At 43.0% G+C, this 65,396-nt stretch overlaps 4 protein-coding genes across 6 annotated transcripts; 1 reads left to right on the top strand and 3 right to left on the bottom strand.

The window, feature by feature from the left end:
* Positions 1-5,158: 5,158 nt before the first annotated feature.
* tmem235b (transmembrane protein 235b) lies at positions 5,159-11,406 on the bottom strand. The gene is made up of 4 exons (XM_015963590.3): positions 10,737-11,406; positions 10,576-10,656; positions 10,339-10,476; positions 5,159-6,925 (listed from the first exon to the last, which is right to left on the bottom strand). The coding sequence occupies exons 1-4, from the start codon at positions 10,912-10,914 to the stop codon at positions 6,696-6,698; spliced, it is 627 nt and encodes a 208-aa protein (XP_015819076.1). The 5' UTR covers positions 10,915-11,406; the 3' UTR covers positions 5,159-6,695.
* An 87-nt stretch (positions 11,407-11,493) lies between these two features.
* On the bottom strand, positions 11,494-14,888 carry birc5a (baculoviral IAP repeat containing 5a). Its single transcript, XM_015963591.3, has 4 exons — positions 14,747-14,888; positions 14,370-14,479; positions 13,638-13,755; positions 11,494-11,738 (listed from the first exon to the last, which is right to left on the bottom strand). Exons 1-4 carry the CDS (start codon positions 14,852-14,854, stop codon positions 11,646-11,648), a joined length of 429 nt encoding a protein of 142 aa, XP_015819077.1. The 5' UTR covers positions 14,855-14,888; the 3' UTR covers positions 11,494-11,645.
* A 288-nt stretch (positions 14,889-15,176) lies between these two features.
* On the top strand, positions 15,177-19,922 carry faap100 (FA core complex associated protein 100). Of its 3 annotated transcripts, none has more exons than XM_054749067.2 (8): positions 15,177-15,509; positions 15,599-15,710; positions 15,797-16,041; positions 17,396-17,552; positions 17,640-18,525; positions 18,593-18,718; positions 19,239-19,325; positions 19,450-19,922. In XM_054749067.2, the coding sequence occupies exons 1-8, from the start codon at positions 15,350-15,352 to the stop codon at positions 19,564-19,566; spliced, it is 1,890 nt and encodes a 629-aa protein (XP_054605042.1). In that variant the 5' UTR covers positions 15,177-15,349; the 3' UTR covers positions 19,567-19,922. The 3 variants fall into 3 exon arrangements, with proteins under 3 accessions (XP_054605042.1, XP_054605043.1, XP_054605041.1); XM_054749068.2 differs by having other exon boundaries at positions 15,797-16,668; positions 17,640-17,787; XM_054749066.2 differs by having other exon boundaries at positions 15,797-16,668.
* A 3,734-nt stretch (positions 19,923-23,656) lies between these two features.
* On the bottom strand, positions 23,657-48,436 carry fscn2b (fascin actin-bundling protein 2b, retinal). Its single transcript, XM_015963592.3, has 8 exons — positions 47,990-48,436; positions 47,165-47,347; positions 46,781-46,879; positions 45,932-46,658; positions 26,575-26,731; positions 26,238-26,359; positions 24,211-24,378; positions 23,657-24,125 (listed from the first exon to the last, which is right to left on the bottom strand). Exons 3-8 carry the CDS (start codon positions 46,871-46,873, stop codon positions 23,920-23,922), a joined length of 1,473 nt encoding a protein of 490 aa, XP_015819078.1. The 5' UTR covers positions 46,874-46,879; positions 47,165-47,347; positions 47,990-48,436; the 3' UTR covers positions 23,657-23,919.
* Between the last annotated feature and the right edge of the window lie 16,960 nt (positions 48,437-65,396).

Raw genomic sequence — 65,396 nt, 5'->3', positions numbered from 1 at the left:
AAGGGTGTTTTGTTCTTCCAGAGCTCTGGAGAGACTGGATTCACTCAATTTTAACTTTTCATTCTCATTCTTCAGGGTTTCAAACTGGACTTTGATCAGACTAGTTTCTTTTAACTCAGAAACCAAAACATTATTCCTTTCTTGTTGAATCTGCAGGCTTTCCATACATTGACAGAGGTTTTTTTTTTGTTAGCTGAAAATTATCTTCCAATAATTGACTTTGAATTCCTTTCGTCACCTCTACTGAAAAAAAGCCTTTGTTTAAGGTCACCAATTTCCTCTAGCTGTTGTATGTAAATCTTCTGCATAGCTTCCTTTTCCACTTGTTGGTCCTGTATGGCGTTTAAAGCGTGCCACAACCCATGCACACGCATTGGGTCCACAGCGCGCGTGTGAACGGGACTCGCGAGCGCAAATATACATGGCAGCGCGCGTGTGAACGGGACTCGCGAGCGCAAATATACATGGCAGCGCGCGTGTGAACGGGACTCGCGAGCGGAAATATACATGGCGAGAGTATGGCGTTTAAAGCGTGCCACAACCCGTGCACGCGCATTGGGTCCACAGCGCGCGTGTGAACGGGACTCGCGAGCGCAAATATACATGGCAGCGCGCGTGTGAACGGGACTCGCGAGCGGAAATATACATGGCGAGAGGTCATTTGTGCACTGAGAGGGAGCAAACTGTGTCTGTGAGCGCACAAGGATGTGCACAAGTGACAAACCTGCGTGCGCGCATTGTCAACGAGCACACGGCAGAGGAAAACGTGCGCGCGCGGCAGCCTCTGTGCGCGCTCGGCAGCCTATGTGCGCGCTCGGTTTCTGACTCCTGCTCGCTCGGCTGTAAGGGCTTTTGGCACTCTGGAGGCGTGGCCTGTGGCAGATCTTCTCTGTCCTCTGATTGGTTAGTTCACCCCGCACTTTACCCTCTATCTATATAAAAAAGTCTGATATTCTGTTGTTGCTGGCATAGCTCAGCTGGGAGAGCGGGTGATTCTCGCCCCGGAGGATCCAGGTTCGAGTCCGGGCAAGGACAATGCAGTAGAAGTCACGTTAATTTTTCTTAATTTCAGGTATTTTACAGTTGTGACCGTTCAACTGTCATTAAACGTCCGAATGTTTGCTGGGCAGTGTTTTAAAAAGTGCACATAAGCTAGATGGTTTTAACCATATAAAATTACATTTTTTGTGATACTGGAAAAATACATACTGAAATAAAACTACTGATTGAAAACTTTATGACTGTGGTTGTACAATATATGACTCACTAATACACTGCAAACTCCCTTAGAGTGGGGCTTCCAGAGAGAGAGAGAGAGAGAGAGAGAGAGAGAGAGAGAGAGAGAGAGAGAGAGAGAGAGAGAGAGAGAGAGAGAGAGAGAGAGAGAGAGAGAGAGAGAGAGAGAGAGAGAGAGAGAGAGAGAGAGAGAGAGAGAGAGAGAGAGAGAGAGAGAGAGAGAGAGAGAGTTCTTGCCTCATTAATGAATTGTTTATTTTAGAGTTCACTAACTTGCTTTAGTAAATCCTGACTTTGGTTAAATAAATCAGTTGTTGAACCCCCACTCCTCTGTTTGGTCTCCTTTCTTATTACAGCCCACCACTTCCAGTCTGGGTTGTAACAATCTGCAGACAGATTTCTGAGTATCTCCTCCTTTGGTACACAGATCCTCACTGAGCCATGTACTGTGAACAAATAGTTTCTCCATGATATTATCCAGCAAGGTCCTGTTTTTGTCAAAACAAGGGTGAGGTAATGAAAAAATAGAAATATTTCATTAAATTAACATTTAAATTATTTATATGCATCATTAAAATAAAAAAAACATGTTTTGAAATATATAAAGTGCACCAAACTTGACTCAGTCCATTCAACAATTCTAAATGGACAATTATGTAACTCATCAATTAATTATTTGAAAGGATAATTTGTCAATTAAATACTGAAAAAAATAAACAAGTCATTAATGAGGCAAGAACTTCTCTCTCTCTCTCTCTCTCTCTCTCTCTGGAAGACCCACTCTAAGGGAGTTTGCAGTGTATTAGTGAGTCATATATTGTACAACCACAGTCATAAAGTTTTCAATCAGTAGTTTTATTTCAGTATGTATTTTTCCAGTATCACAAAAAATGTAATTTTATATGGTTAAAACCATCTAGCTTATGTGCACTTTTTAAAACACTGCCCAGCAAACATTCGGACGTTTAATGACAGTTGAACGGTCACAACTGTAAAATACCTGAAATTAAGAAAAATTAACGTGACATGTACTGCATTGTCCTTGCCCGGACTCAAACTTGGATCCTCCGGGGCGAGAGTCACCCGCTCTCCCAGCTGAGCTATGCCAGCAACTACAGAATAGCAGACTTTTTTATATAGATAGGGGTAAAGTGCGGGGTGAACTAACCAATCAGAGGACAGAGAAGATCTGCCACAGGCCACGCCTCCAGAGTGCCAAAAGCCCTTACAGCCGAGCGAGCAGGAGTCAGAAACCGAGCGCGCACAGAGGCTGCCGAGCGCGCACAGAGGCTGCCGCGCGCGCACGTTTTCCTCTGCCGTGTGCTCGTTGACAACGCGCGCACGCAGGTTTGTCACTTGTGCACATCCTTGTGCGCTCACAGACACAGTTTGCTCCCTCTCAGTGCACAAATGACCTCTCGCCATGTATATTTTCGCTCGCGAGTCCCGTTCACGCGCGCGCTGCCATGTATATTTTCGCTCGCGAGTCCCGTTCACACGCGCGCTGTGGACCCAATGCGCGTGCACGGGTTGTGGCACGGGTCTGACGCAATAGTCCTGTTCCATTTTTCTAATCCGTTCTGACATCTCTTTCTCCATCTCAAGTTGCCTCGGATCAGAATTCTCTTTCAAAGTAACTATTTCACATCTTAATTTCTCGATGGTGTCCTCTCCAGCCTTAAGAGAATCTTGTAAAGTATTTATCTGAGAGTTGAGATTCTGTTTTTCCAGTTTCTCTGCCTGCTTGGTGGCTTCGACAGGAGCGGAGGCAGTGACCGACGCATGCATGAGCCGTTTTCAGCTGTCTTGTCAAATGTAAGTTACGAAAAAAGTAACTTTGAATATTCAGCTGAAAAAGAGGCGAGCTGAAAAATACCTAGGGAGAACTGAAGAAACGTGAGTAACAGTGAAGCAAGCACAGAGAGATCTGTTACTGTCTGTGTGTGCGTGGATGGGCCGGACGGCTGCAGTGTTTTGTGTGTAGGGAGGGGCGGGTGCTCTATGTGACTGGCCAATCACAGAGTGTAAAGACAGTCAGTTACCCAATGAGGAATTTTCTTCAGCACGATTACAGATATTTACGAGCTTTACTCGTTTCATGCTTGTTTTTTTTTCAAACATCCTTTTTCCGCTCATCCCTAATAAAATAGCAGCCCAATATGCTAATTAGGCAACGTATTTTGCATATGCAAATTAGGCAGGTAAATAGAACTGTGGGCAGTCAGCCCAAATGAATGAATTTATTAATTAATTAACTTGTCAGTTCTAATTAACAAATTAATTGATTGCTGTTTTATTGAGAGACCTGCTGCCACTTCAGCAAGCAGGGTCCTTATTTTCATGCTCCTGGAAGTTTTCAACATTAATAACCTTTATTATTATTATTTTGCGGACATTATTGCTTCTAGTTTTTTTTTAACCTTTACCCAAATATTATTATTTTGGGGTTTTCTTCCCAACATCACCCAAATATCATTATTTTAAGGCGTTCACCCCGACATCACCCAAATATAATGATTTTGGGGTGTTCATAAATGAACCAAGCTCTGTTTAAAAACATAAAACATAAAAAAAATCAGTAAAGTGTTGGGATATTTATTTTATTCTTGTTGATTATAAGCATCAATTTGACGTGTGTGTGTGTGTGTGTGAGTGAGTGAGTGAGTGAGTGAGTGAGTGAGTGAGTGAGTGAGTGAATGAGTGAGTGAGTGAGTGAGTGAGTGAGTGAGAGAGTGCTCTATCTTCTGATCCCCAGTGAGTCATGGCAGATGGCTGCTTATACTGATCCTGGATCTTCTGGCAGTTTCTTCCTGTTAAAAGGGAGTTTTCCTCTCCACTTTCGCTAAATGCTTGCTTAGTATGAGGATTGCTGTAAAGACTCTGACACAAGTCATTGACTCGATGCAATTTGCTGTGTTCCTTATTTAGGGAACCTTTTACTGATTGGGTTAATGACCTGAACTGTATCGGAATGTTATGTCACGTACCTTGAGACGACTCGTCGTGATTTGGTGCTATATAAAAAAACCTGAATTGAATTGCTTTGGATCTAAAAATATTTTAGATATCAGCCCGATAGCTACAATTATTTGATTTACATTTAAACTGAACATTTCTCCTGAAGTAGCTATTGGCTCCTGATCTGCCATCCTTTTGAAAATACAGCGCTGTATTGTGGGTAATTTTTGACCAAGAGAAGGCAACAAGGTACCTCACATGTATCCTTGCTCAGTTAGCTAAATGGCTAACAGACGCCTCGGTAGTACATGAACATTGGAAGCAACTGGATCACGCCTTGTCGGTTCCTGATGACGTATCTCCTAGGCAACTGGGGAAGGACCAAGGCATCACTTGAAATTGAAAAACACCCTAAGGCCCGCTCGCATGTTTTTTAGACCAGATTTTTATGGTTACATGTTACAAAACCACTAATATTTTTCAACAACTGGGCATAATTTAAAGAGCAAGTCACCCCCAATCAACTTCTTTTTTGCTGATTAACTATATAGATGAGTGTCTAGCCATGCTGTAGACACATGCAGTCAATAATTTGGCACTTTAGTGCATCTTAGTTAAAATTTAAATATTCTGCCTAAAACTGTCAATGTTGCACAGTTGTCAGGTAAATCTCTGCATTGCATTTAAATTTATTCTGCCATCGCTTTAAGCTGAGAAGTACACTATGATGTCAGCTGGTACATTATGAGGTCACAATGTTGTTGTGAGCCTGTCTGTGTGTGTGTGTGTGTGTGTGTGTGTATTTGTTAGCAGCTCCACCCTTTCAGTCCGCCAGGAAACAGCATTTTTTGCATTTTTCAAACATGAAGTGGGAGTGGATAAGACTCTGGAAGGGGGTGACTTGCTCTTTAATTCTTTTTCAGCAACATTTTGATTGATATTAATTGAGATTAATGGTAAAAACTACACATTGTCTCTTTAATGATTTTGTTTTTAACCTTGTGGAGATGTTGGAATTTAAAACAAAGAAAACACTTGATTATAAACTCACAAAGGTAGCAAAAGGAATACAATTTTTGTAAGATTTGTTCGGTAAAAATGCACAAACAGCAAACTATGAAACTTACAAAAACTGAGTTGCTGCTTGAGACAAAATGTTATGGCGTCTATTTTTATATTACAAAAATGCTAAATGCATTATGCTTGGTACATGACAACACACCACTTTGTCTTCTTTACACATCAACAAACAACAAATACAGCTCAGACTAAATTTATCTAGCTAATTAAAACAAAGACTTGTTTATTCGTGGTATTGCAAAAAAATGTGCTTTTACAGATAAAAAATGTAAATGATCGGGTTTGTTCATCAGAGATGAAAGTGCATCAGTTTCAAACTGCATCTGCACCACCAGAGGGGGCGTTATGAACAGAATCTGTGACAAAAAGTGCAGCGTTGGCGAAGTCCAACTGTCATGAGCTTGACTTCCTGCCGGCAATGCGGACCAAGCTCTGGCACCGGTCATATAGGGACCTAATACCCTCTGTCACATGACCCGGTACCCTATACTCTGTACAGTACAGTTACTTAGTGTAAATGTGCCAGATTTAGCCATCGGCTATTTCCCATTTGTAGTCCTCATTGATCTTATGTATGTTCTAATGGTCTGAGAGTTTGGGTTTTATTATCTGTAACCAGAATCGTCAACAACGTTACAAAAATAAAAACGTCAAATATTTGACTACATGTAATGTATTTGTGTAAAACATGAGTTTCACTTTCTAAATTGAGTAAAGTGAGAACATTTTCAAGTTATTCAAGCAATTCTAGATGTGCCTGTATTATTTCTACAGTGTTCATGTTTCCCTTTTAGAGCAAATGCTTGCCTAAACTAATCATCGTCTTGGCCTTTTGCTTTTGAAATTTAAGCCACAGTTCAGCGGTCGAGCCATCAAACTCAGCAGGTCAGATCGGGTCAAACAGCAAGTCAAACACAGGACCAGTGTACAGCATTCAGCAACTTTCAAAATAAAAGACAAGCAGATTTCAATACATTACACATCCGGCGGAAAGCCAGGGTTATGTGTTACAATCTTCACAATGTCATGTGATCACTGATTCCTTGCTTCGATTAATGAACTTTGTATGTTTGAATTATTCAAAAGTAAGAGTGAATGATCGGGTAATGGACAGAAAACAAAGGAAAGGGCAACCAAAGCCCAAAATCCGTATACAGAACTTTGGGAGAAATACTGACCAGGATCACTTAAAAGTCTCAGCTTGGAAGCAAAACAAAGATGAGGGGTGAACAACACATTATTACAAACAGATGCACTCTGATGATAATTAAAAATGTTACATTTACAAAACACCTTTATAACACCGCTCTCCAACATTCATCAAGCTGCTGTGTGCTCACGTTTTATGTCAGAAACAAAAGACCGGACTCAATCCACTGAGGTCTCACAAACCACTAGTGACCCGCTGTGGTCTGATGCTGTCAGGCAGTGCTGGGAACTCTGTGCTGCAGCTTGGCCATTTGCGCCGCTGTGAGGAGAAGTGCTCCGATGGTTATCTCCAGGCTGAAGGAGAGCCAGGCTAGATGCAGAGACCAGCCGAAGGAGGTGTGAATGTTGGCCAAACTCTGCTGTCCCACCAGCCTCTCGGTCTCAGCCAGGGCCTGGTACGAGTATATGATGTAGAGGCTTGCACCACAAAGGGTCAGCAGACCTGGGCAAGGAAGCAAAACAAAAGATACAGCAAGTTAGTTCTGTCTCCAAATCAGCTGACAGCTGGAAAACACTTTGTTCTTAGCTACATTCAGACTATCGGTTAGCTCATCAGTCCTGTAAGACATCAACTCTGTCTCCTAACTAAGGCTGTTCAGGAAACTATCTACAAAAGATTTTTTTACACAAACACAAGCTGACATTTTACTCTAAGTCAAACCTTTCTGATCACAAGAGCTGTGATCTGTAAAAGCATGCCTCCACAAACCTCATACTGAGAGACGGATGTGCAACGATGCTTATTCGTATCTCTCACCATCGGAGACTAGACCAAGACTTTCACAGCGTTGCCACTGGAAACCCTTTTAATTTTGACAGCTTGTTCCTGCTTTTAGAGGATGCAAATGGAGCTACCCAGGGTGGGTCTAATAAAGACTTTATTACAATTAGACCCCTAGGTGCCACAAAGTGAGGTTATGATGAGGAAACTGTCTGATGTCTCATTTTTATGCACTTGACTGCAGAGAGCAGAGAAACGGTAGAGACAGAAGCACAGCTGGGACATGACTGAACCACAGACTAACAGCAAGCTGTGCTGTTTTTAATGAGCTGCTTCCTCTGGCATTGGTTGAGTCAGAATCAGAATCAGAAGGGTTTTATTGCCATATGTGCGAGAAATCACAACATTAGGAAATTGCTGTGGTACTTGGTGCAAAAAGAAAGATAAGCAAATATAGGAAGTAAGAATATCTCATGATAAAATCATAATATAAAGTGGCAATAATTATAGACAGTTTAAGTACAGATCAGTTCTGGTACAAACACATCACAGGGTCATGTGACTGAAACCAAGCGACTGGAGTGGGCAGCCCTAGGATTGTCATTCAAGAGTCCAACAGCAGAGGCAGGAGACACTCTGGATAGGTCTCCAGTCCATCACAGGGACAAACTACCAGTCACACACTCACAATTAGAGACAATGTTAGAGTTTCTGATCAACCTAACGTGCATGTTTTTGGTCTGGAGGAAACCAGAGTACCAGATGAAACTCACATGTGCATGAGGAGAACATGCTAACTCTACGCAGAAAGACAACAGCCAGGATTTGAACCAGAGACCTTCGGGCAACAGTGCGACTAATTTTGCCACCATTCAGCCCCAAACTTATCTTTATTTCTCCAAACTAAGGTCAATCAAAGACTTGTGTACTGCTGTTCATTTTTCTGATCTTTTAATATTATTATTAATATGATTAATAATAATAATATATATTATTTACAAACAATATTTTAAAGCGGTCCAAATCCGTTTAAGCATCCATTTTGTCATCTTGTCAATAAAATTCTCTGAAAAATAGCTATTTATTGTCTCATAATAATGACTTCTATTTGCTTCCTAAACCCTGTGTATTATAATTAACAGTGGTCCCTCAAGCATCACTCAGGAAACCAGTTAAGCTAAAAAAGAAAAACATCTGTGAGCCTGGTCCGACTGCGTGCAGACTGATTGAAAGTTTCCACCCCATGACTAAATCCTGTCTATGGGTCGTGGCCAGACTGTGTATGTACACGGCCCTGGGCTGCCTATGATTCAGTTAAGGAGACGTGTGAAAGGAGGATTCTGGGGAAGATGACCTTCATCTTGGAAAACCCCTCCCACCCACTGCATTCCACTGTGGAGACCATGGACAGCTCCTTCAGAGGCAGACTGAGACATCCCAGACGTAAAACAGAACGCTACCGTAGGTCATTCATCCCCTCTGCAGTAATGGTGTATAACTCCTCAGTTTAACTAGTACTGGCATTATCCTGGTACACAACAACACCAATGCAATATTCAGTATGTGTGTAATACCGGATCAACATGAGCATGTCTGTGTCCCTGAGGAAACCCAAGTTGTCTTTTTATTTGTTGTTTTTAATGGTTGAAGGTTACAATAATGGCTTACTGCCTTTGTGTGTTCACCTGTAATCTTATTATCTTTTCTATTTTACTCTCTGCTTTATAGGATGGCTTGGCATGCTGCCTGAGAAGTCCTGCATGCTGACCTTTAGGTGTCTTTGCTTTTCAGTTGTCACAGGTTTTCATAATTTTAGGCTCAACTATTAATAAAAGACACATGCAGTTGCAAAAGTGTGTTTTTTCTTCTCCTTTTGTTCTTTTTCAAAGTTTTATCTTGGTGACAAAATATACTTTATATGTTCAATTGTCACTTGCTCTACGAGTTTAACTTAATAAAGAGCAACGGTCAGGATAAATGTAAAATCGGAGAGGTGAGGAGTTCAGTGGTAGTCTAATTCAAGCCTTTAGATCATCATGTGCTGCTTATTAAAGGAAACTACACACAGAGTGCTTTTTATTTTTGATAAACGTTTGTCACAAGCTCCTCTTTCTGCGAGTCAGGAGGCTTAGCTCCGTTTCATGGCTGTAACCTAATTACCACAAATAGCCAAATAAACACAATAAATGTAATTAACGGTAATCCAAATCCATCATCAACCAGAAATGAGATCATTTGCAGGAAATTGAGGTTTGGTGTCTACCACATTACCCTTTGTGTTGGTAAATTACGTCTCCTTTCATTTAAACAGCTCAAACTTTACCTTGAGGCAAATGACGCTGCAAAGCAGAGCTGCTGCATTTTGTTCGTACCTGCGATGATGTATTGAGCTACAGTCTCTCCTGCAGCATTACTGAGACGTTCCTGCGTCTGCTTTGACCAGACTGAAGGAGGGCTTGTGTGGGTTTAGTCCAAACTGAAAAGGTTATTGGCAATAGAAGCAACACGTCAGCCTGGTGCTTTTGTTTAGATGTAGCTGTCCAGGCTCAAACGTGACCTTTGCCCTCTACTGTGTCTAGGGAATGGAAGAAAACTGGCAGGTACAGAAACTGCTGTGGGTGCCAATAGATGTCATGCATATAAGAGTAAACATAGCAATAATAAACATTTGAAAGCCACAGTCAGTTAAGCTGCATGTGCAGTAAATTGATCATTATAACGGACATAAAGGTGACATTTGAGGAATTTTAAAAATTGTTAAAATTCAAATATTTGATATAAAATAAAGGCTGAATTATCAATAAACTGTAGAATAAAATAAAAAATAAAGAAGTTGAAGTTACTTTTGTATATTTAGACTTGATTTTAAATAGATTTAACCTCTTCATACTCGAATTTGTATTTGGTGGGATGTAAAACAAAGTTCCATAAAATATTGACATGTTTCCTAGAAAAAACAGAAATAAAAGATAGTTTTAATTTAAATTCAATATCTAAAGTTTTTAAATAATAAAAAGGGCCCATAATGAAAATATTCTAGTGCAAGAAGCCAATGTTCATATGTTAACTATTTAAATCTGAAAAAGACATGAGTACATTTTTGACATTGGACACCCCACTGAGATCTAACTTACTACTGATGAAGAAGTAGGAGGCTGTGGAGGTGAGGAGGACAGGGCTTCTGGCCAGGGAGCTGACCAGTCCACAGATTCCCCCGAACAGGAGCAGGACCAGGCTGAGTGGAAGCATCACCACTACGGCACCGTGCATGTCTGCAGGATGAACACAAGGGCTAGGGAGCATCATGGCTGGTACTGACAGCATGAGGCTGAGCAGACGTTTTCAGCAAAGCTAAAAAATGAGAGACTCACTCAGCATTCGCCGCTCAGAGTCAGAGAGTCTGGAGTAGTTAACGGTGAAGGGGTCAATGGAGTATGCGTGCATCTTTCCGCCTGGATGGATGGAACAGGACGGGAAAACGTGTTCACATTTAGGAAATGCATTTAAGGTGGTCGCGGGACTTGGTGCTCACCTTCGTTGATGCTCCACAGTCCCGAGTGGGAACTCATGTTCTTAAAGTCGCTCATGTTCGCATGGTTTATCTCTATGATGTACCAATAATCGGTTCCGAGGGAAGTCGCCAAAAAGGCGAAGCTCAGAAGACCGCAGACACCCGCTGCGGTGACCAGAGCGCCAAAGGTTACCTTCATCCTGCGCTGCTGGAGGTCTAGCTCGCGTAACCACGCTGATCCGGTCGATCCAACACAAAAGGATGTCCACGGTAGAAACTAAACCCCGCCGTGGACAGGATGTGCCCAACGAGTCTCGAGTCTGATTAAAGTCAAAACCACAGCGCGTCTGACTCTGGGAGGGAGCTGCGTTTACGCACGAGCCCGCACCGCTGTCATTTCATAATCCCATAGATTTACTGCAGGTTTTTGTAGAGCAAACTTTAATAATAATCAACAGTAATGCCTTTATCATGTGTCCAAACATCATGAAAACCCAACGATGCATGGCTAAACTACCATGATCAAGGGTCACTCCTTCAGAAATCTGTATCTGGTTTTGTCAGACATGTTATGTTCGTTTCATTAAGGCTGCCCCTGAGAAAGAAGGCATGCTTTCTAACTAGCATTTATTTGATTGGTGTGGGGAAAGCTGTCCTAACCAACCAGGTCATCATTGGTTCTGACATCACTGGTGACAACTACAACCATGTGTGTGTGTGTGTGTTGTGAGGAATTTTATCCCTACACCTCTTTACACAATCCAGCCACAAAAACTGGTTGTTTTTATAATTGTTTTAATAAACATTAATAAACTACAAAACAGTAAACATTCACACAAACAAGCAGAAAGGAACACATAGAATAAACAAACAGAATACACTCAGGCACTCGTACTCCTCCTTAGCCATCCCTCTGAATCTGTTCTCCCATTACTCCTCTCCCATCGCCATCCTGAGGATTTCTTCTCTTTTCTGCTTGGCTGCCCTCTCAAACAGGGCAATGGCCTCCTTCCCAGTTTTAGTCTGTGATAAACAAGTCAGAAAGGGTCAGTACCTACCACGATGATGCAGAGTCAAAATTAAGAAGGCAATATGAAAAATTTGGGCCAAAATCGTTAAATATTCATATTGCTAATGTGGATTATTACCAATATTTAATGATATGACTATATATAATGTATATAATTTCAATACATACATACCGTAAATCCTCTAATACAGGCCCGGGCCTCTATTTGACTCAAGCTCATCAAGCTCCAGGCCTTTATTGGAAGGAGGGCCAGTATTAGAGGCAGGCCTCTATTTCCATTTGAGCAAAATGAACTAATGTTCCTTGGAGTTTTTGACAATTAAAATTGCGCCCACATTTTCAAAGTTAAACACATTTCTTTTAACAACGGTAGTTTCTGCTTCAGCCATCTCCCCCCTCCCCCTGCTTTAGCCCTCTCCCCCCTCCCCCTGCTTTAGCCCTCTCCCCCCCTCCCCCTGCGCAGCGGCCGCAAACTCATTGATGCGCCTGCAGCCTCTCGGAGTTCCTGCTGCTCTAAACATTAAAATAATTATTTCATTTTCTGTTCCTCACTTCTGATTACCTTCAATGGTGGCTGTTTGTTGCAACAGCAGGTACAAAAACTAACTTGTTTTTATTTGACTATTTTTCTGTCCTGTCTGTTTATTATCTTCCTGCATCTCCTCTCAATTCTTAAGAAAAACTGCTACCTGGGTTCATATATATTCACCTCATGAGTTACCTTTGAACTGCAGTTCTAAAAGATCTACCGACCGCAAAAACAGCGGAGTGCTCGCTGTTTGTCGGCCGTATCAGTGATCAGTGCGTCGGAGGACAAGGTGATGCGCGCAGCGCCCCGCTCCACAGCATGCAGCAAACGCATCAGGCGCAAATAAAAGACAGAAAACATTAAAGGAAATGAACCAACATGAACGATCGCGTGTCAGTACCTACGGTCTGGCACAGCGCGTTGCCCCCACCCCCCACCCCCGAGCGCAGGAGCTTGTCACCTGCTGACAGCAGACTGCTGTCTTTTCCGAGGGCTGCATCTTGCCGGTCATTATCACGTGACAGCGACTAGTCGACGACAGGCATAAAAAGTCACTATAGTGAAGTTGACTAGTTCATACACCCCCTACTGCTGCTCTCCAGAGTGTTCTGCAGCATAATCAGCACGTTCTCTTTGAACTTGATAGTGTAATGACCTGGCTGGGGTTGTAAGCCAGGTGCATTCTGGGTATTGTGTTATATGTGTTTCCTATCGTTCTGCTAGTTCCTATGTGCTGATTTGCGTGTTGTGTGAGTGTTATGTAAGCCACAGGGAAGTTGATGTGTGTTCTGTGGAGTGGGTTGAATTAGCATGGTTAACTGACACCGTGACTCTGTGTGGTAGGAGCGTGATAGAGGATCGTGTCTGTAGCGTTACAAAGCGTTGAAGAAAAAGCCTAATAAAGGTCTGCTTGAACCTCTACTGCCTCCTGCTGGTTGATTTGGGGACTATAACCCTGCCGCTGGGACGCTTAAACTTGCTTGTTACTACATTCCACCCGGCCACAATAAGAGACCGGCCATTATTTACCTCAACCGACTTTGACACCGGCCACAATTGGAGACCCGGCCTTTAATTGAATACCGGCCTGTATTGGAGGATTTACGGTAAGTATTTACATGCACACTAACACTTCTGAGATGTTTCCTATTACTGTCACATGACCAGCGAACTACTGCATGGCCACCTTCTTCCCCTGAAACAAACAGTAAGTAGATGGAACTGAATTATGATTGTTAATATTGGCTGTTTTAATTATCAGACAACACCAAATGTTAAACAATAACTAACACCGGACGATAGTATCGTCGGTGACTGTTCCACTGTTACTAATTAAAATACAGGGTTCACATAAATAACATACAACAAGGAACTTCTCTTTCTCCTTCTGTAGTTTTAGAAACTCCTCCGTAGTCAGCTCCTCTACTCTTTTCTTCAGAGCAATGAAGTGGCAGGATGGTGAATGAGACTTGTGCTCCTTCCTGGACACAGGAAAAGCATTAAATCATTCACAAACTTACAATTCTTTGTCTAGCTAAAGCAAAAAGTAAATCTAAAAACAATTCTGCAGTACTCATCCCCCCCCCCCCCCCACACACACACAAACAACAACAACAAAAACAATCCTGTGTGTTATGAGAGCAAATCATATAAAATCAAGTTACACAACAGTTTCTTTAAGTGATGGCAAATGCACCCAACTGTAAAATATAGCCTCAAAATCTGTTGTAAGAAAAAAACAAACACTCTTGTTTACTTGATGGGATAAACAGCACATACCGTATAAAAGCTTTAAAATGCATTAATGAAATAAAATCCCTCAAAAACAATTATGCCTGACCTTTGAAATGAAAAATTTAAACTGATAACATCTTAAAGATTGTTTGGAGAAATATGTCTACAAAATGAAAAAAAAAATGTATGCACAATTCCTTTTATTTTAAAAGCTAATTAATTTATTAATATTAACTGCTTGCTTAAAAAAATCATTCTAATTTAGACCACCTTTGCTTCTGGACAAACTTCTCTCTTTGAAGATGTCAAACCAGACCTCAAGTTTCATTTGCATTTCTGACCCAAAAACTGTTGACCTTACTCTGGGTCATCCTCCGGCTCCCAGCCCTCCAGCTCTTTCAGGCAGAAGAAACACGTTGCAACGTCTGGACTGTTGTCTGATGGCGTGTGGACAAAACCAGCCCTGGCCATCTACAGCATGGAACCAGAAGACAGACAACAATGAAGCAAGGCGTGCTAAAGTAGTGAAAACCTGAAGTGCGTATTCAGTTGTCCTGGTCGCTAAAGGAAAAAGCAACTGGCCTTTATTTTCCCTTCTAATATGTCCGAGCTCTAAAAGGGCAACAGCGGAAGTCACTTATTTTTTTATTGACTCTTTTTATTTCTACCTGACTGTGTTGTCAGCGTAAAGAGGTAGCGGCTGCTAATGCTAGCTAGAGGTTTCGAACGTTCACTCACGTTCTCTGGGGTGCACGCGCAGTCTTTGTCAAAAGGCCACCCGTCGAAGGTTTTCAGTCTGTTCTCGAAGAAATACATCTTAATTCCTTCTTCGTTGAACGGGTCCATGCCGATAAGTACCAAAAGACAAACGCTTTATTCTCTGCTGATCTCCTAAAACTACCGAACTGGATATTTTTAAAATAAGGCGGATATTCACGTCGGCTGGTTTGATTGGTTGATACAGACCACGAGGGTCGCTGACGTCTTCTTCTTCGTTGGTAGTTAGAAGGGCTTTCCTAAATAAATATTAAATTTGCACTTGCTATGATAAATGTTATGTATCTGATTTAAACAGAACAAAAGTGGATTCCTGTTTTCCTACAACTCGTGGACGAAGATAAGACCATGGAAATGTGTGTTGAATCTTCATCCGCTGTAGTGACTTTCTATTTCCGGTTAATTTTTTTGGGTAATGTAGTTCAGGACTTTCAATGGTCAAAACTTAACGCGCGGTGCTTTCACGTCTTTACGCCTCGATCTAGTTTAGTTGACCTGGTAGTTTTGTAGTTAGGGTCGGATATCCACCCTGTAGCTGCTTGTTTGTGTCTTTAGTTCAGAGAGATGGAAGGACGGAGTTCTGTGGAGACTTGGGCAGAATTTGGATTCTTGGGAAAATCAGGTTCACCGAAGGTTAAGTGTGGTTTCGGGACGAATATGTTCATCAGCACTGGAAGCAACGAGGTGTACGTTTACAGTACTGATGAGAAAAAACTCAAGGCAAGTAGTTTTAGATCATGTTTAGTCACGATCGGGTGTTGATGATGCCTCCATGTTTGTGTTATTTATCCTCAGGTTTTGTGTTGCAGGCAGTCCTCCAGTTTCCTGGCTCTGTGACTGATTTGGTTGAGAGCTGTGATGCTCAGCTGTTTGTGGCATGCAGGAGGGGGGTCTATGGTTTCAACTTACAGTTATTGTCACACCGGTAAACTGTACTGTGTATTCACAATAGCTACACAGGTTTCTGTTAGCCAGACTAAATGTTTATCCGAACACATCTCATCTGTTCAGGCATCAGAGCTCCTCAGTTGCAGCATCCTCCAGCCCAGATGAGATCGACATCTCCTCTGAGTTCCTTGTTGCTGGTGCAGATGGAGTGTCGTCCCTGCTCCTCGTTGGCTCTGTGCTCCTGACCCTTTCCCAGAGTGGAGCATCCTGGCTGTTGACCTTGTATAAAAGACCAGAACAAACCCTTCCATCCTCTTATGAGGTGATTGGTTCATTCTGCCTGCCGCTGGTCTCACCTGTCATACAAGGTGATGCAGGACAAACAACAAAGTCTGTGCTGAATTGCATCCATTATGATGACGGTACACCCTCTTCGTCCTCCCTCGGTGGAACAGACACACGTTCTTCTCGCGTTTGTCTCGAGCCAGTTCTCTTTAAACTTTTGTTTGGGGTTGAGGCTGCTCTCGCCAAATCACCGGTTATTCTTTGCGGCCTGCCAGATGGACGCTTGTGCTTCCTTCCCTTGCGTCTCCCAGGATCACAACTTCGGGTTCTCCATAGCCTTGAGCAGCCGGTCGTGTTAGTTGGGGCATCAGTTGTCATGGAAACAGATCCAAGACATGCACGGTGCTTGGTGGTTGTGGGTGAACAAGGCAGAGTGGTGCTGATCAGGACGGACAAAGCCGATCCAGAAAGAGGAGGCAGCGTCGCTGGTTTTACTGAGGTGTGTGTGTCTGGACCTGTGGAGTGTGGCTGTGTGGATCAGAGCTGCCTCTACTACAGCACTGGATCAGACCTCCTGATGCTGGATCTGTCAGAGCGATCAGCTGGAAGAGAGGACAATGAAAGGAGTGAAGAGGGGGCACGCCAAAACCCCACCAGTTTAAATGTGTGCAGGGTCATCGCTTTAAACGAGCCAACACGCTGCGCTGCAGGTGAGAGGACTGATGGATCACACGCCAGTAAGAGCCACTGCTGTTCATTCAGTTATCACTATGGTTTAAAATAAGTTAAACACGCCTAATGTATACGCTATAGGGATGACAGTGACTGATTCACACAGACTTGTGTGGAAATGTCATTAACAATGAAAATCTTTTGCTTTGTAATTATCGTATTGGATCGTCCTCAGTTTGGAGAAATCTGATTGGACTGAAGAGCTAACTGCTAGTGCAGGATGGGTCAAATTTAAAACGTTTGAAGAATTAAATTCCTCTGTTGCAACTGGAGCTTTTCTCCTTCACATATTTAATGTAATTCTTGGTTTATATCTGATCCAACTGTGACTAGCCGTTAGCTTGTCAGTCTGGTCAGAGCGAATCTCACGCTCTCATTGTCTAATCCACCTGATCCTCAGTAGGGTAACAGGGAGTTGGTGTCTCACTCCAGCAGACATCGGGTTAGCTCGACAGGCCTGCTTTTGGCCTGTGGGAGGAGAACATGCTTACTCCACCCAGAAAGGCTGCAGCTGGGATTTGAACCTGCAACCTTCTTGATGGGAGACAACAGTGCTACTAACTCATCCACCATGAAGCCTTAAAACAACTCCAGTCTTAATGACTCCATAACTTAGTTTTCTCTTTTTAAGGTGCAGCTCAAGCAATGTGACCAGTCTGCTGAATGTTGGATCTATTTTTCCTAATCTTCCTTCCTGCTCATCAGGTGAAGTTCAGCTGCTTGGACTGTCGGCCAGAGGGCAGCTCCAGAGCATCAGGCTGCCTTTGAGGGGACAGGAAGTAGGACCGTCCAAACCTCTCTCCTCGCAGGTTAGTCGGAGCGTCAGGGACCTGCTGTCGGCCATTGGAGATGTTTGTGAAAGGTAAACCGGCAAACAGCATTTCTTTGTGAAAGAACAACTAGAATAACAGCATTTGTTTATGTGGATTCACCTTTCTTCTTCTTTTAGAGCTTCAGTGCTGAAAACAGTCATCAAGTCCAAAAATCTAAGTCTGAGGCAGCTGAATCAGGTTGTAAACATCAGCTTCCTGCTGACAGCTCGTGGGAAGACTAGAGAGCCACCAACTGAAGAGAAGTCGATCAGATGCCACTCCACAGTGAGTTGGAGCAGATCTCTCCAGAAAGACTGTTTAAATCTGACGTGTGTCCTGGAGAACTCAAGTGGGTATGTCCTGGAGCGAGGCTGGACTCTGAGCATCTCCGTCCATCCTCTGTCCGGTCCAGGGGAGGAAACCTCCTCTGTTAACTTCTCATTCCCGTTCCATAGTCTCTGTCCCGGGGAGACGTTAGAAGTCTCGCTGCCCGTAGCAGCTGCAGGCGACACTTCTTTCCCTCTGACGCTAAACTGCTCTCTCATCTTTTCACTCTCTAGTTTCCTAGCAGAGGTGGACTTGGCTAGCTTCCCAGACTTACAGGACAGTTGCTTCAGTTTGCCATTAAACACGTTAACAGTGGACTGGCTGCATGCTTTGCAAGTGGTCCGTCCTAAAGAGACAGTCACACTTCAGTCCAGCACCATGGACGCCCTCCAGGCTTTTCTAAGCTCACATCAGCTCAGGTGCAGTAGGGGAGGTGGAGCTTCAAACCCAGAGGAATATTCTGTATGCGTACGCGTGTCATCGGAGTTTCTGAGGAACACGTTGATGTTAAAGAACTCCATCCAGCAGCCAGAGTCGGCTTCTCCAAACATCTGCTCCTCTCTGCTTGGCTGGCTGCTGTTTGGAGATCATGAAGGTGTGAAATCGGGACACCAAGGAGAAGGGATGGACTCAAACAGTTTGGTCCTCCACGCTCGTGCACCGAGTGTCTCCACGGTTAAAATCACAGCAAAAGAGGTGAAAAGACTAACAGCAACCTGCTCTTTTCATCCTGCCTTTATGACATTTATACTCTGGTCTTCAGGTGAGTGCGGAGGAAGCGAACACTGGGAGAGGCGAAAGCTGCCAGGTCATCGTGGAGATCCAGATAGAAAGCTCGTCCATCACAGCTGTGTGTGGCCTGCATCACGCCGTGCTGCACAGGATGCAGGTACAAAAACGACACTCTTAAACTTAAAGGTAGACTAGATTAGTGTCTTCAGGAGCGGCTCGTCACTAAATCAAACAAATCAGCCGTGTTCATGATCTAAAACATGCAGGAATTGTGCTGGAAGCAGACTGCAGTGCAGGTATGTCAGCTCCACTTTACTAAGGCTAACCGGCACTCTGAAGTTGCAAGTGTGATATTCTGGCCACAGGGGTCTGAGTGATATTCCATTAACCCTGTAAAGGGTCATTTTAGCTCCTGCTGGCTCAAGGAAATGATTTAAACTATGAAAAAGGTGCATGGAATAGCAAACAAAAGAATTACATATAGCTTACACTATATCACAGTGCATGGTAAGACTTTCACTTTTACGGGTTTCAAAAAAAATCATACCTAATTCCTGTTTAGAGTGCTGCTTTAAACGCGTTTAGACGCAAGTCATCTTAATGGGTAAATGGTCGATCTTCTAGTTTACATCATGTTTTCTGCTTTAATATGTCTGAGAAAGAGTTTCTGTGTGTAGACTCTGTTGAAGAAGACTCCTGATGAAGCTGCACCCTCCACACAAGTCCAGACTTCAGGTTTGAGACGAGCGCTGCAGCGGGCCGAGGTGAGACGCGGCTCTCTAGGCCTCACTGTGATCATCTTTAATTCACTCCGCTTACAGAGCGGTGTGACTGTAACCATGCTGAAGCTGAATGCTCTTATTTCTGCCTCTTTCCCTCTTTCACCAGGTCTTACACACTCAGATCTCCGAGGCCCTGAGTGTGGGTCTGTCCTCTGGGCAAACAAACCCGTTCCTTCTCAGAGTTTACCAAGAACTCAGAGAAAATCCGCTCCTCATCATCTAACACCCACACAGCTGCCCCCAGCCCGGAGCCCCGACTCAGCATCTGCATAATAACGAGTTCCTAATCACCCACACTGTAAATCCACTGTTATGTAAAACGTGTAAATATCAGCTACAGTTTTAATCCAGCTCCTTTACCAATGTGTAAAAAGCAGTCATTTGATTATTTTAAGAGGCAACAAGTGTCAAGATTGCCTTGTTTTTGTAGATTCTGTCTTGTTTATGTTTGTTATTAGGAGACTTTTTATTCCCTGTGTTATTCTACACTAAAGTTTAGCCACATAACTGTGTTCAGATGAAACTGACTCTGTAATCCAGCATATGGATATAACTAATAAAAACAGATGCTTGCTTCATAAACAGATTTTATTTCATATATAGTGTTTGTCACTGTCCTGATCGCTGTTGTTTTAAAATATTTAAACTCAGTCATGTAACACCCAACAAAATTGTTTTGTTTTGCAGTCAGTAGAAATAGCAGGTTTTTCATTCTCTCAGTACTTGTTAGCTACTCTTCTGGAACCTTCTCCTGCACCTCTATAAACACAAGCACCATACTGCCACCCAGTGGTTCAGAACACAACACGTTAAGTTCATTTTTAATGTTTTCAAAGGCAAAATGGTGAAGGTGCATCTTCTCACCATAAACATGTTAAAAGATGTTTTAATCAGTCCAAAAGATGTCTCCAACAGATGATCCTGATCATTTATTTCACATATTTCCCCAGTTTCCCTCCTCAAACAGACCAGTGTGGGCCTGGTCCGTTTTAAAAACCTGCCAGTTTTAATCTCATGGCTGTCAGTTATTCTGAAATTGTTTCACCTTCAAATTCTTGGGTTTCATGATCTCCTGTGACTCGCAGACAGCAACGTCGTCTCCATCCTCTAAACAGGTTCAGCCGAGAATCCCTGATTCATGCACTTTTTTTGCTGACAGTTTTGACCACTCCTGCGGTCTTCTAGCCTAGTGAACTAGACCAAATTCTTGCTTTGCAAAGTTTGGTCTAGGCATGCTCCATTGGAACCTCAGCAGCTCCTACCAGGACTTTGGCTAGCCAATCACAGCTCTCTAGAGGGGTTTCAAACACATAAAGAGCTGTGATTGGTCCATGATGGTGGGCCAGTCATAGTGCTCTATCTGCTTAGTGAACAAATCACAGAGCTTTCCGCTTTGTGGGCCAATCAGGGCACTCTATATGCCTGGTGGGTGGGATGATGCAACAGAGTGAAACAAGAGTATGTTACATTCATTGTCCAGTGGAATGCGGAGATCATTTGAAAGACAACGGTAGAACCCGCCCCGCAACCGAGAGCCGTCAATGGAGCGTGGCCAGACTAAATAATACATTTATTTAGTCTGGCTTGCCAGGCTAGCGGTCTTCTGCTGCTCGCGGACAAACGGAGAAGGAAGTGACGCCACCATTAGTGGCTAGCTCTGAAGAAGACCGCATGAAGTTAGCAAGAAAGGTAAAACGACCTTTTCCTGTGTTAAAAACAAAGAACCAAAAAATGCAAAACTAGTTACAGTCAGATCCATAAATATTGGGGCAGCGACACAATGCTAACATTTTTGGCTCTATACACCACCACAATGGATATCAAATGAAACGAACAAGATGTGCTTTAACTGCAGACGGTCAGCTTTTATTTGAGGTATTTACATCCAAATCAGGTGAACGGTGTAGGAATTACAACAGTTAGCATACCGGTATGTGCCTCCCACTTGTTAAGGGACCAAAAGTAATGGGACAGAATAAGCACCATAAATCAAACTTATACATTTCAATACTTGGTGCAAATCCTTTGCAGTCAATTACAGCCTGAAGTCTGGAACACACAGACATCACGTTGGGTTTCATCCCTGGTGATGCTCTGCCAGGCCTCTACTGCAACAGTCTTCAGTTCCTGCTTGTTCCTGGGACATTTTCCCTTCAGTTTTGTCTTCAGCAAGTGAAATGCACACTCAGTTGGATTCAGGTCAGGTGACTGACTTGGCCATTGCAAAACAGTCCACTTCTTTCCCTTCAAAAAGTCTTTGGTTGCTTTTGCCGTATGTTTTGGGTCATTGTCTATCTGCACTGTGAAGCGCCACCCAATGAGTTCTGAGGCATTTGGCTGAATATGAGCAGATAATATTGCCTGAAACACTTCAGAATTCATCGTGCTGCTTTTGTCAGCAGTCACATCATCAATAAATACAAGAGAACCAGTTCCACTGGCAACCATGCATGCCCACGCCATGACACTTCCAGCACCATGCTTCACTGATGAGGTGGTATACTTAGGATCATGAGCAGTTCCTTTCCGTCTCCATACTCTTCTCTTCCCATCACTCTGGTACAAGTTGATCTTGGTCTCATCTGTCCATAGGATGTTGTTCCAGAACTCCGAAGGCTTTTTAGATGTTGTTTGGCAAACTCTAATCTGGCCTTCCTGTTATTGGGACTCACCAATGGTTTACATCTTGTGGTGAACCCTCTGTATTCACACTGGTGGAGTCTTCTCTTGATTGTTGACTCTGACACAGATACACCTGCCTCCTGGAGAGTGTTCTTGATCTGGCCAACTGTTGTGAAGGGTGTTTTCTTCACCAGGGAAAGGATTCTTCTGTCGTCCACCACAGTTGTTTTCCGTGGTCTTCCGGGTCTTTTGGTGTTGCTGAGCTCACCGGTGCGTTCCTTCTTTTAGAGAATGCTCCAAACTGTTGTTTAGGCCACGCCTAATGTTTTTGTTATCTCTCTGATAGGTTTCTTTTGTTTTTTTCAGCCTAATGATGGCTTGCTTCACTGATAGTGACAGCTCTTTGGATCTCATCTTGACAGTTGACAGCAAAAGATTCCAAATGCAAATAGCACACTTGAAATGAACTCTGGACCTTTTATCTGCTCATTGTAATTGGGACAATGAGGGAATAACACACACTTGGCCATGGAACACTGGTGACTGTGGAGGTCATTGGAGTCCAGTGAACGAATGGTCATGTGTTAGAAACCAATTAGAGATGATCTGAGCTTTGTGACATATCCTGCTGGAAGTAACCATCGTAAGATGGGTTCATGTGGTCATAAAGGGATGGACATGGTCAACAATACTCATGTAGGCTGTGTGGTTTAAACCAGGCACAGGTGGCACTAAGGGGTCCAAAGTGGGTCAAGAACATTTCCTCCACCATTACACCACCCCCACCATGCTGAAGCATGGATCCCTGTTTTTATGTTCGTGACACCAGATTCTGACCCCACCATTTGAATGTTGCAGCTGACACCCAGACTCATCAGACCAGGAATGTTTTCCAGTCTCTTCTGGTCCAGTTCTGGTGATCCTGTGGGAATCGCAGCCTGAGTTACCTGTTCTTAGCTGACAGGAGAGACCAGAGGTGTGATCTTCTGCCGCTGGAGTCCATCCGCTTCTAGCTTCTACATGTTGTGGTTCAGAGATGCTGTTCTGTAGACCTTGGTAGGAACCAGTGGTTATTGAGTTGCTGTAGATGTTTCATCACTCAGAACCAGCCTGACCAACAGGACTATTCTGGAATTCTCAGACCAGCTTGTCTGGTACCAACAACCATGCCACACTCAGTCACTTCCAGCCTCTTTTGTCTTCATTCTGATGATCAGCTTGAACTCCAGCAGATCACCTAGATATCTGAAGGCATTGAGCCCCTGTCATGTGATTGGATGGTTAGATACTTGTGTTTAATAGCAATTGAACAAGTGTACCTAATGAAAAGGCAGCTGAGTGTAAATTGTGTGTTTATGATCACCACAGAAAAAAAGCAGTGCATGTAATGTTGTGACATGTCCGACTGTCTCTACAGGTGTCCACCTGAAACCATGTCATTACTGTTCCCTAATAGCCATCTGCAGACAGCACCGCCTTGCCCGGCTTGTCTCAGAGATGTTTTCACCTTTAATGGTGACCGTACTTATCCCAAATGGCAGCCTGAATCACTGTTCTTACAGAGCTAATTAGGGACAAGTGATATTACACGTCTGTACTACCACTTTACTCTCTCACGCTCCCTTTTGTGCGTGTGATGGCTTAAGGACATCGAGAACTGAGATGAAATAAAACAACAAAACCAGTTTAATGTCATGCCAGTGATTATGATCTGTGTGCCTTTATTATTTTAATTCAGACAGCAAGTCAAGTGTGCATTAAACAGCTATTAGAAAAGAGTTTAAAGGAGTAACACCACTAATTTTGCAGCTCAAATACTTCTCATGGCTGAATGAATATATATATATATACATATATATATGTGCACAATCAGTTCTTCCTTTGTCAGTATCCTTCATTCCAAGAAGTTAGTTCAACGCTAAAGTTGGCGGATCGACCATTAAGATTTAAACTCTTAGTACTCCCACAGGGCCGAGCTGCTCAGGCTGAGTCCATCTCCTTTCAGATTGCCTCCCTGATCCCCTCGCAGGTATTTGCCATTTTTGCCACGAATAGCGAGGCGGCCGCGCTCCAGCAGCTCCACGCTGAGATCTTCTGGGGCCTCGCCATCTGCACACACCAGCCCGGCACTGTTCACGTACCAGAACCGCCCATCAATACCTGCAGATCAGAAGAGAAACCGAGGGTCGCTCAAGCTGGAGCCTCAACAGGAAGACGTCTCACATTTACGCGTGTGTGTTGTGACCTTTGATGTGATAAGCGCCGTTGCTGAACTGCAGGGTGAAGATGTCATAGACGGATCTGCTGGCGTCCAGCGTGTTGGAGTTCTTGTGGTGGCAGATGAACCCATTCTCCCCTCTCAGGATCAGCAAGGGCCGGTTGATGAGTTTCAAAGTCAGCTGCTCGTCTTCACCTGGGGATTCATGGGAATAGGCAGAAATAACACAAAGGAGGTCAGAATCTGGGCTAACAAGATCAAATCTACAATAAAATCACGTTTCTACTTTCTTATTTTTCTAAACATGGTTTGTTCAAAACTAGACAACTTTGCTAAAAAGTCCTGAATCTCAGTTGAGTGAGAACCAGTTTGGGTTGAGAACTAAGACGGAATATGTTTACTGATACTATAAAGGACAGGTTGTTCGAAATTACAGGTTATTATGAAAATAGGGACAACTCATTGATGGTAAAGTAACTATTTTTACCAACAAAAAAATCGTTTGCACAGGTTAAACATTAAAGTGACAGTGTGCATTTTTCCTGGCGATGGGGGCAGTAGATACCTAAATCATTGCAAGTAAGCAGTATTTTTGTGTTGGAGTAAGACCTTACTAATGGATGTCCATTAGGGTCAAAAAGTCCTGGGGAGTGCAAACTTCAGAAAAATAATGAGTACATCAGACTCCCTTTCATCACTGGCAACAAGTGAAGAGGTAAATGTGTAAAACAACAACATTTATGAATGGCGAAAGATTTGTAAACATTTGTTACAAATCAGTATATGCATTTTGTCCTCATGGGCTCCCATAGAAGGAAACATGGAATCTAATATGGCGTCACCCAGAGACTTATAGGGTGTTTCTCAATGTCAAGGAACCTCGCCTTGATGTCTTGGTCCCGCCCCGGTTGCCTAGGAGATACGTCATCAGGAACTGCCAAGGTGTGTTCCAATGTTCATGTTCTACCAAGGCGTGTGTTCTCCATTTGTTAGCCATTTAGCTAGCTGAGCAAGGATACATGAGATGTATCTTGTAGCCTAGCCTTGGTAAAAAAAAATTCCCCGAATACACCACAGTATTTTCAAAAGGATGGCGGATCAGAAGCCGGCAGCTACTTCAGGGCACATTTCAAGTTTAAAAGTAAATCAACTTATTTAAAATGTTTTTTAGAACCAAGGAAGTTATCTATGGTTGGTTAGTTGCTCAGTAGTTGCAGCTTCAGTGGCTAGCAGGTAGTAACTCATTTATATATTTAATTTAACAAATATATACACAATTTTAAAAGTAAAAGTCTCGTTATATATTTATATTGAAACTTGTACATATAAAATATTACGCAATCTCCCATGTCACGTCACGTTACGTGACCGCCATGGTCACATGATGCAAGTCTGTTCCATTTAACCGTTTTCTTTGACCAAGGAAGGACAGTGTCTTCGTAAGCAAGGCGTCTGGCCTCGCAAGACATCGCCTCGCGAAGCCAGGTGCCTAGACATTGAAAAACACTCTTACACCCGCTCCCATGTAGTTAGACCTGATTTTTACAGATGGAGGTTACAAAGCCGCCAATATTTTTCAACAACTGGGCATCATTTCATTCATTTTCAGCAACATTTTGATGGATATTTCCAGAAACTAATAGTAAAAACTACACACTGAAACAGGATTCCGTGAAGTTAACTCAGGGTTCAGCGGCAAAAGGATTACAATGCATATGGATAAAATTCCATTTAATCAAAGCTAGAAATAAAACTGTTCTCTATGAGTTTTCACAGATTTTTCACTGTAACTCTAAAATGGGGTGTTTCCAGATGTGGAGTGAATAATATTCCTTTTGACTTGGAACTTTGTTTCACTGTTAATACATGTAAGACCTGCACAAAGAAAGAAGCTCTGAATTCATAAGATATTTTTATATTAAGAGCAGTCTTTAAGGGTCATGCATTTGAGCAGGTTATGGAAGTTTTCCTTGTTCTGCTCATTTTCATGCATAAACGTTTGTTCATGCAAAACGGCATGAGTGAAATGCACAAATCAAATGAAGAACACTTACCTATGGAGTCGCTGACTGCCAGTAACTGTCCATTCTTCTTGATGCAGATGTATTTCCCATTGCTGGCTTTTATTGCCACCTTGTGGCTGAGCCACTCCACTGAAAACATGGTGTTCACTGATCTGTGGTGGAAGGAAATGATGGACTTTCATTACTTTTATTCAACTCCATCCCTTGTATTTGAACTTTTTTCAGACATCTTTTACCTAAATGCCAGTTTTATTGTTTGTTTGGTAAAGTTGCATTTTTACTTAATTTAGAAATGTTTTCTATGGAATTATAATCTGTGGCGCCAGACTAACTCCTGTAATCTTTGGCTGGATTAACTTTCACTCACACTTCTGTAGCGGTGCTCTGGATGCCTCCATGAGCCACCAGAGCCCAGTAGTTTCCTTGACTGGTGCGAAACGTGCACATCTTGGTGTCTTTGTGGATCTCCATCTGAAACGTCTCCATGTCGGTCTCGTCCTCCTGATTGGCAGCGAGGCTTACTCCTGGTGGTGCATATTAAACACACAATGTCATGAACTCTTTCTGCAACTAAACACCTGTGTGTCTCTCTTTCTCACCTTTGTGCATCGTTTCAGAGATTTAAAGTCAATAATGAGGATTATTTTCCTGACAAATGGGTGGAAAGGATAATGTTCTACTGACAGGCGGTTTAGAAAGGCTTGCATGTTCATTGCTTTATAAGACAACAATCCTTCACAGATTCACACCCTGGTGGTGATGAGCTACACTGTAGCGACAGCTGCCCTGAGGCTGTCGTACACAGGCGCCACCGGTCCCTCCAACCACCGCAAACAGGCAAGGAGGGCGAAGTGCCTTGCCCAAGGACACAACAACTACAAAAGAATAAACAGGATGTGAACCTGCAAACCTCTGATTATGAGACAGGTACTTAACCCCATTTGCCACCATTGTTAAGTCAGCTTGTTTCCCAGCTTGATAAGTTATCATCATGATTTTAATATTGACCAGAATGACTGTGATGAACTGGGCAGACCAAACTAAACAGTGTTTGCATGAACTGCTATAATTTTAGCACTTAAAGTTGTTTAATTCAACAACAACCCTTCAACCGGCCCTGCTGTTGTCTATCTGGCCAGAAGTAACCTATTTCTCCAAGCTGAGGTTGTTCAACTAGCTATCCACAACAGGCGAGACCATGTTTATAATCCTTCCTCAGATAACCCGAAAGAAACAAACTTCATGTATGTCTGTGCACCAACTGCAGACAAATCCCTTGGATTAACAAAGATCTCACAGAAACTTCTTGGGAAGCAATTATATATTCATTGCTAATGCGCTGACATGAAACAGATGTGAGAAACACTTGCAAACAGGAAAACAAGTATGCCTCCATAAAATGGTGCGACATCCTGCTTCTGAAACAGAAAGGTCTCTTTACTGACATCCAAACTGCTAACAGGTTGTTACAGCATCAGGAGAAAGGAGTTTGTTGGCTGCACAGATTGCAAAGGGCCAAATCCTTAGTTAGAAGCGTCTTAAGCGATTCCCTAAACATCTTCTTAATCCTTTACCACTAATCTCTCATCACTTCCTGCTCTACTCACTTGTCCCTTGTTACCCCCCCCCCCCCCCATCATCTTCCTCCATTCCCCTGACACCCTAAATCCCCCATCCACGTGTCATTACCTCACCCACAGCCCCGTCTATCCGTGCTCCTCACAGCGGGGTGCAGATATAATCAGTGTTCCAGCACTACCCGTCCAATCCCCCAGTCCTCTCAATAAAAGAATAAAGGGAGAAAAAACAGGAATCAGCTGGAGGATTTCTTCGGACACACTTAGCAGGAGATACGGATAATTAACAACCCCTCTTAAGTTTGAATGTAAGAGAACCCTCGATCATCACACATAGGAGAAACAAACTGCAAATAGACATTTTATTAACTTGTTCAGAAGAGATCTGAGTCTGCTTTCATATATAATTGACTTCCTACACAATCACACGAAGGACTGATTACCTTAAAAGCTAAAACCACTAAAGAAATATCGAAAGTAAAGTCTAATAATTTAAAGTGCATTAGCTTCTCTGATAGAAAATAGATGGTGAATCCTCACATATCTACGTCACGCTATGAATTCTTCACAATCATGGACTCACCGATCTTGACTCAGGACGGGGAAGGTTGATGTTTAGCATCAGGATTCAGCTAGTTTAAACTACTCATTAGACTAAAGCTTGGTTTATGCTTGACGCATTTACTTCCCGCTTGGTGATGCGGCTCGCGGATGGAACGCGCTTCACAACTAGCAGCGTTTACGGTTCGTGCGGCTCGTCTCTGCGGTGAGCCAATATTCTCCCAAACTGTAGGGGGCAGCATGGAGCTCTACGGCATGCATCCAACACTACACCATAGTAGAAGTAGAAATTACTGTTGTTTACAACATGGCATTCCAGCATTTTTTAACAGCGTCCTCGTCTTTTCCGACAGTGCGAGCTATTTCTCTCCAAGAATTATTAACAACATGTTGATCACGGTGATCTCTGAGAGCTGAATCATACAAATGTCTGTATTTACGAACCTCTGCCATACTAGTTCTTGCCGGTCAGCCATGTTTTTCCACGTCCGACCGTCCGCGTGCTTACAAAATTTCCTAGGTGCGTGGTGCAGAAATTTTGGGCCGTGCCGAGGCACGGTGGAGGGGCGTGGTTGTTAAAATGACGTAATTTTGCCGCGCTGAGCCCTGCGAACCTCGCTGACGTGTCAAGCATAAACCAAGCTTAAGCAACTTCACTTCATGGCACAACTCCTCCTCTTTTGGGCCCTGAGTTCTGCTGGAAAGGCATTCATTCCTTCTAGAGACATCTGCAAATGTATTGATTAGATGAGTGATCCACCCCTTTAAACATTGTCCCAACACAGACCAGTGTGAAAAAGTGGTGTTGAGTCACAATCCTTTTCACAAATGATCAAAGCGGCCATCTTGGTAACCAAGGTGACACGCTTAAAAGGAGGGAGTATAGTGTCATCACAGCTTCAGTGAGGAAACTGATGGGTGTAGAAGAAAGCTAAGATAGCCAATCGGTCGTTTGAATGCACGGTCTTGTTTTCTTAAAGGTAATGCGGAGGACGTTTCTGAATTTCAGGAAAGGACTGCCCTCCCCACTTTTTGAAAGAAATGCGCGTGAAAGAGAACGCCTAGTTATTCTCGTGCACGCTCTATTTACAAGTATGCCAGCCTTGCAGCAGCTTCTTCTAGCAGTAATCTGGAATGACTTTCTCCAAATAGCATGCCGAACTTTAGCTTAGCTGTTGAGCAGAAAACCGGAGACAGAGGTGTCTGTGGGGAGCCCAACCTTCGCTTTCAGCGCACGCCATCGTTGAAAAGAGTCTCCTAAAAAACTCTGGTCTTATTTCTCACTTCGCAGGCTTTTCTCTTGTTATCACTGACTTCAAAGACACCTTTTCTCTTGCGACTTGACGATTTTCAAAAGAACTTGGTGAGAACAGTGAGAAATGAAGGCTATCGCTCTACACATGAACAGAATGAGCATGTTCAGGAAGTGAAAACTACCCAGCAACAAGCATGACGACGGCCTTGCATGAATGGTTCACAAGAATGGTTGACAGTTGTGTGGACCAATGGTTCAGAGGATCCACCTGGAATAAAAAGACCCTCCACATTTCCTAACAATGTAGTTTTTGATACATGGAACCAAATCCAAGCTTGTGTGAGGCCTAGCTTAGGTAATAAACTTGTGCAATTATTACCTTCAAGGCAATAACTTTGTTACCTCCAGGTTGGATTACTGTAACTCGCTCTATGTGGGGCTTAGGCAAGTTTCCATACCACGCCTCCAGGCAGTCCACAACTCTGCAGCTGTTGTTGTTGACTGGCACCAGGAGGTCTGAGCATATTACACTAGTTCTAAGTGCCTTTCATTGGCTTCCTGTTTCTTATCGCATTAGGTAATCTTATTTGTGTTTAAGGTGATGAGGGTTGGGGGGGTGGGAGTTACTTCAATACTTGTCTGATGTCATTCACCCTCACGCCCCATCATGTCCCACTAGGTCAGCTGACCATGGGCTACTAACAGTGCCCAGGTACAGACTGAAATCTCGTGGCACCCGTGCTTTCTCAGTGCTGGGTCCAAAGCTCTGGAATGAGCTGCCGGCAGACGTGAAGCCCACTTGCTTGCCAACTTTAAGAGGTGATTAAAAACATCTGTTTTTTCTGGCGTTTGGACCTTAAGGCCGGGATTAGGTGTTCTGATTGTCTGTTTCATCTGATAGTGGTCACTGGGCTTGTGGGACTGCTTTTATTTAATTTTTAAACGGTATGTTGGGGATATTTAGTGGTATTATGACAGTTTTATGTATTTCTGATTTTAATATGTTTTTATATTGGTGTACAGCACTTTGTTTGCCCTTCTGGGCACGTGAAAGCGCTCTACAAATAAAGTTAAAGTTGAAGATGTGAGAGAAAATTCAGGACCCGTTTGACTGACGACAACGGGGGTGTGGCTTCACGGGGTCAAGGTGTGTTATTTGTACCATTTTCTATGCTTCTTCAACACAAACCAAGTTAAACTAACCTACTGAATCATGGTTGTTTTTGGAGTCTACCAGTGACTGACTTAGAGTGTGACTCTCCTGGAAATAAAGAAACAGGAAAAGTGGTCCGCTAGCCGGAGGACACTTTGTTGGACACCTCACCAAATCAATATCTTCATGTGTTTCATTTAAGACACGATGAGTGAGCTTGGTTGACTTGTTTACACCGAGTCCTGACCTCAACCTGAGAGAGGACACCAATGGGAAGACCGGAGACTGAGAGAATGGGAATAATAAAAAATATCCTGTAAATATTCTCCAGAACCTTGTGGAAAAATACACTTTCCCCAGTTTTGTCACATAGTTCATCCAATGAGGCTGTAGGTTTGGATATTCAATTTTTTAAAATCCCTTTAGTTTAAGATCATACCTAAAAAACACACCATGACTAGTAACATGGTAGCATCCGTAAACAGGATATCATGGCTTTGCTTGTCTAACAGAAGCACGTGGAGTCCTTTGGCCCAGACTTGTACAGTCTATCTTTCTGACATGGTCCTGTGGTAAAAAAAACATGCCCTTCATTCCAAATCTTGCTGCTTTATTCAGGAATTAAAAGGCAAGCCCTTTGAGTATTTATTTAAAACAGCTGACAGAGAAATTTATCAGCTCACGGTTTAAACTTCTTCACACAGAATGCTGAACGAATGTGGTCCATACATTGTACGGCTTCCACATAGAGCACAAATCGTTCAGTCCAATCAGAGCATTCGCTCCGGCTGTGTTGCAGATCCAGATGCGGAGCCCCAGAAAGTTTCTGCATGGAGTCTATTTTTCTGGATACTGCATGCAGATTGTAAAGAAATGACATGAGCCAGACAGGAAGTGAGATGTCGAACAATGAGGTGCATCCAGTATATTTCAAAATAAAACCGGTGGTGCATTTTATTGCTGGCTCTGTTTTTTAGTTCTTTTTTTTCAGCTATATTTTTAAATTTATTTTGTCAAATTTCTAATCACTTAGTGCTCTTGGGAATGGCAGTCTGTCCTGAAGTCGTACGTAAACCAGACCGCACTCAGTGTGAATTTGGCTTTAGAGTGTGACCCGTCTTCCTCTCCTGGAAATAAAGAAAGAGGGAATGAGGAGGGGATCTAGACCAGAAGGCGGCTTTCCACAGACGTGTAAACAAATGGTGCCAAATAACCCGATTCCAGTCCTGGAGGATAAGTGTTTTTTAGTTGGGGAAAAGCCAAGGATGTGTTTTTGACCACAAAATAGTAAAAAATTTCCGTATCTGTCTTTGATCCTGTCCATAGTTAATCCCGTTAGTTTCAATCGTTCCTTTGAGGCATTTTGTCTCCATTTGGAATCTGACTGTGGAGATAAACTGAGGAGAGGGGGATGACACGTGACATAGATGTCATGCCTGCTGAACTACTGGGACGGTTTAATCACATCTCATTCACACCTGCACGAGTAGGTGTCATTAGGTCTTATAGCTGGTTAGATTATCATTGATCTTAAGTGCATCTGAAGCAGGAGTGTAAGCCCCTCTGCTCTGCCTTGGGGGCCCATCGCTCCCGTTCTCTCTCATCTCAGCCCAATGTCATGCTTTGTCTACCTTTTCCACATGTCTATTTCACACTAATTCAACCCAGAAATGATTCTCAGACAGGGCTCAGCTGGGATCTCGTCTTCGTTATCTGACACATGAGAAGAGAGGAGGTGTAGGACGGAAGAATGATAGAAGAGGAGAAGGAATCGGGGGGGGGGGGGGGGGGGGGTTGATATGCTGAAATCCAAGCTGGCTATTTGAATATACCTTTAGGACTGTTGATGACCATCTACTCACACGTCGCTCAAGTAAGAGAAACAAGATAATGTCTGCTGTGCTCTCAAACACACAGGTAGCTGTGGGTTTGTCTTATTTTGGACTAAAGCCCAGATCGGGCTTGACCTCCCCTACCTAGTTTGTAAGTGGGGCAGACCTAACTAATCCATCAACGATAGAGCGCTCTGACATGAATTATTAACGGTAAGATGATGACACTCTCTTCCAGCCTTGTTTTCTTCTTTTTCCAGAACTTTTGTCTAAAGCTGCATTTATTTTCTACTTATAGTACACAAATAATAATTTGTTAATGTAACCGGATTACAGGATACAATAAGATAATTAAAAGAAAAAATAAACAAATGGGCCAATAATTAGGTTCGGGGAGAATTGGAGGTTGTTTAAGAATGACTGGAGTCACGGGTATAGCATGAAACGGTTTATATACTAAATTTTAATAAAAATGGGAAATATAACACATAAAGATAACACACAAAAACAGATGAAAACAATCGACAATAGTAAAATGGTCGGTATGAGATTTGATCATATGAGTCACAAGTCAGCCGGCGTCAAGTCAAATCCCCACGCTTGGGGTGAAAGTCAGAGTCCGGTGGTGCGATTTTTTCCTACCACACCGTTGAGATTGTTCACAGAAGAGAGCAGTCTGCTCTTCAGTTACTTGAGATGTCCTGGTTCGTTCAGTGGTTAAGGCTCGCCATCTCCCTCGTCAGGAAGAAATCCAGTTCTCGTTCCAAGTGAGTGATCATAGGAGTCGGGATCAAACCCAAGGAAAAAAAAAAAAACCCAGCCAACGCGCTCCAACGGTTCCCTCCTACAGAGGATTGGTTCACTCTGTCGTCTCCACACAAATCGCGTTGGTTCCAAGTTCCTAGCTCTTATTAGAAGGAGTCAAGTCCGCCTCTCCCTCTATCTATGCGGCACCCAAATCAGGGTTCTTCACGGCCTCGACCGTTGTTTTTTTTTTCTCTCTCTCTCTCTCTCTAACCGCTCAGTCTTTGCTTTCTGTATCTGCGTGCTGCACAGCCGTTTGTCTCTCCTCTCGCTCAGCTGCGTCGCACGGTTTTATTTCGCGGAGGCGGGACTTATTTCTCTCAGCCAATGAAATTTCAGATTCCCACCTGGACCAATAGTATACAGCTTTCCTCTTATGTTTCTGTTAGGGATGTTCAAGATTCTTGTTTTAACCGATGTTTAATATTAAACTCGTTATTTTAGTTATTCACCCTTCCAATAATTCATTATGAAATTATCTATTAGTTAATTAGATATCTATTAATTAGTATTGTTAATTTCCTTAATTTATATTTTATATTTTATCTAAATTGAGGATGGATCATATTAGTAAGCCAATTAGTTAATACCTCATTAAGGTTCTAGCTTCTGGGTTACATCCTCCCCCATTAAATATCATGCACGTCCCTGTGCATTGTTTCTACGGGGTACACAACTTCTTGAGTAAGAGAGTCAATAAAAGCTTTATTAAGTCCTTGGAAAAGGGACCTAACTACGGTCACTAGTGGATTGCCCAATTGAGAGTAAGTTCGTCTTTGAGGAGGCTGACTACTTCGTTCAGATCTCCTGACATACATCTCTGGTTGCACAGTATCATGCTCATCCGTTTCGGTTTGATTCTCAACTGAGACAGGACGAAGTGAGCTCTCTGTTTCCGACAGAGCTGATGAGCTATTCTCTAAGACTTTGGTCTTTTCAGATGTATGTGTCTGATCGTGTATGATGGGTTCAAAACTTACATCACGTTGCTGCGACTTTAGGACACCATCCAATTGAGGTAGGTTTGTGTTAGTTTCATCCCCCGTTTCTACGTCAGGTAAGTATACTTCGTTTTTTTTCGTTTTTTCAGGTAAGTATGTTGCTGCTTCTTTCACTCTTTCAGGTAAGAATGTCGCAGTTTCACTCATTCTGTCAGGTAAGAATGTTTCGGTGTTGATGCCTTTGTCAAGTAAGGACAATTCAGCATTTTCATTACCAGCTAAGGTTGGTTCCTTGCGATCCCCTGTGTGTAAGGATAGTGTGTTTTGTTGTTGAATATTATTTACCGGTCCTGAATCTGCTATGAGTTCCCTATTTGGCAAGGTGACCGCTATTTGATAGGATGGTCGGTTTAGCACTTGTGGAAGATCAGAGTAATAAAACTCATCTACCTCTTCGTCAAGTGGCTCATCTGGGTCAGGTTCTAAGGCTGAACTCTGTCTTGTATGAGGTCTGCTAGGTTTCGTAACGCGTTCTGTTTCATTTTCTAATGAAGAGAGAAAACCACAAGGCAGTAAAAGATCTCTGTGGAGTGTTCTGTTGGGTCCTTCTCCGTTCTCTGGTTTTACAGTGTATACTGGCAAGTTTTCCATCTGTTTGAGAACTATATACACTGTTTGCTCCCATTTGTCTGCTAATTTATGCTTTTCTCTTAAGCGAAGATTTCGGACTAAAACACTATCTCCCACACCTAGTGTGGACTCACGAATGTTTCTGTCGAACCGTTCTTTGTTCTTCCTCGCTGTTTTTTGAGAGTTTTTTATGACAATGTCATAACTCTGTTCCAGATGACTCTTCAGTTCTTTAACATACTGAGAATGAGTTATAGAGGGCTTGTTCAAATGCGGTAACCCAAAGGCAATATCTATAGGCAACCGAGGCTGCCTACCGAACATTAGCTCGTAGGGAGAGTATCCCGTCACGTCATTTTTTGTACAATTGTACGAGTGAGTAAGTGGTTTTACAAAATCGCGCCAGTGATGTTTCTCAGTGGCTTGTAAAGTTCCCAACATGCTGAGTAATGTACGATTGTACCGTTCAACGGGGTTGCCACGAGGGTGATAAGGGCTCGTTCTGACTTTACGGATACCAAGTAAAGAACAAAGTTCCTTGATTGTACGTGATTCGAAATCCCGTCCCTGATCACTATGAAGACGCTCAGGAAACCCGTAGTGGACTAAAAAATGTTCCCACAGGTTCTTCGCGACGGTGGTGGCTTTCTGATCTTTGGTTGGGATGGACACTGCATACTTTGTAAAATGGTCTGTAATCACTAAGACATCTTTAGTGTTCTTACTGTCTGGTTCTATGGAGAGAAAATCCATGCAAACTAACTCCATAGGTCTGGTGGTGGTAATACTCACCATTGGAGCAGCTTTGTCAGGGAGGGCCTTCCGACGGATACATCTTTCGCAAGTTTTAACTTTGATTTCGATATCACTAGCCATTCTTGGCCAGTAAAAACGGGACCGAATGAGATCTGTCGTACGTTCAACCCCAAGATGCCCCATATCATCATGTAGGCTTTGCATGACTGTTGAACGTAATGAATCAGGCAAGACTAACTGCAATGATGTCTCTGGTCCTAATTGGCGTCTCCGGTACAGTAAATCATTTTGAAACTCAAACCGTTTCCACTCTCTCAAAAGGTTAAGAACCACCGGGGGTTCTGCAATAGTATCAGTTGGCGGTTTATTGTCAGTCATAAGCAGCTGAATGACTCGGCCAATGGTTGGATCTTTCCTCTGCAAGGAGACAAGGTCAGCATGGTTATACTTGGGCACAGCAAAGAAACTGTCACTATTGTCTTCCAACTGGAATAGGTCTGGAATGGCCGCTGCAGACATGGCAAGTGACTGAACTAAACCACAAGGAGAATCAGCCTCATCCAAGACCATGTGCTTTTGGCATGTTGCCTTCACTGCTTCGGCTTGAAGTTGAAGCTCGACTTCTTTGACAGAGGATAAAAGATGAGATCGGAACTCATCTAGTCGTTGGCATTCCTCAGTGAATTTTGAGTTGTCTTCAGGTTTATCATGCAGCCTCCTAGACAGGCCATCCGCGTCAACGTTCTGTGTACCTGCACGGTATCTGATGTCAAAATTATAGGTGGACAACGCAGCTAGCCAACGATAGCTCGTTGCATCGAGTTTTGCCGTTGTTAAGAGGTAAGTTAACGGATTATTATCAGTAATGACAGTGAATGTGTTCCCATACAAATAGTCATGAAACTTATCTGTTATGGCCCACTTTAAGGCTAGAAACTCCAACTTGTGCGCAGGGTACCTAGTTTCACTAGAGCTTAAACCGCGACTTGCATAAGCGATTACCTGTGTGACACCGTTTTGCACTTGGTATAGCGCTGCACCGAGTCCGGTCGTACTAGCATCTGTGTGTACTAGATATGGGAGTTTTGCGTCAGCGTAGCCAAGAACTGGCGAAGTGGTAAGTTTTTCAATAATAGTTTGAAAGGACTTCTCACAGTCTTGGCTCCAACGATTCCCAAAGGGTTCTTTGGGGTTCAAGTACTTTGATCTACATGGTGGTGTTTTAAAGTTTTTCCGTTTGGGTGGATAACCAGCCGTGAGAGATGTTAGTGGCTTGACAATATTTGAGTAATCTTTAACGAAGCGTCGGTAATAACCGGTAAATCCTAAGAAAGATTGGAGTTCCTTCAAAGTCTGAGGCTTCGGCCATGTTTTGAGTGCTTCCACCTTATCTGGATCGGTTTTTATGCCATCTCGAGATACTATATGTCCAAGATAACGCACAGATGTCTGGAAAAAACGACACTTATCTGGTGATAGCTTGAGTCCGTATTCTCTAAGCCGTTCAAGAACGTGAGAAAGTCTGGTTTCGTGTTCTTCCAAGGAGTTGGAAAAGACGATCAAGTCGTCTAGGAAAACTAACACTTCCTTCAGATTAATGTCCTTCATACACTTTTCCATAACCCGTTGGAAAGTGCTTGGAGCATTTGTTATTCCTTGTGGCATACGGTTAAATTCATAAAACCCAAACGGGCAAACAAAAGCAGTTTTAGGTTTATCCTTTTCACACATCTCTATTTGATAGTAACCTGACTTGAGGTCCATCACAGAAAACCACTGTGATCCAGCGAGAGCAGAAAAGGACTCCTCCAAGTTAGGCAGGGCATATGCGTCGCGAATGGTTTGCAGATTAAGCTTTCTATAGTCTATACATAGACGTACCTCACCATTCTTTTTCCGAACTACCACTATTGGTGAGGCAAATGGAGACTCCGACTCTCTTATTATACCGGTTTCCAAGAGGGCTTCCAAATGTTTTCTCACGGCTTCATAATCATGTGGATGGATCGGCCGAGATTTCTGTTTGAATGGGGTCTCGTCTTTTAAGTTGATGTGATGTCTTATCTGTTGTGTATGACCAAAATCAAGATCGTGGTGCGAAAACACATCGGAGTAAGTGTTAAGTTTGTTGGTGATCCTCCCTTTCCATTCTTCGGACAAGGGCGAAGTACCGAAGTCAAAACTGAGAGGAGGGTTTGAAGGTGAAGTCTGTTGCTGCGAACTACACGCCGCAAGTACTTTCTGATCACTTTTGTCAGGTTCTGGATATGGCATAACACGATCGGCTTTAACTAACTCAGCGATCACACAGTTAGTGGGTAATGTGATGTCATGGTTAGTTTCGTTTCTTAGTACAACAGGTACTTTGTATGGACCATGTGAAGGTAAGGAAATGAGGCAACAGTCTACAATTATACCCCCTGGTAGAGAACCATTGGTGGGTTGTTCAATGAGTGCATAAGGCTCATGCTTGTTTTGGCTGGGTTGCATAAACCCTTCTAGTAACAGTTTTTTATTTGCAGGGAGAACTTCTTGGGTTCTCCCTCGAAGCTTCACCACACCAACTCGTCCATCTTTGCTTTGTTTTTTTCTGACTGCTAAGGCTTTTAGCACGTGTTGGTACCCATAAGAGAGTGCCTTGGAATCAGGTAAGTTATTGGCAGACAATTGCTCATACAAAGGATCGAGTGTGTTTGTGCCAATGAGTAGTGGTGTATCAGAGTTTGAGCTTATATCCGGAACCACTAACGCAAGGGTAGGTAACTCAAGTCCAGACTGATCGAGCTCTTTTGGAAATGTGACACTTATCTCTATGTATCCTAAATAAGGAACTGCTTGACCGTTTGCGCCCTCGACTTCTAACAGATTACTGATGGGTTTAATTGAGAGGTCAGGTAAGTGTTCTTGGTAAAAAGAATTGGCAATGGTGGTTACCTGGGACCCTGAATCCAGTAAACAATTACATTCAACACTGTTAACTGAGACTGTAGCTGTGCATCGCCCACCCACTAATCTTTTGGGAAGTTTTGGCACTGAATGAGCATGAACTGGCTTGCAAAAAAGTCTCTCTGTCCTTTCCTTAGAGGGACTTGGTTCTACTTTAGCACCTATCTGTCCCACGATAGGAGCTTCTACCGGTTTAAAGGAGGAGACTGAGCAATTGGCTTTGACATCTCCCACTCGCGCTGCTTCTGTCTAAGAGCAAGTCTTTTAGTTGCAACTAGTGCTGGATTTGGCTCGTTGCTACAGCTAGAAGCTATGTGCCCATCTTCTCCGCACTTAAAACAGTATCCAGGCTTTGGTCTGGGCACCACTGCTGTTATCTGCTGAATCTGTTTGGGCTCATCTGGAATTTTAGTCCCCACACGGGGTTTTGACTCTTTTTGAGTTTTCTTTGCCTTTTTATCTGTGTTGTTAACCTTAAGCTGTGCAATTTGGCTCCTGAGCTCAGCGATTTGTTTGCGTAAGTCATCACAGTTATCATCTATTTCCAGTTCACAAGTGTTTTTACTCTGAGAGCATGTTGTTTGCACATTTGAATACACTCTAGTTCGTTGTGCCCCTAAGTGTTGTTTCATGCGTGCTGCTTTAGTAGCCTGTTTGTCTTCTTCAGTGCGCAGTTTGAGGAGAAGTGCTGTAAAATGAGGCGGGTTGTCTTTCTTTTGTTCGAGTTGCAGGTTTGAAATCAGCGAGCTGTCCCAACAGCCTCTGCAAAACTGCTTGAGCAGCTGCTGGTCGGCGTCACTGGAGGAAATTCCATTCCTCTGAATAACTAGGTTTAACAAGGTGTATAACCTCTGAAAGTAATCGGAAGGTTTTTCACCACTGTCCTGGTTTGTGTTTAAGAAGCGAGCAAAGAGCTCGTCGCCGTCTTCGACAGCTGCGTAAGCTGAATCGAGATGTTCAAGGTACGTTTCCGGGTCGGATTTTGGACTAAGAGCTTTAACGATGCTCGCTGCTGGGGCTGACAGACTCTCCACGATTCTTCGTACAATTTGGGACTTGGTGAGTGAAGGATCATTTATGCATAACACTACACTACTACGCCAAGTATCATAGTCAGTTTCAAAAGAAGGGTGTGGAACTCGCCCTGAGAACGGTTTTAGTCTGTATTGTGAAGTAGGCGGAGGGATAACCTCACTGCTTTTAACAATGTGTTCCACAATAACTCGCTGAACCTCAGGTGTGTTTAAAAGATTTGGTGGAATGCAAGGGTTTTGTTTTCCAGTCTCTGTAGGTGGACAATTGTCCTTTGAGTTGTTCATATAGTTAACTTCTGGTGTTAAAGGCAGGGAATATGTAACTTGGTCACTATGGAGCATTGGCTCTGGTTCAGTGACTGGTTCAGATGCATGGGTATCCCTTCCTAAAGATTCCCCAATTTTTGCCAGTTCCTCCATTAGAAGGTCTTTAAATGATTGATTGCTACGCGCAGCTATGTCCCTGAGCTCTGACAGATAGGCATCAGTGGCAGATGTGCTAGTTTCTAGACTGTACGCGCTGGCTAGGTCTTGAATATGAAAGAAAACATCTGGGTTCCTAGTACAAGGTTTGTCATAGGGTAAACATTGTTTCTTTAATTCCTTAACAGTGGCTTCATGTTGAAACTCCACAATAATCTGATCACAGTTTGGTAACTTAATGCGCCTGTTAACTAGTCCGAATCCTTCCATAAACCCAAAGACTTCGTTATCAAGGTCTGTATCAGTTAACCCACTGATTAAAACAGCATTTGAAACTTTGACCTTTTCTGTTTTCACAACTTCCATTTTAAAACACTCAAAAGTACCAATAATGCCAAAATGGCAAACCACTGTGACCTCCAGGCACTCTTATGATGTCAGTCAATGGTTAGCTAAGGTAACAACTCTACAATTCTCCTGGCTGGCTCGCCAAGTTTTATGTAACCGGATTACAGGATACAATAAGATAATTAAAAGAAAAAATAAACAAATGGGCCAATAATTAGGTTCGGGGAGAATTGGAGGTTGTTTAAGAATGACTGGAGTCACGGGTATAGCATGAAACGGTTTATATACTAAATTTTAATAAAAATGGGAAATATAACACATAAAGATAACACACAAAAACAGATGAAAACAATCGACAATAGTAAAATGGTCGGTATGAGATTTGATCATATGAGTCACAAGTCAGCCGGCGTCAAGTCAAATCCCCACGCTTGGGGTGAAAGTCAGAGTCCGGTGGTGCGATTTTTTCCTACCACACCGTTGAGATTGTTCACAGAAGAGAGCAGTCTGCTCTTCAGTTACTTGAGATGTCCTGGTTCGTTCAGTGGTTAAGGCTCGCCATCTCCCTCGTCAGGAAGAAATCCAGTTCTCGTTCCAAGTGAGTGATCATAGGAGTCGGGATCAAACCCAAGGAAAAAAAAAAAAACCCAGCCAACGCGCTCCAACGGTTCCCTCCTACAGAGGATTGGTTCACTCTGTCGTCTCCACACAAATCGCGTTGGTTCCAAGTTCCTAGCTCTTATTAGAAGGAGTCAAGTCCGCCTCTCCCTCTATCTATGCGGCACCCAAATCAGGGTTCTTCACGGCCTCGACCGTTGTTTTTTTTTTCTCTCTCTCTCTCTCTCTAACCGCTCAGTCTTTGCTTTCTGTATCTGCGTGCTGCACAGCCGTTTGTCTCTCCTCTCGCTCAGCTGCGTCGCACGGTTTTATTTCGCGGAGGCGGGACTTATTTCTCTCAGCCAATGAAATTTCAGATTCCCACCTGGACCAATAGTATACAGCTTTCCTCTTATGTTTCTGTTAGGGATGTTCAAGATTCTTGTTTTAACCGATGTTTAATATTAAACTCGTTATTTTAGTTATTCACCCTTCCAATAATTCATTATGAAATTATCTATTAGTTAATTAGATATCTATTAATTAGTATTGTTAATTTCCTTAATTTATATTTTATATTTTATCTAAATTGAGGATGGATCATATTAGTAAGCCAATTAGTTAATACCTCATTAAGGTTCTAGCTTCTGGGTTACATTAACATAATCTGCACATTTTAGATTTCACCCAATGTGTTCCAACTTTAACTTTCAGTGGGAACATCAGAATCAGAATCTGAAAGAATTTTATTGCCAGCGCTCCAGCGATCCAGAGCATAGGAACTTGACTCCACAGTACAGCCTGACCAAGATTACACACACACATATAGACAGGACAGATACAGGCAGACCGCAAGACATTTTAACAGACCAAGCTTTGCTCTTTTTTGAAAAAATTTACCTTTTCATGCCCACAGGCCACTGATCAACAGCTATGCTTTTATCTGAGTGAGTGCTTAAGGTTTACACACATACAGGTGCTGGCCAGTAAATTAGAATATCATCAAAAGGTTGAAAATATTTCAGTAATTCCATTCAAAACGTGAAACTTGTACATTATATTCATGCAATGCACACAGACCAATGTATTTCCGATGTTTATTACGTTTAATTTTGATATTTATAGGTGACAACCAATGAAAACATCAAATCTGGTATCTCAGAAAATTAGAATATTCTAAAGGCCAATGAAAAAATGTTTGTTTCTCTAATGTTGGCCAACTGAAAAGAATGAACATGAAAAGAATGTGCATGTATAGCACTCAATACTTAGTCGGGGCTCCTTTTGCCTCAATAACTGCAGTAATGCGGCGTGGCATGGACTCGATCAGTCTGTGGCACTGCTCAGGTGTTATGAGAGCCCAGGTTGCTCTGATAGTCGTCTTCAGCTCCTCTGCATTGTTGGGTCTAGCGTATTGCATCCTCCGCTTCACAATACCCCATAGATTTTCTATGGGGTTAAGGTCAGGCGAGTTTGCTGGCCAATCAAGGACAGGGATACCATGGTCCTTGAACCAGGTGCTGGTGGTTTTGGCACTGTGTGCAGGTGCCAAGTCCTGTTGAAAGGTGAAGTCTGCATCCCCATAAAGTTGGTCAGCAGCAGGAAGCATGAAGTGCTCTAAAACTTCCTGGTAGACGGCTGCATTGACCCTGGACCTCAGGAAACAGAGTGGGCCAACACCGGCAGATGACATGGCACCCCACACCATCACTGACGGTGGAAACTTTACACTGGACCTCATGCAACGTGGATTCTGTGCTTCTCCGCTCTTCCTCCAGACTCTGGGTCCTTGATTTCCAAAGGAAATGCAGAACTTGCTTTCATCAGAAAACATAACTTTGGACCACTCAGCATCAGTCCAGTCCTTTTTGTCCTTGGCCCAGGCGAGACGCTTCTTGCGCTGTTTCTTGTTCAAGAGTGGCTTGACACACGGAATGCGACACCTGAATCCCATGTCTTTCATGAGTCTCCTCGTGGTGGTTCTTGAAGCGCTGACTCCAGCTGCAGTCCACTCTTTGTGGATCTCCCCCACATTTTTGAATGGGTTTGTCGTCACAATTCTCTGCAGGGTGCGGTTATCCCTAGAGCTTGTACACTTTTTTCTACCACATTTTTTCCGTCCCTTCGCCTGTCTGTTAATGTGCTTGGACACAGAGCTCTGCGAACAGCCAGCTTCTTTAGCAATCACCTTTTGTGTCTTGCCCTCCTTGTGCAAGGTGTCAATGATTGTCTTTTGGACAGCTGTTAAGTCAGAAGTCTTCCCCATGATTGTGGTGCCTTCAAAACAAGACTGAGGGACCTTTTAAAGGCCTTTGCAGGTGTTTTGAGTAAATCAGCTGATTAGAGTGGCAGCAGGTGTCTTCTATATTCAGCCTTTTCAGAATATTCTAATTTTTTGAGATACCAAATTTGGAGTTTTCATTAGTTGTCACTTATGAATATCAAATTTAAATGTAATGAACATTGGAAATACATTGGTCTGTGTGCATTGCATGAATATAATGTACAAGTTTCACGTTTTGAATGGAATTACTGAAATATTTTCAACCTTTTGATGATATTCTAATTTACTGGCCAGCACCTGTATAAGCCCATCATTAATTAAATGAATTCATGGCCCTATAAAATCCATTTTCACCTAAAAAATTCTGATTCTAAATAAGTTTCCCTCCTAAGTTCTGTATTTCTGATTTAAAATTGTTTGCTCTGAAAAGTAAAAACTAAAACACAGCTTAGAACAGGCAAATGGACTGAACATAAAATATTTAATATACGTCCAATAATGTCATGTAATTATTTTAATAGAATGACTGCCCAGCCCAAAAAAATGTCACCACCAAAAAAAAAAAAAAAAAAAAAAAAAAAAAAATCACACTCTAATATTTCATTGGACTGCCTTTAGCTTTGATTACGACACACATTCCCTTTGGCGTTGTTTCGATAAGCCTCTGCAACATCACCAGATTTATTTCCATCCAGTGTTGCATTAATGTTTCACCAAGATCTTGCATTGATGATGGTAGAATCTGACCGCTGCACAAAGCCTTCTCCAGCACATCCCAAAGATTCTCAACGGAGTTAAGGTCTGGACTCTGTGGTGGCCAATCCCTGAACCACTCTTTCACCATCTGAGCCCAATGAATCCTGGCATTGTCATCTTGGAATATGTTCATGCCAGCAGGGAAGATCAGGATATTCAGGTTGTCAGCTGACCTCATTCTTGGTGCACATCCTGTTGCTGAACCGAGACCTGACCAACTACAGCAACCCCAGATCATAGCACTGCCCCCACAGACTTGTACAGTAGGCACTAGACATGATGGGTGCATCACTTCATCTGCCTCTCTTCTTACCCTGATGCACCATCACACTGGAACACGGTCCATCCGGACTCATCAGACCAGTTTTTAATAATGCATTGGACAGTTCTTAACCCAGTTTTAGTCGTTTCTGCATATCTTTAGATGTTTTCTCTGCTTGATGCCAAAGATCTGACCCTTCTCACACAGACTAACATATTTTCCACGACCACCAAGATGTGTCTGTTTTCTCTGGTATTTAGCAACGTGTAAGTGCTGACTGAGTCTGAGGTTAGTTGGTTAGATTAGTGGGTTAGAGCTGGGCTCTTTGGGGCAGAAGTTTTGGCTACAGGTAACTGAGGCAGCTTGGGTTTCTGAAAGCAGACGCTCCCCCTCACCCTCCAGGAACAGGGGCCATGCAGCTTCATCAATAATTCAGCACGCCTCACCACTTGCCTCAGCAGGATGGTTGTGAGTGGGCGAGCGTTGCAGAGAAGGATGAAGCTTTTGTTTGTGCAAACGAAGTGTAGGAAGAGCAAATAATAATAATAATAATAACAATAATAATAAAAAGAAAGAGCATTGAGTGGAGAAGTGGCTGTTGCAAAATTCTTCTATGTTTAAATGCACAAACATGCAATACTCTAGAGTTATGATGCATGCTTTATGCTTTACCTAGTACCCCTTCAACCAGTCAGTTTCCAATTCTGTGCAGTAGTTTGTCTCCAGTGCCCAAAGCTAACGAGGAACAATGAGGGCATATTCAGTTACTGCATCCAGAGTTGAAGTAATTCAACCCCACAGACAAGAATCTGCAGCCAGATGGTGGCAGACGTGACCTAGTGCGTTGACAAGCCCTGTTAGTGTATGCTAATCTACCTTCAAATCCATTTCCAAATCAGACCAATGGACCCTTCGAACCAAAGTGATTGAAACTCAAGTGCAGCATCTCAGGTTGGATGACTCGAGTAAAACCGTTACACTGATCAAAGAAATCCTATCTTTCGTTTCAGAGGAAATTGCTTTTGAGCCAACAAGGAGTCCATCGACACAGCAACGTGATGTCATGTCTTGTAAAAACCCACCATAAGAGACTGATCACGAGAACGAAGAGGAAGTATAGAGAATGTTCTAAACATTACTCAACGGGTTGTAGGGGACAACAAACTGTTTCAGAAAGTTAGCGATTGTAAAAGGAACACGATTAAAACCAAGAACCAACAAAGCCAAAAGGTTTCATTTGTGAAGAAATTTTGAGATGCTAGGTAACAGAAAATAAAATGTAAAGACATGCATGCTGAGAGGAGACTGCATTACTCGTAATGACCATGCACCCCTTATCAGCCACTGCTTTATTATGTATGTGAGCAGGTCGCTTGTGTCAGCAGGAGCTCGTGTGACCACCTTCAGGGATGCTGAAGGGCAACTTTTCCCCATTTAATCAGCTGTTTGAGATTCAATGAGACTGAAGGAACTCCTGATGAAAAGCTTTTACATGCATGCATGGACTTCAGGCAAATCTATGTTTATGAGTGAAGAATGTTCCACTGATCGGTGTGTTTTCTCACCTTGCCTTATGGAGACATAGCGGCCATTAGCTGCTGTCAGAACCACTTGGGGGTGGCTCTCCTCCAAGTCAAACAGTTCATCTTTGCCAGGTTTGGAGCATCGGCCAGACCTCAGGGTCCCCGTAGGCCCCATGGGAGACAAATACTTCCCTTCACAATCTTTAAAGGCTAGCTTCCCACACTTCAGCTCCAACGTGTACGCCGTGGCCCGCCCACTCTCCTTCAACAGCTTTCCGTCGCTACTGAGGAAGCGGCCGTCACAAGTCTTTAGGCAGTATTTCCCATCAAGGTAGACAAGAGTCAGGAGTGCTTCCACCCCCCAGGGAATGTTAACATCCACGGCGATTTCCCCATCCTCCTTGGAGAGGTGGGCATAGCGCTTACGGGCGACAGACAGAAGGTTGGCTTGAGGATGGAGAGCCAGGTGCACTGCCCACAGCTCGGCATCTGTGATTATCTGAGCGAAGCAGGACAGGTAGTCCTGTGAGCCACCAAAGAAGCGAAGATATTGCTCAGACTGCAGCGCCCAGCGGCCGTCCGACTGAGGCACGATCAGGAAGCGGCAGTCTGAATTGTAGCCATCGGCCTCACAGGTAACGTTGCCATCTTTGTCAGAAGCTAAGTAGCGTCCCAGGTGACTGCGTAAAAACACCACCTGGGTGTCCTGGGAGTCTTGCTCCAGAGTCCAGATCTGCTTCTTCTTTAGGCTCGATGCTGATGCATTCACCTGGGAAACCGGACAGGTGTTACTCTGAAGGTTTAGCTGAACAGACAACAACAATGGCAGGCTTTTGTCTTCCATTTGAAGTATTGCAACCATGAATACACCCAGACGTTGGCTTGCTGTACCTTAAAACCAAAGGCCTCTGCTGTGAGATAGCGACCCTCATAATTAATTAGACCAAACTGCAGCTTCAAGGGATGGTTCCCATTAGCAGGCATCTTCACCTGTGGATTTGTATGATGTGGAGATAGAAAGTTAGATAAAACGATGATCTGAAAGGAGGATCTGATGGTAGGAAGAAGTAAGTTAAGCAAAGGGGAAAAGTAGAGTTTTAAAGCTGCAAGGTACAAGGAAAGCATAATGGTGAATAATGAAATGCGAAAGCTGTAAAAGCAGGAAATCAATTAATTAAGGAGCAGTATATAAAGCACTCACAAAACCACAAATTCCTTCCCCCGCCCTTGACTTCATTATACATTTTTCCAGCCACAGCATCCTAATTTACTTACTGCGGTTTTGTGGCTTCCCCTCTGCAGTTCCTGCGGCTCTAATTCCAGCTCCCAGATTTAAGAGGCTTCTTTCGTCAGGCGCCCTCGTGTAATTCTTTCTCTTTCTCTTCTTTTCTTGCTGGCTCGTACTTTCTGTTGATCTTTCTGTCTCCCAGCTCGCCTCCACCTCTGCTGCTGTTCTCCCTAATCAGGTTAGAGGCAGCAAAGACTTGAGTCAGCCTTGATCTCTTTTCAGTCCAGTGTCAAACCCTCTTTCTCTGTGGACTAATTTTGCTCTGGACTGCCTCGGATCGGCTCCCGCAGCCTATACCCTCGCCCGCTTTCTCTTCTGTAGAGCAGCTTCACCCCTGTTCTTGCATGACTTGTTATTTACCCTGAAGACTCAATCCCTGGGATCCCCTAGACTAGACTTCTCTGGGGGGATTGTGTTTGCCCCACCTTCGGCTCTGTTGCTGTTTGGATCAATCACATCAAACACCTCTGCACCCTCCTTTGCCTTCCTCAAAGTCCAGGTTCCCTAGTTTGTCAGACGCAAGTTTGATCAGCGAAGGAGAACATCCTCCGAAAGTTTTATGGTTGTGCACTCCTTCTAAAAATGTTAGCTGTCTATCCCAACTGAGCCCGGCTACAAAAGACGTATGCTTTTGTAATCTTAAGCCTCTCTCTGTCGCTTTTTCCTCCCATCGTCTCCTTCTCCCTAGCTGCCTTTCTCTATTCTGACAAGTCTGTAATCCTGCCTTTCTCTTTCTCCGCACCGTATTCTGAGCTCTGCTCTTCCCCCCTTTCTGCTACACGCAAACAGAAGTGAGTAGAAACAATGCTCACCTATGCACACACAGCACTCGTAACCAGAGCGCTCGCTCCCTGTGCCGTTGGGGGTACTTGCCTGAGTGCGGCTCCTCTTACCTGCCGGAGCTGGGTTTAGTTGCACACCTTCTCTGATTGCAAGTTCTGTGAGTCCTAATGGGAATCAAGTCTGAGAGGCAGAGCGATGCAGACTTTACATCTAAATTTAGGAGAGATGGTGGATAGAAAGGCATCAGAATAATCACCGTAGACAGTTTTACACAATTGCGTGTGCGTGTGTGTGTGTGTGTGTGTGTGTGTGTGTGTGTGTGTGTGTGTGTGTGTGTGTGTGTGTGTGTGTGTGTGTGTGTAATCAACCTTGCCAATCAACCTATTTTAAGTCCTCTTGGAGGAGTAAACAGACATGTCTGTTCCTAAATCTGTCTAATCCTCAACCCAATCATCTCAACCTGGCTAATCTACTGCAACAACCCCTCCCCACTCCTCAAACACACACACAAACACACACTCGCGCATGCTTAATCACTTGCAGACACGCACACACAAACACTCCATCTGCTTGTCATTTGTTATAAACATATACACTTCCTGACCCACAGCAGCATACATGACATCCCCACTCGCACAAAGAGTTCAGAGGTTCTCAGAGTTCATAGTAAACACCATCCACCCACTGTTTACTCCTCTTGACCCAAACTCCATCTGCAGCTCAGAATATCTCACAAAGTTCCCAGAGAGACAAGGCAGGAGCATAAATACTGCAAACCTAAACTAATCTCAACTACATGGAAGTCATAACTAAACTACTGAACTGTGGATCTTTGGTGAATGATCAGTTAGTTATTCACTGTTCAAGCTTCAGTTTGTCTTCCACATGTCATCAAATACAGCAGCTCTGAAGAAATAAAATACAAGACCGGCTTTTGCATTGGTGGCGAACTGGTCACCACAACACTGGGTGCAAGAGGAAAGGGGTTAGGTGGGTTTGAGGAGTGATTTGATGGCGCTTTTCCACTAGAGCCTTCTCAGCAAGGCCTAACTCCACATGGTTTGAGTTGTTTTCCATTACAATTGAAAACTGGCTCTAGTGGGTGGGGTCAAGGTTTGAAAAACAGGGGAGACAGGGGGAGACTGGCTCCACTGAAAGGGGAGTCTTAAGCTTGGTTTATGCTTGACGCATTCACTTTCCGCGCGGTGATGCGGCTCGCGGATGGAACGTGCTTCACAACTCGCAGCGTTTATGGTTCGTGCGGCTCGTCTCTGCGGTGAGCCAATATTCTCCCAAACTGAACGGGGCAGCATGGAGCTCTACGGCATGCATCCAACACTACACCATAGTAGAAGTAGAAATGACTGTTTACAACATGGCATTTCAGCATTTTTAACAGTGTCCTCGTCTTTTCCGACAGTGCGAGCTATTTCTCTCCAAGAATTATTTACAACGTGTTGATCACGGTGATCTCTGAGAGCTGAATCATACAAATGTCTGTATTTACGAACCTCTGCCATACTAGTTCTTGCCGGTCCGCCATGTTTTTCCGCGTCAGTCCGTCCGCGTGGTTAGAAATTTTCCGAGGTGCGCGTTACGGAAATTCTGGGCCGTGCGGAGGGGCGTGGTTGTTAAAATGACGCAAAATGACGCAACTTTTCCGCGCGGAGCCGTGCGGACCTCGCGGACGCGTCAAGCATAAACCAACCTTTAACAAAGGTTATCTTTCAGACACAGAGGAAAAACGCGACTGGTGTTTACTGTGCTCTTATTTACTGCGGCAATGCGTATTCTGGTGTCCGCGGGATGTGGCCTGGGGATGATAGCTGACGGTGGGGTGAAAGTTATGTGATTTGGTTTGTGTTTCAAAGCTAGCTTGTTTGCAGAGTTATAACCTGTCCTGTCCTGGGAGTTGAAGCAGACAGAATGGTTGATCCGGGTGCCAGAGCAGTAGCAGGTGTGGGATATTCCTCTGTTGAGCAGTAGCCTTTATTAGGTTTGTGGTATGTTGGACTGCATTAGCCTATGCACCGTAGCGGACAGGCAGGGAGAAAAGAGACATACAACGCAATGAGGGAATGAGAGGGAGTAGAGAGTAGAGGGACAATAGTACACGACAAATACACAGGCAGGACATAACGGTGAGGCCATCATATAGAAAAAACTACAAGACCAAATGAAATGGGAAGTGGTACATGGTATTGTCCATATTTGTAGAAGCATATATTTCTCTCTCTCTCTCTCTCTCTCTCTCTCTCTGTGTGTGTGTGTGTGTGTGTGTGTGTGTGTGTGTGTGTGTGTGTGTGTTTGTGTTTGTGCTTAATGTCGGTTTGGTGTGTGGTGATGTATATGTCTGATATGCATTCAGATTGGGGGAAGCGGTCAAGATGGGGGGTTCCTACAGCTGGCAGTCCTATCCTGTACCACCCCCCATCCCTGTGCCTTAATGTCATAAAACAGTCAAAATGTTCGCAGATTGATTATTTTAGCTTCAGGAGTCAGGAAAGCACAGCTTTATTAACGAAGACTGCTTCCCATTTTAATGTGATCTCTGCTTGTTAGCAGTTTCAAAGACTTGCATGCATAGATGCAGAAGTGGAATGCAGCCTTCGATAATACAGCTAGCATTTCCCTACTCGAAAGCAAACCTTCCTTGTAAATAGCTCTATGATCCTCTTAATTAAAAAACACATTAATACCTTGATATTATGTAACCGGATTACAGGATACAATAAGATAATTAAAAGAAAAAATAAACAAATGGGCCAATAATTAGGTTCGGGGAGAATTGGAGGTTGTTTAAGAATGACTGGAGTCACGGGTATAGCATGAAACGGTTTATATACTAAATTTTAATAATAATGGGAAATATAACACATAAAGATAACACACAAAAACAGATGAAAACAATCGACAATAGTAAAATGCTCAGTATGAGATTTGATCATATGAGTCACAAGTCAGCCGGCGTCAAGTCAAATCCCCACGCTTGGGGTGAAAGTCAGAGTCCGGTGGTGCGATTTTTTCCTACCGCACCGTTGAGATTGTTCACAGAAGAGAGCAGTCTGCTCTTCAGTTACTTGAGATGTCCTGGTTCGTTCAGTGGTTAAGGCTCGCCATCTCCCTCGTCAGGAAGAAATCCAGTTCTCGTTCCAAGTGAGTGATCATAGGAGTCGGGATCAAACCCAAGGAAAAAAAAAAACCCAGCCTGTAAACAACAGGACTGTTAGCGAGTTGGCATCGACCCTTCTCGTCACATCACAGCATAAAGTCTTACAGACTTAAACAAATGCTTCACTCTATTGGCATAGCCAATCATGTTTGGGTTCACAGTTCAACTAACATAACATCAATTTGATTGTCTATTAAAATAATTCTCAGTAGCTCTGGAAATATAATTACATATGACAACAATTGTTCAGCTCAATAGGCTCAGTTAGATTCTATTACTCTACACTATTCAACAAGAAATACATTCATGACAACAAGGATACATTTAGTTGTGTTTCTATACAGCATTGTGACACCTTGTATATCTGTAACACAATAAATAAATAAATAAATAAATAAATAAATAAAATGTTCTATAACAAAATTCAACAAAATATAAATTCTGGTCCTTTGGTCCACCTTTGTAAAATAATTCCTCCCTAATCAGTTAGCTTTTATTTATTTTTATTTATCTATTTTTTTTATTATTAAATGTTTGGTTAAGGGACGCATTGCTAATTCTATGGCGTTAGCTATAACGCCCCTGAGGACCTTGTACATCTAGGCCGTACCACCATTAACTGGCGGTTTGAGCCGTTAACTCCTGGGAATCCCATATGCCCTACCGCCGTTAACTGGCGGTTTGAGCCGTTAACTCCTATATGCCCTACCACCGTTAACTGGTAGTTTGAGATGTTAACTCCTGGGATCTAACGTCTAGCAGCCCACTGCTGTCACCTCGGTTGCTGTAATTAGCTTTTTGAATTTAATAATTTACTGAATTTAATCTCATTCACTCACCAACGCGCTCCAACGGTTCCCTCCTACAGAGGATTGGTTCACTCTGTCGTCTCCACACAAATCTATAAGAATGGAATTAATTTGATAAGCTATTTAAGTTTCCTTTTTTTTTTTTTAAGTTGCATCGTTAGCTTTTTCTCTTCTTTTTTCTTTACTCACCGCGTTGGTTCCAAGTTCCTAGCTCTTATTAGAAGGAGTCAAGTCCGCCTCTCCCTCTATCTATGCGGCACCCAAATCAGGGTTCTTCACGGCCTCGACCGTTGTTTTTTTTTTTTCTCTCTCTCTCTCTCTCTAACCGCTCAGTCTTTGCTTTCTGTATCTGCGTGCTGCACAGCCGTTTGTCTCTCCTCTCGCTCAGCTGCGTCGCACGGTTTTATTTCGCGGAGGCGGGACTTATTTCTCTCAGCCAATGAAATTTCAGATTCCCACCTGGACCAATAGTATACAGCTTTCCTCTTCTGTTTCTGTTAGTGATGTTCAAGATTCTTGTTTTAACCGATGTTTAATATTAAACTCGTTATTTTAGTTATTCACCCTTCCAATAATTCATTATGAAATTATCTATTAGTTAATTAGATATCTATTAATTAGTATTGTTAATTTCCTTAATTTATATTTTATATTTTATCTAAATTGAGGATGGATCATATTAGTAAGCCAATTAGTTAATACCTCATTAAGGTTCTAGCTTCTGGGTTACATCCTCCCCCATTAAATATCATGCACGTCCCTGTGCATTGTTTCTACGGGGTACACAACTTCTTGAGTAAGAGAGTCAATAAAAGCTTTATTAAGTCCTTGGAAAAGGGACCTAACTACGGTCACTAGTGGATTGCCCAATTGAGAGTAAGTTAGTCTTTGAGGAGGCTGACTACTTCGTTCAGATCTCCTGACATACATCTCTGGTTGCACAGTATCATGCTCATCCGTTTCGGTTTGATTCTCAACTGAGACAGGACGAAGTGAGCTCTCTGTTTCCGACAGAGCTGATGAGCTATTCTCTAAGACTTTGGTCTTTTCAGATGTATGTGTCTGATCGTGTATGATGGGTTCAAAACTTACATCACGTTGCTGCGACTTTAGGACACCATCCAATTGAGGTAGGTTTGTGTTAGTTTCATCCCCCGTTTCTACGTCAGGTAAGTATACTTCGTTTTTTTTCGTTTTTTCAGGTAAGTATGTTGCTGCTTCTTTCACTCTTTCAGGTAAGAATGTCGCAGTTTCACTCATTCTGTCAGGTAAGAATGTTTCGGTGTTGATGCCTTTGTCAAGTAAGGACAATTCAGCATTTTCATTACCAGCTAAGGTTGGTTCCTTGCGATCCCCTGTGTGTAAGGATAGTGTGTTTTGTTGTTGAATATTATTTACCGGTCCTGAATCTGCTATGAGTTCCCTATTTGGCAAGGTGACCTCTATTTGATAGGATGGTCGGTTTAGCACTTGTGGAAGATCAGAGTAATAAAACTCATCTACCTCTTCGTCAAGTGGCTCATCTGGGTCAGGTTCTAAGGCTGAACTCTGTCTTGTATGAGGTCTGCTAGGTTTCGTAACGCGTTCTGTTTCATTTTCTAATGAAGAGAGAAAACCACAAGGCAGTAAAAGATCTCTGTGGAGTGTTCTGTTGGGTCCTTCTCCGTTCTCTGGTTTTACAGTGTATACTGGCAAGTTTTCCATCTGTTTGAGAACTATATACACTGTTTGCTCCCATTTGTCTGCTAATTTATGCTTTTCTCTTAAGCGAAGATTTCGGACTAAAACACGATCTCCCACACCTAGTGTGGACTCACGAATGTTTCTGTCGAACCGTTCTTTGTTCTTCCTCGCTGTTTTTTGAGAGTTTTTTATGACAATGTCATAACTCTGTTCCAGATGACTCTTCAGTTCTTTAACATACTGAGAATGAGTTATAGAGGGCTTGTTCAAATGCGGTAACCCAAAGGCAATATCTATAGGCAACCGAGGCTGCCTACCGAACATTAGCTCGTAGGGAGAGTATCCCGTCACGTCATTTTTTGTACAATTGTACGAGTGAGTAAGTGGTTTTACAAAATCGCGCCAGTGATGTTTCTCAGTGGCTTGTAAAGTTCCCAACATGCTGAGTAATGTACGATTGTACCGTTCAACGGGGTTGCCACGAGGGTGATAAGGGCTCGTTCTGACTTTACGGATACCAAGTAAAGAACAAAGTTCCTTGATTGTACGTGATTCGAAATCCCGTCCCTGATCACTATGAAGACGCTCAGGAAACCCGTAGTGGACTAAAAAATGTTCCCACAGGTTCTTCGCGACGGTGGTGGCTTTCTGATCTTTGGTTGGGATGGACACTGCATACTTTGTAAAATGGTCTGTAATCACTAAGACATCTTTAGTGTTCTTACTGTCTGGTTCTATGGAGAGAAAATCCATGCAAACTAACTCCATAGGTCTGGTGGTGGTAATACTCACCATTGGAGCAGCTTTGTCAGGGAGGGCCTTCCGACGGATACATCTTTCGCAAGTTTTAACTTTGATTTCGATATCACTAGCCATTCTTGGCCAGTAAAAACGGGACCGAATGAGATCTGTCGTACGTTCAACCCCAAGATGCCCCATATCATCATGTAGGCTTTGCATGACTGTTGAACGTAATGAATCAGGCAAGACTAACTGCAATGATGTCTCTGGTCCTAATTGGCGTCTCCGGTACAGTAAATCATTTTGAAACTCAAACCGTTTCCACTCTCTCAAAAGGTTAAGAACCACCGGGGGTTCTGCAATAGTATCAGTTGGCGGTTTATTGTCAGTCATAAGCAGCTGAATGACTCGGCCAATGGTTGGATCTTTCCTCTGCAAGGAGACAAGGTCAGCATGGTTATACTTGGGCACAGCAAAGAAACTGTCACTATTGTCTTCCAACTGGAATAGGTCTGGAATGGCCGCTGCAGACATGGCAAGTGACTGAACTAAACCACAAGGAGAATCAGTCTCATCCAAGACCATGTGCTTTTGGCATGTTGCCTTCACTGCTTCGGCTTGAAGTTGAAGCTCGACTTCTTTGACAGAGGATAAAAGATGAGATCGGAACTCATCTAGTCGTTGACATTCCTCAGTGAATTTTGAGTTGTCTTCAGGTTTATCATGCAGCCTCCTAGACAGGCCATCCGCGTCAACGTTCTGTGTACCTGCACGGTATCTGATGTCAAAATTATAGGTGGACAACACAGCTAGCCAACGATAGCTCGTTGCATCGAGTTTTGCCGTTGTTAAGAGGTAAGTTAACGGATTATTATCAGTAATGACAGTGAATGTGTTCCCATACAAATAGTCATGAAACTTATCTGTTATGGCCCACTTTAAGGCTAGAAACTCCAACTTGTGCGCAGGGTACCTAGTTTCACTAGAGCTTAAACCGCGACTTGCATAAGCGATTACCTGTGTGACACCGTTTTGCACTTGGTATAGCGCTGCACCGAGTCCGGTCGTACTAGCATCTGTGTGTACTAGATATGGGAGTTTTGCGTCAGCGTAGCCAAGAACTGGCGAAGTGGTAAGTTTTTCAATAATAGTTTGAAAGGACTTCTCACAGTCTTGGCTCCAACGATTCCCAAAGGGTTCTTTGGGGTTCAAGTACTTTGATCTACATGGTGGTGTTTTAAAGTTTTTCCGTTTGGGTGGATAACCAGCCGTGAGAGATGTTAGTGGCTTGACAATATTTGAGTAATCTTTAACGAAGCGTCGGTAATAACCGGTAAATCCTAAGAAAGATTGGAGTTCCTTCAAAGTCTGAGGCTTCGGCCATGTTTTGAGTGCTTCCACCTTATCTGGATCGGTTTTTATGCCATCTCGAGATACTATATGTCCAAGATAACGCACAGATGTCTGGAAAAAACGACACTTATCTGGTGATAGCTTGAGTCCGTATTCTCTAAGCCGTTCAAGAACGTGAGAAAGTCTGGTTTCGTGTTCTTCCAAGGAGTTGGAAAAGACGATCAAGTCGTCTAGGAAAACTAACACTTCCTTCAGATTAATGTCCTTCATACACTTTTCCATAACCCGTTGGAAAGTGCTTGGAGCATTTGTTATTCCTTGTGGCATACGGTTAAATTCATAAAACCCAAACGGGCAAACAAAAGCAGTTTTAGGTTTATCCTTTTCACACATCTCTATTTGATAGTAACCTGACTTGAGGTCCATCACAGAAAACCACTGTGATCCAGCGAGAGCAGAAAAGGACTCCTCCAAGTTAGGCAGGGCATATGCGTCGCGAATGGTTTGCAGATTAAGCTTTCTATAGTCTATACATAGACGTACCTCACCATTCTTTTTCCGAACTACCACTATTGGTGAGGCAAATGGAGACTCCGACTCTCTTATTATACCGGTTTCCAAGAGGGCTTCCAAATGTTTTCTCACAGCTTCATAATCATGTGGATGGATCGGCCGAGATTTCTGTTTGAATGGGGTCTCGTCTTTTAAGTTGATGTGATGTCTTATCTGTTGTGTATGACCAAAATCAAGATCGTGGTGCGAAAACACATCGGAGTAAGTGTTAAGTTTGTTGGTGATCCTCCCTTTCCATTCTTCGGACAAGGGCGAAGTACCGAAGTCAAAACTGAGAGGAGGGTTTGAAGGTGAAGTCTGTTGCTGCGAACTACACGCCGCAAGTACTTTCTGATCACTTTTGTCAGGTTCTGGATATGGCATAACACGATCGGCTTTAACTAACTCAGCGATCACACAGTTAGTGGGTAATGTGATGTCATGGTTAGTTTCGTTTCTTAGTACAACAGGTACTTTGTATGGACCATGTGAAGGTAAGGAAATGAGGCAACAGTCTACAATTATACCCCCTGGTAGAGAACCATTGGTGGGTTGTTCAATGAGTGCATAAGGCTCATGCTTGTTTTGGCTGGGTTGCATAAACCCTTCTAGTAACAGTTTTTTATTTGCAGGGAGAACTTCTTGGGTTCTCCCTCGAAGCTTCACCACACCAACTCGTCCATCTTTGCTTTGTTTTTTTCTGACTGCTAAGGCTTTTAGCACGTGTTGGTACCCATAAGAGAGTGCCTTGGAATCAGGTAAGTTATTGGCAGACAATTGCTCATACAAAGGATCGAGTGTGTTTGTGCCAATGAGTAGTGGTGTATCAGAGTTTGAGCTTATATCCGGAACCACTAACGCAAGGGTAGGTAACTCAAGTCCAGACTGATCGAGCTCTTTTGGAAATGTGACACTTATCTCTATGTATCCTAAATAAGGAACTGCTTGACCGTTTGCGCCCTCGACTTCTAACAGATTACTGATGGGTTTAATTGAGAGGTCAGGTAAGTGTTCTTGGTAAAAAGAATTGGCAATGGTGGTTACCTGGGACCCTGAATCCAGTAAACAATTACATTCAACACTGTTAACTGAGACTGTAGCTGTGCATCGCCCACCCACTAATCTTTTGGGAAGTTTTGGCACTGAATGAGCATGAACTGGCTTGCAAAAAAGTCTCTCTGTCCTTTCCTTAGAGGGACTTGGTTCTACTTTAGCACCTATCTGTCCCACGATAGGAGCTTCTACCGGTTTAAAGGAGGAGACTGAGCAATTGGCTTTGACATCTCCCACTCGCGCTGCTTCTGTCTAAGAGCAAGTCTTTTAGTTGCAACTAGTGCTGGATTTGGCTCGTTGCTACAGCTAGAAGCTATGTGCCCATCTTCTCCGCACTTAAAACAGTATCCAGGCTTTGGTCTAGGCACCACTGCTGTTATCTGCTGAATCTGTTTGGGCTCATCTGGAATTTTAGTCCCCACACGGGGTTTTGACTCTTTTTGAGTTTTCTTTGCCTTTTTATCTGTGTTGTTAACCTTAAGCTGTGCAATTTGGCTCCTGAGCTCAGCGATTTGTTTGCGTAAGTCATCACAGTTATCATCTATTTCCAGTTCACAAGTGTTTTTACTCTGAGAGCATGTTGTTTGCACATTTGAATACACTCTAGTTCGTTGTGCCCCTAAGTGTTGTTTCATGCGTGCTGCTTTAGTAGCCTGTTTGTCTTCTTCAGTGCGCAGTTTGAGGAGAAGTGCTGTAAAATGAGGCGGGTTGTCTTTCTTTTGTTCGAGTTGCAGGTTTGAAATCAGCGAGCTGTCCCAACAGCCTCTGCAAAACTGCTTGAGCAGCTGCTGGTCGGCGTCACTGGAGGAAATTCCATTCCTCTGAATAACTAGGTTTAACAAGGTGTATAACCTCTGAAAGTAATCGGAAGGTTTTTCACCACTGTCCTGGTTTGTGTTTAAGAAGCGAGCAAAGAGCTCGTCGCCGTCTTCGACAGCTGCGTAAGCTGAATCGAGATGTTCAAGGTACGTTTCCGGGTCGGATTTTGGACTAAGAGCTTTAACGATGCTCGCTGCTGGGGCTGACAGACTCTCCACGATTCTTCGTACAATTTGGGACTTGGTGAGTGAAGGATCATTTATGCATAACACTACACTACTACGCCAAGTATCATAGTCAGTTTCAAAAGAAGGGTGTGGAACTCGCCCTGAGAACGGTTTTAGTCTGTATTGTGAAGTAGGCGGAGGGATAACCTCACTGCTTTTAACAATGTGTTCCACAATAACTCGCTGAACCTCAGGTGTGTTTAAAAGATTTGGTGGAATGCAAGGGTTTTGTTTTCCAGTCTCTGTAGGTGGACAATTGTCCTTTGAGTTGTTCATATAGTTAACTTCTGGTGTTAAAGGCAGGGAATATGTAACTTGGTCACTATGGAGCATTGGCTCTGGTTCAGTGACTGGTTCAGATGCATGGGTATCCCTTCCTAAAGATTCCCCAATTTTTGCCAGTTCCTCCATTAGAAGGTCTTTAAATGATTGATTGCTACGCGCAGCTATGTCCCTGAGCTCTGACAGATAGGCATCAGTGGCAGATGTGCTAGTTTCTAGACTGTACGCGCTGGCTAGGTCTTGAATATGGAAGAAAACATCTGGGTTCCTAGTACAAGGTTTGTCATAGGGTAAACATTGTTTCTTTAATTCCTTAACAGTGGCTTCATGTTGAAACTCCACAATAATCTGATCACAGTTTGGTAACTTAATGCGCCTGTTAACTGGTCCGAATCCTTCCATAAACCCAAAGACTTCGTTATCAAGGTCTGTATCAGTTAACCCACTGATTAAAACAGCATTTGAAACTTTGACCTTTTCTGTTTTCACAACTTCCATTTTAAAACACTCAAAAGTACCAATAATGCCAAAATGGCAAACCACTGTGACCTCCAGGCACTCTTATGATGTCAGTCAATGGTTAGCTAAGGTAACAACTCTACAATTCTCCTGGCTGGCTCGCCAAGTTTTATGTAACCGGATTACAGGATACAATAAGATAATTAAAAGAAAAAATAAACAAATGGGCCAATAATTAGGTTCGGGGAGAATTGGAGGTTGTTTAAGAATGACTGGAGTCACGGGTATAGCATGAAACGGTTTATATACTAAATTTTAATAATAATGGGAAATATAACACATAAAGATAACACACAAAAACAGATGAAAACAATCGACAATAGTAAAATGCTCAGTATGAGATTTGATCATATGAGTCACAAGTCAGCCGGCGTCAAGTCAAATCCCCACGCTTGGGGTGAAAGTCAGAGTCCGGTGGTGCGATTTTTTCCTACCGCACCGTTGAGATTGTTCACAGAAGAGAGCAGTCTGCTCTTCAGTTACTTGAGATGTCCTGGTTCGTTCAGTGGTTAAGGCTCGCCATCTCCCTCGTCAGGAAGAAATCCAGTTCTCGTTCCAAGTGAGTGATCATAGGAGTCGGGATCAAACCCAAGGAAAAAAAAAAACCCAGCCTGTAAACAACAGGACTGTTAGCGAGTTGGCATCGACCCTTCTCGTCACATCACAGCATAAAGTCTTACAGACTTAAACAAATGCTTCACTCTATTGGCATAGCCAATCATGTTTGGGTTCACAGTTCAACTAACATAACATCAATTTGATTGTCTATTAAAATAATTCTCAGTAGCTCTGGAAATATAATTACATATGACAACAATTGTTCAGCTCAATAGGCTCAGTTAGATTCTATTACTCTACACTATTCAACAAGAAATACATTCATGACAACAAGGATACATTTAGTTGTGTTTCTATACAGCATTGTGACACCTTGTATATCTGTAACACAATAAATAAATAAATAAATAAATAAATAAATAAAATGTTCTATAACAAAATTCAACAAAATATAAATTCTGGTCCTTTGGTCCACCTTTGTAAAATAATTCCTCCCTAATCAGTTAGCTTTTATTTATTTTTATTTATCTATTTTTTTTATTATTAAATGTTTGGTTAAGGGACGCATTGCTAATTCTATGGCGTTAGCTATAACGCCCCTGAGGACCTTGTACATCTAGGCCGTACCACCATTAACTGGCGGTTTGAGCCGTTAACTCCTGGGAATCCCATATGCCCTACCGCCGTTAACTGGCGGTTTGAGCCGTTAACTCCTATATGCCCTACCACCGTTAACTGGTAGTTTGAGATGTTAACTCCTGGGATCTAACGTCTAGCAGCCCACTGCTGTCACCTCGGTTGCTGTAATTAGCTTTTTGAATTTAATAATTTACTGAATTTAATCTCATTCACTCACCAACGCGCTCCAACGGTTCCCTCCTACAGAGGATTGGTTCACTCTGTCGTCTCCACACAAATCTATAAGAATGGAATTAATTTGATAAGCTATTTAAGTTTCCTTTTTTTTTTTTTAAGTTGCATCGTTAGCTTTTTCTCTTCTTTTTTCTTTACTCACCGCGTTGGTTCCAAGTTCCTAGCTCTTATTAGAAGGAGTCAAGTCCGCCTCTCCCTCTATCTATGCGGCACCCAAATCAGGGTTCTTCACGGCCTCGACCGTTGTTTTTTTTTTTTCTCTCTCTCTCTCTCTCTAACCGCTCAGTCTTTGCTTTCTGTATCTGCGTGCTGCACAGCCGTTTGTCTCTCCTCTCGCTCAGCTGCGTCGCACGGTTTTATTTCGCGGAGGCGGGACTTATTTCTCTCAGCCAATGAAATTTCAGATTCCCACCTGGACCAATAGTATACAGCTTTCCTCTTCTGTTTCTGTTAGTGATGTTCAAGATTCTTGTTTTAACCGATGTTTAATATTAAACTCGTTATTTTAGTTATTCACCCTTCCAATAATTCATTATGAAATTATCTATTAGTTAATTAGATATCTATTAATTAGTATTGTTAATTTCCTTAATTTATATTTTATATTTTATCTAAATTGAGGATGGATCATATTAGTAAGCCAATTAGTTAATACCTCATTAAGGTTCTAGCTTCTGGGTTACAATTACTTTTTCGATTAAAGTATATCAGTAGTAATATCGACTTTCATTTAGTTGTTAATATTGTTCATTTGTTTACCTTTGACAGCAAAAATTAGTATATTAATAGAAACATTTTATGGTATAGTATGATTGCTGCTCAACATAAACAAATAAACATACATACAAACAAACAAATAAATAAATAAACACATCTGATCAGAAATCTAATATTATGAAAATGCCAAGAAAGATTTTATTACACTGTGAAATACTTGTTTTGGAGATATCTAACCTTCTCAGTGGCCTAGAGGTAGAGTGTCCACGCTGGGAATGGGAGATTCAAATTCTGGTCGGGTCCCAGAGGCCATTTTGGTCTGAATTTTTTAAAACCAAAAGAAGTGGCTGAAATTGCAGTTCCGCCCTCATCCACTAGGGACTGGCACCAAAACAGAGCAAGTTCCCATTGACTCCCATGTTAAAAATGCAAATTTCACAGCAGAAATAAACATGTTTATAGTCTGGTTCAAAAAACATTTAATGTTTAATAGATACAGTTTACAGTCATGACAACACTGAGAGGGGTGATTTTTTTTGTAACTCTTCTGTCTAAGTGTATTTAAATGCCTAAAAATTCTGAATAATGAGCATCAGAGCCACGTCAGAGCTAGCCCTGGGAGCTAGCTCCGAGCAAGCCTGGGCCTCACGACAATAGATGTTTGGCAATTTTCACTCTCTGAACTTAAGTTGTGTCCTCTGTGTGTTCGTGTTTGGATGTTTGGATGCAGGGCAAAACAGAGACACACAGGACAAACAATCATACACACACACAAACACTCACACCTAATGACAATTTAGACAGACCAATTAACCTAACAGACATGTTTTTGGACTGAGGGAGGAAGCCGGAGTACCAGGAGAGAACCCACACATGCACAGGGAGAACATGCAAACTCCATGCAGAAAAATCCCAGGCTGGGAGGCGAATCCAGGACCTTCGTGCTGTAAGGCAACAGCTCTAACCACTGCACCACTGCGCAGCCCAGCTTGAGTTAGCATGCAGCTAATCTCTTGCTGATCTCCAACCAAGGTGGAGCATGACCTCACGTAAGTGGCCAGGGCGCCCAGCGGTCGGTTCATGGGTCCCCGGAAGAATGAAAAAATGAATGCAAGTCAATGAGGCTAAAAAAGCTATTTTCTAATCCGCTTTGCCTTACGCCCTCGATCGCACATATGTTGTACTGCAATTCAAATGAAAACTAATGATGGGTGTTTCAACCAGTCACGTACTTTGAGATTTATTAGTTTGTAAAAGTTTGTAATTAGCATGAATTAAACCTCAGCACTTTGCATATGTGACATCACCACCTGAATCTCTTCTCCCCTAGAGTAGCTGCTACTTACCACATGGCCAGATTTATGGTGGGTTTGTTCCTCCTGAAAGACACATTGTAGGTTCGCTAAACTTACAGCCATTTTCCCTCTGTTTTTCTCCGTGTCTGGCTCGATTTTGTGATGCACACACAAAACCTAAACCAGCGTTTCCTCTCACTCGAAAATAAGCAAGTTCTTGGTATCAAAATGTGTCTTTAAAATTCACGGGCATCATATGTGAAATCCATGCACATAACAAGCAGAATTAGAAAATGGCGCTTTTAGCCCCATTGACTTGCATTCATTTTTTTGTTCTTCCAGGGAAGAAATGGACGTGACTTAGCCTCCCCGATTGCAGCGGTCTGAGGCTCTGCTTGTATTTTAACAGTCAATATTAAAGCTCCACGAGCTACCAGCATGACAGATTTGCACGGAAGCCGGGTGGCCGCGCTGGCGGGCTACCCCGGAGCTCATTCTTAGCTTATTGGGTTAGCTAAGTTAGCTAGTGGCTACAGTGGTTTATTTGGTTCCAACCCTGTTCCAACCGTAACATCCCCACTCTCAGCTCCACGTCTTTACCCATTTTTGGATTGTCTGGGCATGACGAGACCTGTGACACGGCCAAAGTGGTGGTGGTGAGAACCTCCCATTCAGCTTGAAACCTACCCCCCACAGACCATGTCGATGGTCGGGTCATACCAAAGACTTTAAAAATGAAACCCAATGCCTCCCTGCTTGACGCTCAGTTTTACGGGGTTAGATTGTGGAGGGTTACAGCACCAAATAGTTCCCAAGTGCAGCGACTGCTGCAGAGATGTAACTTCACCAGCGTGTGATAATCACCATTGGACTTTAACTGTCTAGACTAGGGCTACTGAAAGGGACGAAAAAAGGATTTGACTGAGATCAGTCTTAACAGTTTTCGACTTTTGCAACCTAAAAATGACAGAAATGACTGATGTTGAAAACAGACAAAATATCTAATCTTGCCCTGTTATTCCAGACAGGAGCAGGGTGATAACATGTTAATCACCTGATCATTTACTAGCAAAGACTAACTCCACTATTGATGAATGTTATTAAACTTTAATGTCAAAGTGGGAAAAAGATAGCCTGGCAAGCCATCCTATATATGTGAATAGAGAAATACATACAACTAACCCTAATATACAAACTTTGCAAGGCAAGAATTTGGTTTAGTACTCTAAACTAGGAAAAAGACATTTTGAGTGTGGTTGAAGTAACATACAGAGAGAAGTGGATACTTTTGAATTGCAGACTCATTATTCTTTATTACACGGGTTCATTTTACACTTTGCTTCATTTAAATAGATCTTCAGACAGTTATCCTCCTCAACTCGTGCTCCTGCTTGTCTTTCTGCACCTGTCATTATTTACTTTGCAAACAGCAACATAAGGAAAATGTTTCTCTTTCTTTGGTTTTCAGTTAAATCTCAACATGATGTTTGTATTCAGCATGATAAACAGAAGTCTTGATAACAGTGGGGCTATTTCTGTTACTTTACCTGTTCCCCTACCTGACCCACAGAGGGCATCCCTGTTCTGCACACAGAAGGCCATGCACACATCTGAATCAACTATCTCTGCAGTTTCACACCTATTTCAGCAACTATAAATGAAAAAAGCAATTGAAAATTCAATAGTTCCTTGCTGCCTAATAATGTTCCCCTGCTCTTCTTTTCATCTGATCTCCTGTGAGTAAAAGAGGCTCCAGAAGGCATGTGTGCGCATGCATGAAATTCATTGAGAACTCAGCATCCATCTCTTCAAAATAAAAGAATTAAAATGGAAATCAGATCTTCACGTTTGCATCCTTGAATTTCTAATCCACTCCCACCTCCTCTCTCCCCACTACCACCCTTTGCTGCCTCCTCCTGATTCTTTCTCCTTAAATTAAACCAAAGAAAAGGAAGCGCATACGTGCAGGCTGTAAGGAAAAGAAAAGATGCAACGCTAACAAATCAAAAAAACTCATACAGTCTTATTGTTATCGCTGCTATTATTTTCATTACTAGCTCTATTATCACTTTAACTGTACTTCCTCCTCATATGTATCCTATCCCACGCATCATTAGCTCTCTCTCCGTGGCCCCTGGGGGCTGCGTCATCGTCTGCTGATGTGCCGCTGCTCCTGCTGCCGCTGCTGTCGGCACAGTGACGCCTGTCGATAGTCAACCAGATGTTCCCTCTCTTCATTTCTTCCCTTTTTTTTAACCCCTTCTTCTGGGACAGTGGCTGTGCCAGGTTCACCGTGGCAACCGTAGGATGGTGCTTTAGAAGCCATTACAGCGATCCTCTGATGACACTCAAATAGCTATCATTACACCTCCTCCAAGGAGACACAGAGAGGGAGTGCAAGGAGGGAGGGATAGAAGAATAATAATAAGAAGGGGGGGTTAGATACAGGAGAAAGGCCTGGTGTGAGAGGTGGAGGGAGAAACGAGGTGAAAGAGACAAAAAGGGTGGTGGGAGAGGGGTTAAAGGTGACGGGAGGCTGGAGGGCGGGGGGTTGTGCAAATTGCACGAGCAGACATGGATGGGAAGAGTTAAGGATATCCAGAGGAGAGGGAGCGGCGTGATGGGGAGTGGGGAATTTAAAATGACCGTTTCTGAGTTAACAGCCTCCAGCCCTTTTCTACCCTATTAAGTTCTATTCTGCCATTACTTGGAACTGCGGGGTGCTGCCTCGTACCCCACCATGCCCCCCTTCCCCATATACCCCATCCAGACACCCCCTCCTA

Source organism: Nothobranchius furzeri, chromosome 16 (assembly GCF_043380555.1).
Source record: "Nothobranchius furzeri strain GRZ-AD chromosome 16, NfurGRZ-RIMD1, whole genome shotgun sequence".
Taxonomy (NCBI): domain Eukaryota; kingdom Metazoa; phylum Chordata; class Actinopteri; order Cyprinodontiformes; family Nothobranchiidae; genus Nothobranchius; species Nothobranchius furzeri.
Note: the sequence above shows the minus strand (reverse complement) of the source record. Positions and strands in the feature narration are given on the sequence as shown.

Excerpts from the sequence above, each read along its gene's own strand:
- tmem235b (XM_015963590.3), bottom strand. The coding sequence starts at position 10,914 with ATGAAGGTAACCTTTGGCGCTCTGGTCACCGCAGCGGGTGTCTGCGGT. Across the intron at positions 10,477-10,575 it reads CTCTGAGCGGCGAATGCTGA|ACATGCACGGTGCCGTAGTG; the intron begins GTGAGTCTCTCA and ends TTCATCCTGCAG. Across the intron at positions 6,926-10,338 it reads CTCCTACTTCTTCATCAGTA|GTCTGCTGACCCTTTGTGGT; the intron begins GTAAGTTAGATC and ends TTCCTTGCCCAG.
- fscn2b (XM_015963592.3), bottom strand. The coding sequence starts at position 46,873 with ATGCCTGCTAATGGGAACCATCCCTTGAAGCTGCAGTTTGGTCTAATT. Across the intron at positions 26,732-45,931 it reads CTATGTCTCCATAAGGCAAG|GAGTAAGCCTCGCTGCCAAT; the intron begins GTGAGAAAACAC and ends ATGCACCACCAG. Across the intron at positions 24,379-26,237 it reads GGCAGTCAGCGACTCCATAG|GTGAAGACGAGCAGCTGACT; the intron begins GTAAGTGTTCTT and ends ATGAATCCCCAG.
- birc5a (XM_015963591.3), bottom strand. The coding sequence starts at position 14,854 with ATGGACCCGTTCAACGAAGAAGGAATTAAGATGTATTTCTTCGAGAAC. Across the intron at positions 14,480-14,746 it reads GCGCGTGCACCCCAGAGAAC|ATGGCCAGGGCTGGTTTTGT; the intron begins GTGAGTGAACGT and ends TCCATGCTGTAG. Across the intron at positions 11,739-13,637 it reads AGAAAGAGAAGTTCCTTGTT|ACTAAAACTGGGAAGGAGGC; the intron begins GTATGTTATTTA and ends TGTTTATCACAG.
- faap100 (XM_054749066.2), top strand. The coding sequence starts at position 15,350 with ATGGAAGGACGGAGTTCTGTGGAGACTTGGGCAGAATTTGGATTCTTG. Across the intron at positions 16,669-17,395 it reads GCCAACACGCTGCGCTGCAG|GTGAAGTTCAGCTGCTTGGA; the intron begins GTGAGAGGACTG and ends CCTGCTCATCAG. Across the intron at positions 19,326-19,449 it reads GAGCGCTGCAGCGGGCCGAG|GTCTTACACACTCAGATCTC; the intron begins GTGAGACGCGGC and ends CTCTTTCACCAG.